The sequence below is a fragment of the Ziziphus jujuba genome, chromosome 9 (genome assembly GCF_031755915.1).
Source record: "Ziziphus jujuba cultivar Dongzao chromosome 9, ASM3175591v1".
NCBI lineage: Eukaryota > Viridiplantae > Streptophyta > Magnoliopsida > Rosales > Rhamnaceae > Ziziphus > Ziziphus jujuba.
Genome location: NC_083387.1, coordinates 24,320,729 through 24,392,817, shown reverse-complemented (window position 1 = coordinate 24,392,817; position 72,089 = coordinate 24,320,729). Strand labels below are relative to the sequence as shown.

Sequence of the window (72,089 nt, the reverse complement as noted above, 5' to 3'; positions counted from 1 at the left end):
TTTCTTCAGTTGAGATCTTTAAAAATTAGTTTTATTTGAATTTGTGCATTGTATATTTAACCTTATAATGGTAGAAAAATTTATCTAGTTTTAAATTTTTGAAGTTAATAAATTTTTTTGGATTTATAATTAAACATTCACATTGAACAAAATTTTCATTGTGTTTTGTCCATATTGAAATAAAAACTAAAACTAGGAATACTAATCCAAAAAATTGAAAATGGAGTCTAAATTGAAACTAAAATGAAAATGTAGGCAATCAATTAAAAAATTTGAAACTTGAGGCACTTAATTCAAACTGGGGGCAAATTAAAGCATCCAAAAATATTCTTAATCCTTAATATCTTTAATCTAGGGACACGTGGCAAAAATAAACAAAGGACAAAAGATTTATTTTTAATGATTTCTATGATTTCTGTAATTTCAAAATATTTTTTGAAATGAATAATTTTATAATTTTTAATACATCCAAATAAACTCATTTAAATTTAAAAATATAATCAAGTGAGGTTAACTTAATTGATAAGTCATAAACACTTGTGATGAAAAAGTAGTAAATTTGAGATTTTTAAAAATAAATTGCTAAAAATAATTTAAAAATTTTGACAAATTTAACAATATAGTTGGAAAAATATTATTAAATTATTAAAAAAATTAAAATTTCTGTACATTTACTAACATAGTTGGAAAAATATTATTTTTATTGGAAATAATAAGAAATATTTAAAAACCTATAATAAGTACTAAATCCTTTTTCTTAAAAACAAAAAAAAGTCCCACTTTTCCCAACTGTGCGTATAAGCATTTTAATTTGTTAACCAAAAAAGTTGTAATTTGTTTCCCACATGATTATGCAAATTATTTGGACAGTAATTAGACAATTAATAAGAGGCTCTGATTCCAAATGGTGAATAAATTAGCCAAAAAAAAAAAAAAAAAAAAAGAACTCTCAGCTTGAATGCTTTCTCTTCATAAAACAAAATAAACCAAGCTATATAATAAAAAAAAAAAAAAATTAAATGGCCACAAATTATAAACCACCCCAACCTGCTTAAGAGAGTTGCGGATATTAGTGCCTTGAACATGGTGGTAGAGACCCAGTCGGGCTGCGACACGAGCCAGTTTATGGTTGCTTACATTAGCAGAACGTAGGGACGTTAGCTGGCCGGGACTGAGATGAGATTTAGCCAAAAAGAAATGTTTGCTAACGGCGAGGCCGATGACGGCATCGCCCAAAAACTCGAGCCGTTGGTAAGAAGGAGAACCAGTAGTACCCATGGAGGGGTGAGTGAGAGCCTCCTCTAAATACTTCGTGTTCTTGAATTCGTAGCCTATAATCTTCTCCACACTCTTGATGTCGATCGCCATGAAAAATTAATTGGTTTGATTTGGTTGAGTTTAGAGTGTGACAGATAATTTTGTTGTGTTGCATATATTTTATCTGTTTATTTTGGAGTAGTTTGATCTATTGTGATGAGCGAATGCTTTTGCTTTTGGCAAGAAGGAATCTTAAAGTTGGCGTCAAAATACTTCCTCCAATCATAGCTCATATTAGTGCTAGATGTACGGTTGCTTTGCATTGCTTTTGGTGCTTTTTTACTACTTTCTTCATGAGTAAAGGAATAAGAAATTTTAGGGTATAATTTTACACTTACTTTAATAATCTACTTTGCTAAACTTTTTTTTTTTTGTCCTTTTTTTATTGGTTGACTAAAAAATATAACAGTAATTCTGTTCAAATTGACATAATATTATAGATATTTTATTATTATTATTATTATTTTTAGGATTCGTATTACATTTTGTACCTCTAAATTATGCATATATGATTTTCATTTAGTATCTGAAAATTTAAAAAATATCATGATATTGCATCTTGAACTATCATTTTTCTCTCTTTCTGGTATAATATATTGTTAATACCATCCAAAATTTGGATTGAAAAAGGTTACATGTGCAAGTTATATGCTTTGTTATTTTTTTAAATTGGAGAAAACTTAGAAACAAAAGAAAACAAAAACAAAAACAGTAAAATTGTCCATTTATTAAACCCTACAGATCGATCTATCATTTGTTTATATATGTTTTTTTATTTATTAAATCTTTCAATTTATTTATTTTCAGTTGTTTTATGTAGGGAATTGCTTTTTATTACAAGGCATGTGAATTTATTATGTGGCTTTTTTCCATACAAAATTCGGATGGTGTTAACAATATCCGTGCCAAAGTGAAAATAATAATAGGTTAAAGAGCCAAGTGAATTAAAAACAATGCACAGTTTGGGAATGCAAATTAAGTGCAATACTTAACCCTAATTACTGTTTTTTTTTTTTTTTTTTTTAATTTTAGAAATGGGCAGGTGATTTTAATTTTCATAAATTATACGCTTGACAAATATAGATTAAATTAATAACAAAATAATGAATATAATCTATTGTCTAATGTCTATATTAATTATTTATGTTACTCGTATATTGAAAGCCTGTATAATTTGAAATTAAGTGGATATTGTTTTTTGAATCATTTACAATAATATTTTTTTTTATTATGATATTTCAAATCTACAATCTCTTTTGAGCTAATCTCATTTGAAAATTGAGTGGATCTTTTAAATAATTTTTTGTTTTTGATAGAAAAATTAGACAGAAAAATAAAAGTTGAAAAAAAAAAAAACTCGTCCTTGGAATAGGTACTTTGGGAGACACTTCAATAAATTATTTACAATTAAAAATCTGGTTTTGAAAATGACTTCACAACAACTTAATAAAATAGTGTATCTGTTATGCTACGTGACAAACGCTTACACATTTAAAATTTTTAAGAATTATTGCATTAATATATGTGTAAAAAAGAATTCATGTAAAAATTGTATGTTTTTTGTTTTTTCATTATTTATTTTTTTTTCAAAAAAATCCAATCACTTAAATTAACATACAGACATATAGATAGAAGGAAAAATTCTTATTATGAAATTGTTTTATTTTATAATGAACACTAGTTAATAATCTCAAATTTATGATTGATTTTAAAGAAAAATTGAGGAGATTCCTCACCTATACATTTGTACATCATGCGTAATATATATTTGAGAATAGTAAATTTTAAAATTTTAACCATTTCTGTATCCTCTCTTATTATTCATAATACTTTACATCAGAAAAAAAATTCTCATATTATTTTTATTTGTTGTGGTGCCCTTTATGTAACACCTCGTCCCAAATCGCACCGGAATCCGTGCATGTTGACCGAGGTTGACCGTTGACCGAGCGGGTCAAAAGTTGACTTTTTGCTCCAGTTGGAATTTCGAGTTGACCAGGGTACTGTGGCTAAGTGCATGATGCCCCGAGTTCGTAGACTAATAGCACGTCAAAAACGGAGCTACGGTTTGAAAGTTATGGGCAAAACAATTTGAAGTGCAAACAGTCCAAAAGGTGCCGGGAGTTGACTTTTTCTTGTGGTGTAATTTTGTGTTGACTCTTGTATGGTTGCAAAGTACTCGTCGATACGAGTTCATAGACTAGCGGCACGCTTAAATCAGACGTTTGGTTAAAAAGTTATGGACGTTTGAAATTCGCCGGATACCATATTATTTTAATATATCTGGCTTAAGTGCACAGTGATGCCACGTGTCAGCTTCTGATTGGTCCACATGGCATAAACAGTATCACACCGGGGTTTTTATTTGATAAAATTCTCAGGGAAGAGAGAGAAAGAGAGAGAGGAGAGAGAAAGAGAGAGAGAGTCCGACCGGACGTTCGAAGATCGGCGGCAAAACCTCAAATTTTCACGGCGATCGGCCGCCGGACGCGCCCGGATCAGACTTTTGAAGATCGGCGGCGAGTTTTTCCCTCCACCGCCGGCCACCGCCGATCGACCCACTTCCGGCCATTTTCCGGCCACACGCGCCTGACACCCATCATCCTCTCCTCAAGTCCGGCCGACCCACCAAATTTCACTGTCATCAGACCACCGACGCGCCGGGATCGGAGCGTTTTTCGGCGAGGGGTCGGAAATATTCAAACCGTGATTTCTCCGCCGTCCAGCCTCCGTTTGCCTCACCGCCGGTCCCGTTGGATTGCTCTCTCCACGATCTTCAATTCTACAAAAAATCACAGCCAACGGCCACCGCACGCGCCGCCGCCGGCGACGGTTGCCGGTGACCGCGGCGACTCGCCGGAAAGTACTGTTCTGGCGAGTACCCAGTTTCCCGGCCGGCTCCAGTCCACTATGTTCGACCTCCTGAACCCGAATCCGGCATCCGTTTCCGCCAATTCGCGACGGTTTGGGAGAATTGCGGAGCCAAAACCCGAAAAGCTTTCCGGCGAAATTCCGACCTCGTCGGGTATGATCATCGGAAATTAAGACCGAATCTGTGATCACCATCACTCGAGCTTCGATTCGGTATATAATTCGTAAATTTTAGATATCGTTTGGTGTTCGCTCCCTGGGTACCCAGTTGGGAATTACCCGAATAAAATATTAATATTTGTGGTTTGGTGTACTGTGGATGTTTAGGTGCACGTGCGAGTAGCGGAGTCGATCCTACGGAGGATCTTGATTGAGATACGTACTTAAGGTGAGTGAGCCACCTTCAAATTAATTTTGGGAATTTAATTGGTGAATATTATGTGTGATTTAAATATTTGGAATTTAATTTCTATGTGCCAAATATTTATTTGATTTATTGTGGATTTATTGGTGAATTTATTGGATTTAAGAAAATGTGCATTTTACAAATTTATGCCATGTGAAATTATTTTATGGGTTTGAGGATTTTGAAATTCTTGTGGTTTTAATATTAAATTGGGCATGATTTGATTTTCAAATATTTCAAAGAAAATATTTGGTTATGTTGGTGATTTCAATTTTTATAAAATATGCCCATGGAATATTATGAGATTTGATTATTATATTTCGAGAATTATTTATGCTATGGGGAAAATGTGGATATTTGAATTGATGGATTTGGGAATTGGTGGATTTGAAAATCATGGAATTTATGGTATTGATTGTAACACCCCGTCCTGAACCATGTCGGAATTTTTACACGTTGATCGAGGTTGACCGTTGACCGTTGACCAAGGGGTCAAAAGTTGACTTTTTGACCCGGTTGGAATTCTAGGTTGACTGAGGTACCGTTACGAAGTACACGTTGGCACGAGTTCGTAGACTGGTAGCACGTTGAAAACGGAGCTATGGTTTGAAAGTTATGAGCAAAACAAGTTGAGGTCCAAACTGTCCAAGGGGTGCCGGAGTTGACTTTTTATTCATGCAAGGTTGAGTGTTGACTCATGCATGGTTGTGAAGTGCTCATCGATACGAGTCCGTAGACTAGCGGCACGTCCGATTTGGACATGTGGTTTGAAAGTTATGGACCTATAGAGTTTTTCAAATACTGTATTATTTTAATATTATTTTTTTAAAACGCGTAACGATGTGCCACGTGTGACTTAATGAAGGTGACCATGTGTCACCATGGTGAAATGCCACATGTCAACCATGTTTAAAATCAAATTATTTTTATTTTCTTTTCTTTTTCTTTTTCTTTTTCTTTTTTCCCCACGTGGGAAAACTCTTTCTTTTTTTCTTTTTTCTTTTTTTTTTTCTTTCCCTTTCCTTTCCTTCTTCCCCGAGCCATCAAAAAACCAGAGGCAAAACACGCACAGCTTTTTTTCTCTCTCTTTCTCTCTCCTTTGACTCTCTTACCCTCTCTGTTTGACCACCGTCTGGCCGGATTGCAGTCGCCGGAACGCCACACACGCCGACCACCGGTGTAGCCCGTCCCGCCGCGACCTCAGCCACCAAATTTCCCGACCAGCCACCGCCGGACGCGCCCAGATCGGGCCGGCGAAGTCGCGGCGGCGAGGTGAAATTTTTCAGGCGATTCTCGCCGTTTCCGACCAATCCAGCCCATCCCATACCCCTATCCCACTATTTTCGACCCCTCTGAGTCCATTTCCGGGGTTAGATTGCCCAAAATCCCCACCGTTTGAAAGATCCCTCAAGTTGAAAACCGGCCGAATCTTCCCGACCAAATTCCGGCCACCTCCGGCGGAACTGAGGTCGATGGAGACCGGATTGGTAATCCTCGTTCCACGAGCTTCGATTCGGTATATCATTCGCCTATTTTGGTTAAAGTTTGTGTTTGACCCCCCGGGTACCGGGTATTATTTATCCCGATTAAAATATTAATTTATTTGACTGTCTGTGAATTTTGTTTTAGGAGCACCGGTGAGTCGTGGAATTGATCCCATGGTGGATCATAGTTTAATTGTGTGCTCCAGGTGAGTGACCCACCTTTAAAAATATTTTTGGGGTAATTAATTGTATTTATGTGGTATTAATTTGATATCTGTAATTGGTGCTCATGTGGCGTGTTTTAAATACAATCGGGAAAAATATTATTTTATATATAATTACCATTGGTGCTAAATGAAATTTTGGGGTTATTAAGAAATTCTCGATTATTATTTTATTGTGATTAAATGGTATTTATTACACATGAGTAAGTATTTTCAGTAATTGATTGTGCCTGGATTTTATATCATTTTTGGGCAATTAATTATGTTTAACTGGTATTTAAATTATGCTCATGTGGTGTGATTTAATTATGGCTTTATTGTGGTTTAATTTATTTATTATGCATGAGCAAAGTATGTTTCGGTATTAATTGTACGTGGTTTTAAGTAATATTTTTCGGGCATAATTGGGTTAAATATTTTATGAAAATATTTGTTTAAATTTTATAAATTATGCCCACGGTATTTTTATGGTTGCATCTCGTACTTCGAGAAAATTGTGGTTTGTTGGTTATCAATGTTTCGTACTGGTTTGGTTAAATAAAAATATGTGGGATGGTAAGTGTGAGAATTTAATCTATTTCCCATGGTAGTTTTTGGAAAAATGGTACGGTTGGTTATTAATGTTTATTTTTAGACGCACTCATACAGTATTGGTGTTCTGGTGTATGGTGTATGGACACGTGGTAGCGCGCGGTTATTATGTGGTTTAGCGCGTGATTATTACTTCACCCGTGAGTTGCCATTGGACCGTGGGCAGACAAGTTTGTTGTTGCGCACAGCCGCCCCCCTCCTTGGCCGGGTTGATGGTTTAGCAGTCGGTACTGTCGGGACGCCGAAGTGCCGTTGCAGGTTTCTCTCTATAACCCCCCCGCCAGTCGGTGCTCGGGACGCTGGGTATCGGAGGGCATCACCGGTATATGGTGTGGTGCGTCGGGTAAATTGCAAATAATGTTTTAAACCCCAAAGGTGTTCTAAAATTGTTTATTATAATTTATTGCAGTTTATTTATATTTGGGGTATTTATTTATTTAATTGTTGTTTATTAAATTATTTGGTCCCTTGGTTTTCGGGAAGTACGAATATCGGGTTTTGTGAAAATGTTTTAAAAAGGGGAACATTTCAAACGGAGTGAATAGTGAGGGTTTTGAGAGAAATTATTACTTCAAATATTTATTTATTTATTTATTTAATTGTTCGGTATTGCTTAATTAAATTTCTTTATTTTTATATTATTATTATTAAAGGTGTTCAGTAGTTAGGGTCACTCACTGAGATGATTAGCATCTCACACTCTTAAATTCCGTTCTCCTAGGTCCAGGTTGGAGACGTTGATTGTCCAGGGCGAGCCCAACGTCTCAGTTCGTTGCCGAAGGTTCAAGAAGTTTTTCTTCCCTTTTTCCTCCCTGTCTTGTATTGCTTCTTTATCTGTCATTTTATAAATTCCACATTTATTTGTATAATGCTCTGTATACTGTATTGGACGTGTAGTTTGTATTTATGCACTGGGTTGCTGCTGTTGTTATTTGAAGTGCTGAAATTTGTGGAATCAATTTGTAGTATTGTGGGAGGAATAAGGGGATGTTTTTAGAAGTGTGTTTTCAGTGCAGGTAATTTTTGGTTAGTCCTACCCTTAGGGGAGGTGCTGCCGGATTTTCCGTTGGAAGGTTCGGTGGTATTTCTCTGGGATCAGGGCTTGTCTAGGGTTCCGGGGAAGGAATTCTGGACGGGTCCTGACAGTTGGTATCAGAGCTCTAGGTTCTAGTATTCCTAAGGGACTGTGCATTGTTGTGCATCCCATCCGTGTCTAATCTCTCGTTTTACCCACGTGAAAGCGTTCTTGAATAACTCTCGTATTCCTAAGGGACTTTCCGTTTGTCTCGATGCAAATTCGTTGCCCGAGTTTGAGTAACTCTAATCTTCGAGGGTGTGTATCGGCTATCAACGGTTTAGCAAGGTCATCACCCATAATCGATACTTGTTGTCGAGTGTGGATGTGTGTCGATCGATTTCAAGGCGTCAAAATATTTTTCCGATCGATTATCAAAATTAAATACTTTTCAAAGTGGTATTTGAAATTAAAGGTGTTTTATTCAAGTATTTTTGGTTTGTGTTCGTACATGTATTTGCATGTTATATCGTTTGATATTATACTACACCATATGGATGCGGCGAACCAATGTGGTCCATGTAGAGCTAGCCCCATGATTATGTTGCCTACGAGTCCAGGGGATTGGACGGCCGATATAGGCAACCATCCTGGTTTGTATTGGTAGCAGAGTGTCGACGACAGTTGGAATCATGGATCACGTAGCATGTAGAAGGTATCGTACGTACCTCCATTACAAGCGTGCATATTTGTTTTATGTTATGGTTTTTCCAAGACCGACTTCAGCGACGTAAGAAATTTCGAGGATGAAACTTTTGTAAAGGGGGAAGGTTGTAACACCCCGTCCCGAACCATGTTGGAATTTTTGCATGTTGACCGAGGTTGATCGTTGACCGTTGACCAAGGGGTTAAAAGTTGACTTTTTGACCCGGTTGGAATTCTAGGTTGACTGAGGTACCGTTAGGAAGTACAAGTTGGCACGAGTTCGTAGACTGGTAGCACGTTGAAAACGGAGCTACGATTTGAAAGTTATGAGCAAAACAAATTGAGGTCCAAACTGTCCAAGGGGTGCTGGAGTTGACTTTTTATTCATGCAAGGTTGAGCGTTGACTCATGCATGGTTGTGAAGTGCTCGTCGATACGAGTCCGTAGACTAGCGGCACGTCCGATTTGGACATGTGGTTTGAAAGTTATGGACCTGTAGAGTTTTTCAAATATCGTATTATTTTAATATTATTTTTTTAAAACGCGTAACGATGTGCCACGTGTGACTTAATGAAGGTGACCATGTGTCACCATGGTGAAATGCCACATGTCAACCATGTTTAAAATCAAATTATTTTTATTATTATTTTAAATAATAATATTATTATTTAATTATTTTTATATATTTTATTTTTAAAGGTGTTCAGTAGTTAGGGTCACTCACTGAGATAATTAGCATCTCACACTCTTAAATTCCGTTCCCCTAGGTTCAGGTTGGAGACGTTGATTGTCCGGGGCGAGCCCAACGTCTCAGTTCATTGCCGAAGGTTCAAGAAGTTTTTCTTCCTTTTTTCCTCCCTGTCTTGTATTGCTTCTTTATCTGTCATTTTATAAATTCCACATTTATTTGTATAATGCTCTGTATACTGTATTGGACGTGTAGTTTGTATTTATGCACTGGGTTGCTGCTGTTGTTATTTGAAGTGCTGAAATTTGTGGAATCAATTTGTAGTATTGTGGGAGGAATAATGGGATGTTTTTAGAAGTGTGTTTTCAGTGCAGGTAATTTTTGGTTAGTCCTACCCTTAGGGGAGGTGCTGCCGGATTTTCCGTTGGAAGGTTCGGTGGTATTTCCCTGGGATCAGGGCTTGTCTAGGGTTCCGGGGAAGGAATTCTGGACGGGTCCTGACATTGATTATAAAGAAATTGTGGAGAATTTCCGGGTTCAAGCGGATGGACTATACCCATGATTATGCAAAATGTGAAATTTGTTATATAATTTAAATTTGTGAATTTTATGATTTTTAGATGCACCGTGCATGTACTGGTGTTCTGATTATATGTGATATGGATATTGTGCACACGGATATGATTAGCGCGTAGGTGGGTGTGAGTAGCGCGCAGGTGATATTATGAGGGTGTCCTGTGGTTGCCATTGGATGAGGGTGGCCACCCCTCCATGGCCGCGACACCATGTTAGCAGCGGCGCAGTGGGACGCCACGCGACCGTATGCCGGTTTCTTTCTATAACCTCCTGTCTGGCGGTACCATGGGACGTTGGGTACTGTTGGCATCACTGGTATATAGTGGGTGCATCAAATGATTTTCAGAACTGTGTTTTAAAAATAAAATGTTTTGAAACTGTATTAGAATTAAAAATATAATTATTACCGTTTCTGGTATTTATTTGATGTCTTGATTTTCGGGGAATACGAACAAAGGGTTTTGTGAAAAGGTTTTAAAAGGGGAACTTTTCCAACTAAGAGAATTGTAAGGGTTTTGAGAGAAATTATTATTTTCCAATTAATTATTATTTATATACTTATTATCGTGGTATTATATTATATAATAGATAGGGTCGCTCACTGAGATGATTAGCATCTCACACTCTTAAATTCCGTTCCTCTAGGTACCAGGTTGTCGGTGTTTATTCGGAGCGGACTTGATCTTCCTCGCTGTTTAGTTCGTGAAGTACCCTGTTCTTCTTTTATTGCAGTTGTAATGTTTCTTTCACTATTGCTGTATTCTATACTTTGTAGTACTTCATAAAGCTCTGTATACTGTATGGGACGCTTATGTATTTAAATTGCACTGGATTACTGTATTTATATTGAAGTGCTGAAATTTGTGGAACCAACTTGTAGTACTGTGGGAGGAATAAGGGGACAAGTATAGAAGTGCGTTTTCAGTGTAGGAAATTTTGTGGTAAGTCCATCCCTTAGGGGAGGTTCTGCCGGATTTTCCACAGGAGGGTTCGGTAGGGTTTCCCTGGGATCAGGGCTTGTCTAGGGTTCCGGTGGGGAACTTTGGACGGGTCCTGACACTTTAAGCTATATCAAAGTTGCATCTTAATCGCTCAGAATAAGTTTAAAAAAAGTAAAATAGCATGCGTGTCCCATTTGCGCTTTCCATTAGAGAACGATCAAAAATTTGAAATAGTCTTTACAGTGCAACAAACAAACATTTGGATCTAAAAGAGTTTCGTGCTCACAGAAAAGTTTAGAAACCAAGATACAAAATACTTTTAAGTGGCAGTTCATATCAATTACCTTTAAATTAATAATTAAATTTGAATTTACACCAATATTGATCTTTGAATCCCATAAAAAAATCAATTTTTTTTTTTTTTCTAGAGACTCTTGTGTTGACAAATTATGGAATATGCTTCTAACTGAAAAAAAAAAAACCAACTATGACCAAAGATTAAATTACATTATATAAAAACTTTGTTATAAAATGGATTAATGGATCGAAGTTAGATTACAAGTATGGTTCAAATATGAATATTTATAATTTTAAAAATATGAAAATCCCCGTTGCCTAGGCATTCGAATCCAGATATACACATCCCATTTACCATTTGGAATAAAAAGTAGTGGAGCTTGCTTTTGTCGTCGGCGATGTCGATTCGGAATTTGCAGGCGTGGCATTCGGAGAGAGTGGGCAAGTCCCTGGTTTTCTCGCGTGGAGGCGAGGAAGAAGAAGAAGATGGTGGTGGGGGTTTGGATTCGTTGGGGATTTTTGGGTTTTGGGTAGGGGTGCACAAAATCCAATCCAATCCGCCCAATCCAATCCATTTTTAACGGTTTGGATTGGATTTTTATATCAATTAGATTGGATGGGGTTCAAAATATTATAAATTGTATGGATTGGATTGGTTATGGATTGGAAATATAAATCCAATCCAATTCAATCCAAATAATATATTATATAACTAAAAAATTATATATTTTTTATTTTTTTCATTTTTATATATTAATTTTATAATATTTTTTTCATTTTTATATATTAGTTTTTAAATTTTTTTTTTCCATTTTTATATATTGATTTTTAATATATATATATATATATATATTTTCTTTTACATTCCCATATCTCAAATTCCAAATCAAATTATAAGTTGTAACCCTAAACTAAACATTTACCTTTGTTGCCACCCACCACCAGTCCATCACCATCACGATAATATATATATATTTTTTACATCCCCATCATATATATATAATATATATCTACATATATTGTATCCAATTGTTACTTATATATATATATATAAATGTTTAAATATAATTTATTACTAATTTTATTGTTTTGATCTTTGTAGAGCTTACAAAATCAATTAAAATTAGTGAACTGTCAACGTTGATTGACTTATAATTTACCAAAGTTTTAAAGTTAAAAAAAAAAAGGAATTATGCATTGATTCTTGAGTGAATGAATTTTGACGAATGTATTATTTTACATTATTTGTTCTAACAATTTTAGTTTGATTTTATAGGAGTGAGATGATGACATTAATGTTTGCTATTTAATAAGTGCATGATGTGTGTCATTTGCTACATTTTTTTCTTTATTTTCCATTATAGACTATGTTGTATTATTCTCATTATATTTTATGTTTGGATAATTATAATTTATTATTTATATTTTATATTTGGAAAATTTTTTATTTGTATTATATATTTATAAATTAGTAAGTTTCAAACCGATCAACCAATCCAAACCAAACAGATCATAAATGGTTTGGTTTGGTTTGGATTTAATACTTCAATGATTTGGTTTGGATTGTAAATTAGAAAAACCGATATATATGGATTGAGTTGTATTTCGGTCCAAAACATAACCAACCCAATCCATGTCCATCCCTAGTTTTGGGTTTCGTCGTCGTGTTGTTGATCGGGCTTCATTGAGCTCAGAAAAGGGCTTCCTCGAGAAGATCAAGAGGAATATTGGCCGGGGATGGTTTGTTGTTCACATAAACATGTTTTTGGGATTTGGAATTTTCTCAGAAAAAATTAGTCTTTAAGGTTTTGACTTTTAACGTATGTGTTTTACCCTTTGTTTTATCTGCCTTCCACTTTAATAAAATTTTGTTTTTTGTTTTTTTGTTTTTTGTTTTTTTTGGGGTCAAATGACTAATAAATTCAGTAAGAGGGTTCGTATTGAAAATATATGGATAATTGTATAAGAACTTGTTGATTTTTCGAAAAGAAACGTAAATAAGAAAAAAAAAAAAAAGGGTTTGGTTGGTTCTTGTAATTTGGTTATTTCAAATATTTGTTTGGTTGAAGTTTATAGATTTTGGATAGTTTCTAACCTTTTGCATTTTTATCCTTGTAGTATCCCAATTAACACCGATATGGGTGCAGCACAAATCAAGAATTTTGTTCCCTACAGCCATAAAAGCTATTACTTCCGAGTTCCAAAAACCTTCTAAGAATATATCTATATATGGTTTAAATTTTGATGTTGGTGAAAATTCCAATTAGAAACATAATTTTCATTTCCTATTAAACGCTTTCTCTATTGCTCTTGAAACACTTAAAAAGTCATGTATAAAGATTTTAGACTAATTAAGCAATTTACGACTACTAGTGCTTAGTTTTTTGTGGTTGTTTTAAACATTTTTGAAAGCAAATAAATACTACGGACTTTATACTATATATATATATATGATCCAAAATACTTTGAAGAATGTATAAACAATTTTAGAATATGGTATAAGAAGTGTTATATCTAGATTACATAAATCATATATGGTTAACAAATTTCAAAGATGATGATCATTATAATAATAACAACAACAACAAGCGACTCCAACAATAATTTTTTTAATAAAAAAAAGAGAAAAAAAAGAAAACTCCAAATAATATGCCTATTAAATTAACTATTTGACTATATTGGCCTAGTGGTGAAAATCCCCTTCCCTATTGTATTATATATATATATATATATATTAGATGTGAAGAAATTTTTAAAGAATAAAAGAAAAAATTGCTATTCGATTATTATATTGGAGAATATGTAGCTTAAATTATATCAACTTGATAATAATATGACTCAGTTGTATACATATTCATCTTATAATTATATATCAAAAATTCAATCTGGTCTCTCTAAAGTCTAAACATTTATTTTTGAAGTATCATCAGTATCGCATCACACAAGATGAATAATTGTAAACAACATTTATAATCTTATATATCTAAACCATCTTGAGATTCACATATTAAACCTTGAAAAGTAAATCAATACTAATTAGTACAAAATTAAATGAAGTTAGTACCCCATATTGCACTATAGCATATCTTAATCAAGCTGGAACTCGATTAATATATGGTGTGACCCGAATAAATCACCTTCAACCTCATCGATGACAATTATTGTTGCAATTTCAACAGCTTAATTAAGCTAGTCTAATCCTTCATCACGTTTCCTATAAATGCAACTAATATTGCCAATATAATCAACCTGATGACACCAAAAAAAAAAAAATAATAAATAAATAAATAAATTAGCCCGATGACAATTACAATAATTTAAATATACACAAATTAAACATCTTAAAATAAAAAAAAAAAATCTTACCTGTAAATTGTTTTGGTCCATTTCTTCTTCTGATCATGGAGCTCTTCTTCATCTTCTCCTTCAGTCTCATAATCTCCACCACCATCATTAACAGGCGTCTCCCGCTTCGGACGTAGCACAGACAAAGCTGCGTCAGCTGCATAAATCCTTGCATTCTTTTTTAGCTTAGAAGACTTGGAGGCAATGAACTCTTCATCAATGTAAACACTAGCATTGAAGTGGTTTTGTATCCATCTCTTTCACATTTAATCTCTATTTGCTTGCCTTTTTTCTGGCACAGCTCGTATAGCTCCTTTATTGGTTGTGGATGATTTTCCAAGTATCCAAGTGTAATTATAGGCTTCAAAAGACGTCTTTCCAAGATCTACAAAATATTAACAAAAAAAAAAAAAAAACAAAAAACAAAAAAAGGAATGGAAAACAAACACTTCCAAAATATATATATATACATGAAATACTTAAAAAATAAAATAAAATAAAATTGACATAATTAATTATATTTTTGAGAGAACTCAAAAAAGCAAATCATTACTTTTATATGGTTTTTACTATTAAGTTTCTTGATAAGCTTGTGCCTCGAAGAAAAAGGAAAAAAGAAAAAAAAAAGAAACTATCATCTAAAACGACAAACATATAGAAAGTAGAGGAGAAACCTTAAAAATACATACCGGATATAGCTTTTGCATATCAAAATTGAGGTCAACATAAATAGCAGCTGCAATAGACTCCACAATATCAGCAAGAAATTTAGGACCTTTTTCTCTCCCATATACCAACCATTTTTCTTCACGCATTTCTTTTTCAAACTTCTCAGCCTTATTTAAACAAAAGAAAAATTAAATTCCTTAACCTATAAAATTTTTTAGAAAGATATAAAATAAAATAAAACCCCAGCAAAATTCAAATAAATTAGCAAAGAGGAAAGCAGTACAATATATATAGTACCTATGCGTCATTTTTTTATTGGGTGAAAATGCATCTTTTTTTTTATTTTTTATTTTTTTTTTGAGAATGATATAAAAAAAATACATTTTTTTTTTCCAGCAAATCCAAAACATTAATTAGTTCATGCCATATTAACTTGAGCTAAATTTCTTAGCAAAGCTCGGTTACTAAAAGCAACAAAAAATTTTTTGTTAATAAAATTAAATAAAAACTATCGGCATGTTTGAATAAAGGTAAAGTTAGTGAGAATCTAATTTCTTTAAAAAGTAAGGATTTTTTTTTGTTTGAATGTTTATTGTAATATGTAAAAGTGTGGTACAGGGAATTAGATTCCCATTAATGTAGAAAATATATGAAAAAATTGTTCCCATCTATATAGGTGTCATTTTAAGAATCTTCAAAAAAATAGTTTTGAATTTTTTAAAATACATATTTACCCTTAATTTATTATATAATATTAAATTTAATTAATTGTAGATCCCAACTTTCTTATTACTCATAAAACAGACCAGGATAAAAATTAATTCTCAACAAACTAAATCATGGGAAACGAAATCTCATGAATTAATTTCCCTCTCAATTTTGATACTTCCCAAATGAAACCTATATGTAAATAGAAAAGACCTTGTATACTACCCCATATCTAACATATATTTAATATTTGGGTTAATTATTTTTTTGGACTCCAGTTTGCCTTCACTTTTAATTGAGTGGTTCATTTTTCTTATTAGTTTCAATTTGGTTTCCATTTTCCCTTTTTTTTTTTTTCCAGATGAGATCTTTAATTTTCGTTTTATTTCAATTTGAGCATTGTATATTTAATCTTATTATGGTAGAAAATTTTGTTTAGTTTTTAATATTTTAAGTTAATAAAATTTTTGGATTTATAATAAGACATTTATATTGAACAAAATTTTCATTTGTTTTTGTCCACATTGAAATAAAAACTAAAACTAGGAGTTTTAATCGAAAAAATTTAAAATGGAGCCTAAAATAAAACTAAAACGAAAATGGAGGTAATCAATTAAAAAAATTGAAACTTAATGCATTTAATTGAATTTGGGGACGAATTAAAGTGTCCAAAAGTATTGTTAATCCTTAATATTTTTAATCTAGGACACATGGCAAAAATTAATAACCGCAAAAGATTTATTTTTAATCATTTCTATAATTTTAAAATATATTTTTTGAAACCAATAATTTTATAATTTTTAAAAATAATTTTATATTGTCAAAAGTAATTTAAAAATTTTGACAATTCAATAGTATAGTTGGAAAAATATTATTAAATTATTAAAATAATTTAAAATTTCTATACATTTACTAATATGGTTGGAAAAATAATATATTAGTTTTATTGGAAATTAATAACAAATATTTAAAAAGTACTAAATCCTTTTTCTTAAGGAAAAAAAAAAAAAAGAAAAAAGTCCCACTGTTCCCAACCGTGCATATGAACATTTTAATTTGTTAACCAAAAAATTTGTAATTTGTTTCCCACATGATTATGCAAATTATTAGATAGAAATTAGACAAGGAAAGGCTCTAAGTCCAGATGGTAACAAATTAGCCAAAAAACCAAAGACACTCTCAGCTTGAATACTTTCTGTCCATAAAACAAAATAAACCAAACTATATAAAAATAATAATAATAATGAAAATTAAATGGCCACAAATTATAAACCACCCTAACCTGCTCAAGAGAGTCGCTAATATTAGTGCCTTGAACATGGTGGTAGAGACCGAGATGGGCTGCCACACGAGCCAGTTTATCGTTGTTAACATTAGCAGAACGTAGGCGCGTTAGGTCGTTGGGACTGAGATCATAATGTTCATCCCAAAAGAAATGTTTGCTAATGGCAAGGCCGATGACGGCGTCGCCCAAGAACTCGAGCCGTTCGTAAGAAGGAGAACCAGTATTGCCCGGGGGGTGAGTGAGGGCCTCCTCTAATAACTTCTTGTTCTTGAATTTGTAATCTATAATCTCCTCCACCTTCTTGATGTCGATCGCCATGAGAAATTAATTGGTTGGGTTTGGTTCAGTTTAGTGGAGTATTATTTGTTTATTTTGAAGGAGTTTGAACGTTGGTAATGAACTTTGGTAATGCTTTTTGCTTTTGCCAAGAGGGAATCTAATAAATTTGGCGTCAAAATTACTTCCTCCAATCATGACTCATATTTGTGCTATTGCTTTGTATTGCTTTTTTACCACTTTATTCGTGAGTCCAAGAATTAGAATTTTTAGGACGCATGGAATCATGAACTTACTGTGATAATCTACTTTATTAAACTTTTTTTTTTTGGTCCTTTCTTTTTTTGATTTAGAAAAAAAATTAGTTCTGCTCAAACTGACATAATATTTTATATATATATATATATATATATTTTTTTTTTGGGATTCATATTACATTTTGTACCTCTAAATTATACATACATACATATATATATATATATATATATATATATTTTTTTTTTTTCATTTAAGCAAATATATATAATTTTTCTCTCCTTTTTGGTATAATATATTGTTAATACGATCCAAAATTTGGATTGAAAAAAGTCACATGTACAAGTTATATGCTTTGTTATGAAAGATATTTTGGAAAAATAACATTTTTTTTAATAGAAAAAAAAAACTTAGAAACAAAAGAAGACAAAAACAAAAACAGTAAAATTGTCCATTTATTAAAACCCTCCAGATCGATCTATCATTTGTTTATATATGTTTTTTTTTTTAATTAAATCTTTCAATTTCTGCATTTTTAGTTGTTTTATGTACGGAAACGCTTTTTATCAAAAGGCATGTAAATTTTATCATATGGCTTTTTTCCATACGAAATTTGGATCGTGCCAACAATATCTGTGCCAAAGTGAAAATAATAATACGTTAAAGAGCCAAGTGAATTAAAAGCAATGCATAGTTTAGGAATGCAAATTATGTGTAATACTTAACCCTAGTTATTGTTTTTCTTTTTATTTATTTATTTTTCTTTTTGTTTGTATTTTAGAAATGGCTAGGTGATTTTAATGTATGTAAATTATATGCTTGACAAATATAAATTAAATTCATAACAGAATAATGAATATAATCTATTGTTTAATATTTATATTAATTACTTATGTTACTCGTTTATTGAAAGCGTGTACAACCTAAAATTAAATGGATTTTTTTTTTTGAATCGTTTACAGTATTTTTCTTTTAATCCAATATTTTAAATCCACGATCTTTTAACTGGTGTGGATATAAGTGACACATTAACTGAGCTAATCTCATTTTAGAATTGAATGGATCTTTTAAGCAATTTTTTTTTAATGGAAAAAATAAAAATTAAAAAGAAAACTCATCCTTGGAATAGGTACTTTGGGAGATACTTCAATGATTTTTTATAATTAAAAATCTAGTTCTGAAAATGACTTCACAACAACTTAATAAAATAGTATATCTGTTATGCTACGTGACAAATGCTCACACATTTAAAAATTTTAAGAGTTATTGCATTAATATATGTGTAAAAAACAATTCATGTATATCTTTCTTTCATTAAAAAGGAAAAAAATTACATGTTTTTTGTTCTTTCATTATTTAATGTTTTTTTTTCTCCAAAAAATCCAATCACTTAAATTAACATATAGACATATAAATATTAATAGAAGGAAAAATTCTTATTATGAAATTGTTTTATTTTATTATGTTTGAATTTTAAGAAAAATTGAGGAGATTCCTCACCTATACATATGTACATCATGTGTAATATATATTTGACAATAGTGAAAATTAAATTTTAAGCATTTATATATTCTCTTTATTATTCATAATATTTTACATCCAAAAATAATTCTATTATTATTATTCTTATTATTTATATATATATATATATTTTTTTTTTGGTTGTTGTGACCCTTTAAGCTATATCAAAGTTGCATCTTAATCGCTCAGGATAAGATCAAATAAAGTAAAATAATCACCAACATATACCTTTGCATGCGTGTCCCGTATGCTCTTTCCGTTAGAGAACAATCAAAAATTTGACGTAGTCTTTACAGTGCAACAAACAAACATTTGGATCTAAAAGGGTTTCGTGCTAACAGAAAAGTTTAGAAACCAGAATATAAAATACTTTTAAGTGGCAGTTCATATCAATGACCTTTAAATTAATAACTAAATTGGAATTTACACCAAAGTTGATCTTTGAATCCCATAAAAAAAAATCATTTTTTTCTCTTGTAGATACTCGTTTGTTGACAAATTAAGGAATATGCTTCATTCAAAAAAAAAAAAAAAAAAAAAAAAAAAAAGAGGCTACGACCAAAGACTAAATTACATTATATAAAAACTTAATTGTAAAATGGATTAATGGGTCAAAAATGGATTATCGATATGGTTCAAATATAAATATTTATAATTTTAAAATTGAATATGGAAATCACCAGTTGCCTAGGCATTCCCATTTACCATTAGGAATAAAAAGTAGTTAGCTCAAGTTTTTTATTTTTTTATTTTTTGGGCTTAAAAAAAAAAAAGAAAAAGAAAAAAAAGGAAAGAAAACCAAGAGATCCTTAATCCTTACACATTAAGCATGCATTTTCCAAGCCGCCAACTAAGAATACAGCAAAAATTTCAGAGCCATGGGAGGCAATCAAAGATGGGCCCAAAATGGGCCAGGACCCAGTCACTAGCCCAACATAAGCCGCCCTGGCTGACGTGTAAATCCGGAGATTCCACCTACAAATAATCATAATACACCAAAAACTCAAAGCTTGGACGGCTCCGAAAGGTCTCTTTGACTGTTTGGATTTCAATATTCCATTCAGTTTCCAGATCATCACACAAAAAACTGCTTTATACACTCGCTTCTACGTTACAACTCACGTAACTATTTTGAATTTGCATCGAATTTCATTTGCATTTCACTCTCATTTACCGCTTTCTCTTTCTTTTATAAGGCTTCTCTTCATTCTCAGCCAACCTACTCCTCTCTCATTATTTTTTTAGTTTTCCAGCTTCCCTAGCCGGCTCCATCTTCCAAATTCTCTTTAAATCAGGCCAAAAAGCTTCGAACCCATATATCTTTTTTCTTTGTAGGGTAAGCTTTCCTTTTTATCTTTTATTTGGCAAAATTGAAATATGTGGAAATTGAATTTTGTTGGTTTTCTTTTCGATTTATTTTTTTTTCTGGGTGATCTTTATATTCATCTGTTTCAAGATTCTTTTTTTTTTTTTTTTTTTTTTTCCCCATCTGGAATTGAAAGAATAACTTTTGTTTTTGTTTTTTAAATTTTTGTGCTGTGTAACTAATGGATGGTTTTCTAAGGTTTTTCTATAACATTGCATATCTGAATATAAAATCTGAAAACTGGGTTTGTTGTATTCTGTTTTCAAATGGTTGTGTTAGAAAGGAGCGTTATTTACTTGATCATGTTTCCGTATGATTGTTTAAATCTGAATTGATTAACACCAAAATAACAAAAGTGTTAAAAAAAAAAATGTATAAATTTTGTGCTTGGTTTATCATTGTTGATATAGCTGGTAATGTTTAAATTTAGATTTCAGTCATGATATTCAACTTTTTTCCTTCCCGCAATTGGCATATTCATTTTCATGTGATGCTTGAGAATTAGTGATTTGGAAATTATTAAATATATATATATATATATATATAAATATAAATATATATTTTAGTGAAAGCAGTGCTTTTTTTGCATAGTGAGTTATCATCTTTGCCATTACGGAACGATCTTTCATAAGCAATTCTGCATGAGACAGCTGTTTTTACTGTTAAGCATTTCATTATTTTGTGCCAATTTAGAAAAAAAAACTTGCGTATAGATTTTTGAATTGGTTATTGTCACTGCTGTCTTATAAAGAGGCTTGGGGTAGTGCACAGAATACTGCCTGAAGCAAAAGGAGTTAAAAAGTTGAATAAGACCAATATTCTTATATCTTCTTTACTTCTATTAGTCGGATTTTCATCACTGGTTCCTTACATTTGACAGAACTTTTGTTATGCAGGATTTTAGAAGATGGCCGAGGAGGATATTCAGCCTCTCGTTTGTGACAATGGGACTGGAATGGTCAAGGTCAGTAAATCATTATGATGTGGTTTGATGAGCTTCTGGTTACATTAAGCATGTAAACAGGAGTGGATTTTCTTAGTTCCTTATATTAGCAGCTGAATTTGAATTGTCTTCTTTCAACTGAATGGATGCTCTGTTTATTTTCTCCTGAAATCTGCAGGCTGGATTTGCCGGTGATGATGCCCCAAGGGCAGTGTTCCCCAGTATTGTTGGCAGACCTCGTCATACTGGTGTTATGGTTGGGATGGGTCAGAAGGATGCTTATGTAGGTGATGAAGCCCAATCTAAAAGAGGTATCCTCACTTTGAAGTACCCAATAGAACATGGTATTGTTAGCAACTGGGATGATATGGAGAAAATTTGGCACCATACCTTCTACAATGAGCTCCGTGTTGCCCCTGACGAACACCCAGTACTTCTTACTGAGGCACCACTCAACCCAAAGGCCAATAGGGAGAAGATGACCCAAATCATGTTTGAGACCTTCAATGTGCCAGCTATGTATGTTGCTATCCAGGCCGTTCTATCTCTTTATGCTAGTGGACGTACAACAGGTTTGTATGAATAACAAATCTCTGGTCTTGTAATGTGTTGAAATCATGACCACTGAGTTTGATGAATTTGATATAGGCCGCCTTATTTCATGTGCCTGTGGTTGCGTATTGGGCTTTTTTGTTTTCTTTTTTTGAGTTAATTGCTTAGAAAATAAACCTGGTAATTGCTTCTGAGTTGGAAGCTAAATCTAAAACTGACTTGAGTAAAAAGAATTAGGAGCTGAGGAATGTTGTGGACCATGTATAATAGAAGAAGGCATTTGTTGTTATTGATTTAGATATTGTGTGGTTCTGAATGTTGTAAGTTACATTCTATATATATGACTAATTGGTTAGTTTTTGAACCCTATGCTGTATTGGGTGCTCTTTTTGGTTACTTTATCATTAAGCATGTTTTACAGAAATTAGGATATGTATACAATATTGTACTTATAACTTACTGATTTGTACGATTTATCTTTCATCCACATGAATTTTTGCAATTGGAAAGGTATTGTCTTGGATTCTGGTGATGGTGTGAGCCATACAGTGCCGATTTATGAAGGTTATTCGCTCCCCCATGCTATTCTTCGGTTGGACCTTGCTGGCCGTGATCTAACAGATGCTTTGATGAAAATCCTTACTGAGAGAGGGTACTCTTTCACCACCACTGCTGAACGGGAAATTGTTCGTGATGTGAAAGAGAAACTGGCTTATGTTGCCCTTGATTATGAGCAAGAGTTGGAGACTGCAAAGAGCAGCTCTGCTGTTGAGAAAAGCTATGAATTGCCTGATGGTCAGGTGATTACAATAGGAGCAGAGAGGTTCCGTTGCCCAGAAGTACTCTTCCAGCCATCTCTGATTGGTATGGAAGTTCCTGGAATCCATGAAACTACTTACAACTCCATTATGAAGTGTGATGTAGATATCAGGAAGGACCTGTACGGAAACATTGTGCTTAGTGGTGGTTCAACCATGTTCCCTGGGATTGCTGATAGGATGAGCAAGGAAATTACTGCTCTTGCTCCCAGCAGCGTGAAGATCAAGGTGGTTGCTCCTCCTGAAAGAAAGTACAGTGTCTGGATTGGAGGATCAATCTTAGCATCGCTCAGCACTTTCCAACAGGTAACTTCATCTATTTTCTTATATTTAGATGGATAAATATATGTGCGTTAACTCTTCTCTATCTGCGGAATTTTATTGACCATATATGTTTGTATATATAGATTCCAATGTGTTTGCTGTTTGTTTGAATACAGGTAGTCAACTTATAATGCTATAGGTTCATTTCTGATCTCTTTTTATTTTATTTTGCAGATGTGGATATCCAAGGGTGAGTATGATGAATCAGGTCCAGCAATTGTTCACCGAAAATGTTTCTAAGGTTGGTACGGAAGATATTTGCGAGGTTAAAAAAGAGTCTCATCACCTGTGTTGTGCCATATGTGAGCCAAAGTTTGTGAACGTTTGAATCTTCTGGTTTTATTTATACAGAAAAGATATTATGTATGTTGGATGCTTGAGTTGTACGAACAAAAGGTTTTGTATAGTTATTACTCTTTAGGTCTTAGATGCCAAATTATCGTTGGCAATGCTGACTGGTTTTGGCACTTAGAATGCTAGTTCTATCTTGTTTGCTTTAAAGTCTTAAATCTTTCAGGTTTTGGTCATGGATTTAGTTCGTTTGAAGTCAGTAAGTGGTAATTTTCATAATCACTTATTTGATCACCATAGTGGGTTTTCTTTTCTCAGTCGATTTTGTTTCTGTTTATATTGTTTTATTGAAATTTAATTTTTGTCCGATTGCAACGAACTTGAGATAACAATTATTAGTCATTCCCTCTCCTTGTCAATCGTGGCTAGCCATTATTTTGGTTGATTTTTCTCCTTGTTGAAGTTGCATCATTTGCAATTTTTTGGGCTTATATATATACATATATATAGGAGAACGGTCTGCATGTAGACAGTGAGTATTGTTGACGGTTTTGTTGACGGTTTCAGAAATCATCTTGCGGACCGACTGCATCGTAGATGGAGTGTATATATATATATATATATGTGTGTGTGCGCGCGCGTGTAGATATAAATAATATATATATATATGTGTGTGTGTGCGCGCGCGCGCGTGTAGATATAAATAATTCTGGAAATTTGACTATGTACCACAGTTATCTTTTTTGACAAATCACATCTAACAGTATACACAAGAATTGGAAGTTTAAAACGGTGATAGATACAATATTTTTAACTTTTGGTCTTTTATCTTTTATACACTATCCCTGTTGATGGAACCATAAATTTGATAATTTATCAAAAACTTTAGTCCATAAATATAAATATAAATGTAGTCTTACGTTGCTCAGACTTAGAAGCAGCAATTTGACTGGTAATTTTGTGTTAGAGGTCGGTAATTACTTGGTTACGATAAATCAACCACTCAAAATTTATATGGATGGTTACGGTTCCCGGTTCAACCCCTATATAACACACACAGATATATATCTAATTTTCTGATCTGGAAAGTCGATGACAAATTTTGTTTGGGAGACGTTGGCTTTATACATAATCAATAAGATTCAGCCTCCCAGATAAAATTTATTTGGGAATTTCTCGTATGAGAGAAAATTTTGATATATATATATATATATACATACTAATAAATATATATACTTAAGAGTAACAAAATGTGAATGTTGGGCATTGGAGTGCTTACCCAGATCATAGTTTGAGACCATCCATTAGGCAGGCCTTACACATTCTGAAATTTGAGGCACATTTGCCTATTCTTTTCAAAACTTTGCCTGCTCCAAACTACAATATAGGCAGCTTGGATGAGCAAATTCAGACTTCGACTTCTATTTATGTTGTTCACTTGTTTTTCAGATGCATGTGTTAATTCCTAATTCCAAACTAATTTCAAAGGTTGTCAATTTCCATTCTCTACAAAAAATTCTCTTACTTTTCTTAGTTTTCATATTTCTTAAACATCCAAAAGGATGTAGACCATATTAATTTATGGGCATTTAGTGTTGGATTTCTAGCTTTTGCTATACCATATATTTTTGTTTTTCGAGGGAGAAGTTTAGGGAGCAGGGTAAAAAAACAGAGTAAATGCAGGGGCTTGAATGGATGATTATGTAGTACAGCATCTTGGATCAAAATATCAATAAATTGCTCATATATATTAAAATGGATACAGGTAGCATGCAAACTAGTAAATTTCAAGAATAGAGAGAGGGGTGTTCCATGGGATTATTCCTTTTGACAAATCATTCCCTAACAATTAAAATTTGCTCATCCAGCATTGTATTACAAGAATTGGAAGTTTAAAACACCCATAGATATGAGATTTCTAACTTCTAATATTTATATACTGTTAGTTGATGGAAGCATCAATTTTAATAGTCCAATAATCAAAAACCATAGTCCATTAATGTAGAGTCTTACATTGCTCAATGACTAAAAACCTTAGTTCATAAATGTAGAGACAAGTTGCATTGTTAAAGTAAATCAAGCCCATTTAGAAACTAATATAAATTATTATATGATAGTATGCAGTTTTAAAGGCATACTATCTAGAGAGGAGAATTGTTCATCCACCTTTGAATCATCCCAAAACATTCTTTCCTTTTGTACTCAGTAGGAGAGTGACCAGCTCCCTATTAAAGAAACAAATACCAAATACCAAACATATTGAGTTTCACATTTGTATTGTATACGATTGAAAAACTAATTTGAGATTTTATGAATTTCTTACCTTCACAGTTGCATAAGTCAACCTATAGTTAAAATTTTTGTATGTCATTGTGTACCTGTAAAAAAAATAAAATAAATAAAATAAAAAAAAAACATAAATTACTAGTTAAAAATGAATTTTAGGATGACAAAATAAAATTATTTTTTGTTTATAAATTTTGGAAATCTATGAAATGTGATTGCTTAGAGGGTTGGAATGCAATTCAATGGTAAAATAATGCTACATTAAGTTGGAATCTAAAATTTGACAAACTAGGCATAGATTAGCTAGTATAACAACAATACAAACCAAAAATATAATACCATATTATAAACTAAGCGTTAATGTGTTTGGTTTTTGTTTTTGTTGTTTTCTATTAAATTGTGTACAGTTTGCTTATTCAATTATTTGTGAATATTAAATAAAGGAAGTTCGATATCTCAATTAACTATTAACTTTATTAAAAGAAAAAACATAAACACTAAATCAAATACAATTTAAAATTGTGATCATACGTGTATGTATATATATATATATATATATATAGGAAAATTTTACGGAATAGATCACACCTAAACCGATATTTTTTGGAAAAAAAAAAAATAGTTTTTGCTGTGTATGTGTATTAGCATACATAATAAAACCAATGTTTTTTTTTTCCAAAAACATCGGCTTAGATATGATCCACATGCAGACCGGTCCACACAGCAGAACTACTATGTATATATATATATATTTCTAATTTACAGTTAATTAAAATATCTAATAAATTTTAAACACCACTAAGCAAACTACACACAATTTAGTTAGGAAAAAAAAAAACATAGACACGGCCAACCTTAGTATCTACTATAATTTATAGAAAATAAAACACAAATAAATTAGGGACCTACCCCGCAACTTGGTCAGCCGTGTACCATGGTCGCCAATCATTGTGAACCGTCAGATTAAGGGACTTTATCCATTGTTCGGCTGATATATGTGGAATTACTAGCTCATGGTCACCACTGCTCAAAATATAAACATAGTTGATCTCAACTATCTTTCAAATTATAATTATAATGAGAACATAATGATATGACAAATGCTTAGGTCAAGGTTTTTATATCCCAAGTAGGTTTGCAATTTTAAATTCATTAATTTTTATATTATTTGCCACATCTTCATGGCGGACAATTAATTTTTAGAAGAACATTAATTCATTTATATATATATATATTATAGTATTATTCATTTATATGTAAGTTGTTGCGAAAAAAAACTGGAAATCAACAGTATTAGCCTTACAGGTAAACTAGTACTTCTATGCTTGAGTTGGTAAGATTCTTGTTATAGCCAATGCCACTCTTAACGTCGTATATGTAAGTTCCTTCACTTACATCCTCGATATTGCATCTATGCCATTTTTTAGATGTTCCCTGCCCATTATATAAAAAAAGGTCAATGACAAATTATTATATATATATATATATATATATATATAAAAGGCAATTTCGATGTCTACATCAGGTAATAAGTTGTTTGAAGAAAAAATCAAATAACATGTTATCTATCCGTACTGTTGAAAGATTATATATAGTTAGTTTTTTACTAAGATATTTTGATGGATTTTTCATCAATATTTTAACTTATCAGTCCTTACCTTAGATATTTTTAGTGATTGAAATTTAAATATGTATTTAAGATTTTATATAAGTTTAGTGAAATATTAAAATTCTATAAAAATAAAAATAAAGTTAATTTTGTCAAGACTCATTAACTTCAAATAATCTCGACCTTTAAAATCATTCAAAGGTTGATAATTGAAATTTCGATGGAAAATCTATTAGAATATCCTAATAAGAGATCGATTAAGACTATATATATACGTGAGAACTGTTCACAATTTTCTAAGTTGCGGACCAATTATTTTTAGTCCAATAAATAATCATTAGAGGCAATGATTGGGATTTAAAGCTAATTTTATATCTACAAGCAAAAAAAAAAAAAAAAAAAAAAAACAGCTTTTGGTATAAATTTAAACGTTTAGAGACAATTTTTTAAATTGCTTTTGTTGAAAATCATTGCTAAATATGGATATGTTTGACAAGTATGTGGAAAAACTTCTAGTGCGATTAAACTTCCTTAAAATGTCCATTAGCAATGTAATAAAGTGAATTAAAAAAAGTAATCAACTTTCTTTTTAAGCAAAATTTTCGTTTTTAAGGCTAAAGACACTTGGTCCACAACTCTAAGTCCATCATATATAGGATTTTTGACATGTAGGGAATATCTATTGGGAACATAGTAACATTTTATATTCAGAACTTATTAATGTGAAAAATGCTAATAGTTGTCAATTACACGAAAATTTGACATAGTACTTTTTTTTTTTTTTAAATACATTTACAACCATTTCCTTATTAAGTCTATCTTGTAATATTAAATTGAAGTCTCCTATCCATTAATTGGATTTTCTTGAATTTGTTTAATTGGATTGAATGACCTATATTTTAAAGTTAACTTTAAAAAGGTTGGTTTGATAACTTTTTAGTATAATATTATTGGAAAGAGATATATCCTTGTTTCGATTTGTATACCTTTCGAACTTGAAGTGCATCTTGAACTCTCTTGTTATTTGCCCAATTTTCAAAGGCTAAACCCCGGATATTCTGCAAAGGAACCATATATTAAAAATTTTATTATCTTGTTACATCTATCAAAGATGCATACATATGTTCAGAGAGAGAAATTAAGGACAGATACCTCCTCGCACCAAATCATCTCTTCAGTGGATCTTCGAGCTTGAATTTGATTATCTTTCTTTGATTGGACCGCAAATTGTTCGCAGTAGGTTCGCAGTATATGATGTTCATTAATGTGTTTTGTACACTGAAATTTCAAATGTAGAATTTAGACCCTGATATGATAAAAGAAATAATCAAATCGGAATGGAAACTCAAAAGTTTTAAACAATCAAATTAATTATTACCTGGTCAATTTTAGCAAGGTCATTGAGACAATTTGTATTTGTGGCATCGACATTGACATAATTTCCACCACAACTTTCTTTCGCTCTCTGTTTAAAGAAAGCATAAATAAGCCCTTATAAATATTTATAATGACAAACGGCTTTAGTTATACATTAGGTTAATTACGTACCCTTTGATATTTTTTGATTTAGAGAAATTACACTTTTCGGTTGTAAAATTTTAAAGGTTCAATTTAGACTTTTAGTTTTAATCTCTTATATTTTATTTATTCTAATTGGATTTTTAGCAAATCGCAGTTAACTGTTTGAGGATATTAAAATGCAATTCCCTTTTTTTTTTGCGAAAATAAAAGTTTAAATTGAAATAAATTAAAATAAATTAAAAGTAGATGGTCTAAATTGAAACAAATTATATTTTAATATTTGCTAAATATGACGGAATCATTTATTATTTTTAAGCTTCAAATAATATATATAATATTATTTTACATTGGTATGGTTGAGGTAAGAATAAAAAATAAATGTATATATTAATTTTAACTATATTAATTATATTATTAAAGATAGAAATATATTAAAAATATTATTACTATATTATTATTAATATTGTTATATATGAGAAAAATAATAATTCATGTGTGTTAACACACTCTCATTTCATATTTTGTAACTTTAAAAGTTTTGAAATAACAGTTTGAAAAACATTTATCATGTTGACCAAAAGAATTGAAAAAATTTATCAAAAAGTAATTTGTCATTCCTAGTGTTGCATTTACCAATAAAAAACGAGGATCTCCTACATGTTGTATCCACCAATAATGGTTTCGACAAGGTGATTGTTTTATTTATTTTTTTATCAGAAATCATTATTTTATTAATTTATATATAATTTATCCATATCTAAATTATATTAATTTTAACGAATAAAATAATAAAATATTATTTTATGCTACGTCAAACAATTTAGTGACAATAACCTTGTTGTTTGTCCGTGGGAATAAGGTCACTACAAAAAGGCTGAAATCAAAAACTTTAATCATCTTAGAAGCTTTTATAAAGGAAAGTCATTTTAAAAGGTTAAGATTAAGTCAAAGAAATTCAATTACCTCGTATAAATCATCTGATATAAGTCCCATACGATAAACATAAGGAATTTTTGAATTTTCTTCAATGTCCGTGTCTGTATGTGCCGATCCCACATAATATCCCTGCATACGTTTCATGTTTTTGACCATTATATATAAATTTTTATACATGTATATATATATATATATATATATATGCATACATATATATATATATATTACAAACAATTATTCTAAATTTATGATGCATAAGTAATTTGGGAAGCTTAAAAAGGTTGAAACTATTACTTTCAAATTGATAAAAGGCTCTTGTCCCATTTTATTACCTGCAAGACTGTAAAGAGTCAATGCCCAAACTTCGGAAACTCAAAGGGTCAATCATATATCGGATGAATTTGTTAAGATTAACTATACACATTTTATATATCTAATTTGTTTACAAACAATTGACAAATATATATATATATATATATTGTGCAATTCATCGGAGCAACTTACTTAATTGAACTAAAATGATACAAAAACAAAAATAAGGGCAATGTGAGAAAATTTATAATTTGGAGGATAAAATGAAAAAACGTTTCATAAATAACCCTTTACATAAATAAGCTTTTACAAACAAGACTTTTACCTCATGCATATGCTATATATACATATATGTATATATATTTTGATAAACTTAGAGACGGTTTTAGTTCCAGATTTAATTGTATCGAGAATTAGAGATTATTATAATTATTGTCAATTGCACTGTCCGAAGGGACAAAATTTAATTTCATCAAATATGACGTTTATACATCTGCAGCAAGTTTTATTCTTACAGTATTTTTCATATCACTAGTTTTTCTTTTTTCACTTTTTGCTTCAAATTAAACCAACGTTGGAATTCAAATATCTGGTTTTATATCTAAAATATTTTTTTTAGCAGGATTGATGTAATTTTCTTAAAATATTCTTTCGATTCAAGTCTAAAATAAAATTGTAGAATATTACCCTCCAAAATTTCTCGTACATAAATAGGAGCTAATAGTCCACCATATGAATCACCACCAACGAAAAAGGGATTCTCCTTGAATTCTAAGTGATCTTCTAACCACTGCAGTAGAATTAAAATTGTGAGATTCCCATACACATCTTATGGACCAAAACATATACATGCATCCAGGATAGGATAAAATTTCTAATTTTATATATGTATATTTGTATATATATATACACACACAAAACTAGACTTCTATTAGGTCGATCTGATGATTACATCATGAAATTTTCTCTTTCAGCTTTTGAATTATTTTAAAAAATTAATATTTAAAAATTATTTATGGTTATTTGTATTCCTATGGAATTTATTTTGCACGTTTTAGTATATAACTAAACTTATATTTGAACAATAATAGAATTTTAAATTCTATCGAAATGCTAATTATAGAAGATCGAATACTAAAATTGGTCCACCAAATGTGAGCCTAGGTCTCTCTATATATTGTTATATAAGAGTTATGATATGCATCAATCTATCAAGTTCTAAAGATATCAATTCAATTAATGATTTAAAATCAAATTTAGTTAGACAAGTAACAATTTTTAACATTTATCATAAAATAGATTACCAGTATAATGTGAGAAATATGTTTCCGATATATCAAAATGTTGTACACACACACACATATGTACAAAATTCATCTCCCAACTTAGATTCATCAATTAAAGTGCTACCCACGTGAGCAACGTGTTTATTAGTATGTTGTGTATTATAATGCGGAAGATAGTTCCAAGAAAACAAATAAATAACTTATAGATTTCTCAAACCTTTCTCATAAACTTGTTAACTATCCACCCTGTATTTGTATCTGATGACAAAAAATAATCTTCTGGATTGGTTGAGTAGGAGAAACCCGTGCCAATAGGTGCATCTATAAATATTACACTTGATATCTATAAAATGTATAACATTACAACAAGTTAGCAAGTAAAACCCATATTTTAGTATTAGTAGTACTATTGAGAAGGCATAGAGCTTTCATGTCTCCAAAAAAATAAAAATAAAAAATTCACATTTTTAGTCATTTAACACGTGAGGTATCTACCCGTTTTTCTTACATATATATATATAATTAATTATGCGATTAGTGATATGTATGTATGCATTTATTATTGAGTGATTCAAACTTTCAGAATTATTATTTAAAAAAAAAAAGCCAATAGTTTAGGTACCTCAGTCCAAGAATATGAGGCCAGCTGCAGTGACGGTAAAGTTGCTTCATAAGTAGATGAATTGAAAACCAGTGGACCTTGAAAAAGAAATGTAACACTATTATTAATGTACATGATTTTGCGAAAGATTAATGATTGGTTTTTTTCCATAACCATGACTATGGAATCTTATTAGCATGCAAAATTTAAATCAATTTAGACATGCTCTTAGTTTTGAAAAATTTAAAATTATGCGAGATCTAAATATGGACGAGAATGTTTGAATATATATACATATATATATATATATATATATATATAGAGGAAACAAGAGAACAAATGCCATTTGTTAATGTATTTGATTTTTATTTCTGTTTTGCTAAATAAAGTATAATTTGTGTACTTTTATAGTAGTTTTTAGTTTATTTCTTGACATTTATAGTTAATCAATATATTAACAAATTTTAATATCATTAACAAACATTTAAAGGAAATAAATTATAAATAATTAAAAATAAAACAAAAATAAAACACGTTATCAAACAACATATAAAAATAGTTATGTTTAGAAAATATTTCCCTTCCACTAGTGGATAATGTTATCTAATATACATATGATTTTAAGTTAGAACCACTCAAAAAGCAATTGTAAATAAGTTGCCTTTTGTATCTTCCCGCTTTTCAATATTGCAAGCTTACAGATAAAGGTAAGCGATATTAGCCCATTAAACAAAACACAAGTAATAGAAGTACTAAATTATTCCTTAACAATATTTACTAAATGATGGTAAAATAATCATAATATAAAAATAAAAAAAACAAATTTTTAAATAGATAAATAAAATGTAATAATAAAGTAATTAAAAATTATCATATTAATTTTTATATTATTTCATTAGTAAATTTAATAAACAATTTGAAATATTATTGAATGGATATATATATATATATATATATATAGAGATGTATAAAGCACAAAAAATCTACAGTGGGAGAGGTTGCAAAATACTTGATGGTGACAACTAAGTATGACCGTCCAAACTCATGATTACATGTAATTGACCAAACCGATGCCAACCCAATAGTTTGTTTGTTTTCCATTAAAAAATGGGCTACGTGTGTGTATTACAATTAGAGAAATTTTTAGGTACATGAACTGTAACCGGTTGGAGATTGATTTGGGACACATTATCTAATGATATGAGACAATGTATGCACACCAATGCAAATCATTTTGAAAATCCAGATAAGCCTCAGTTTCCACGATCTTCAATTATTTTTGTTTCTATATATATATATATATATTTTCTTACATAATATCCTTCATCATGTCTGCCAGAAAAGAAAGATGGTTGTAATAAAAATCATCCTTATTCCTCCTCCATTGCTAGAAAAAATTTCTAGATTGTAACATAAATAAGATTACGCTTGGAAAACCAAAATGGAAATACAAATCCTTGATGCAGATCTCGTTTCAGATCATGGCCAATATAACAAATGAAATATTGGCTCCTCTTTATCTCTCTTCCTCCAGTTTTTTTTTTTTTTTTTTGGTAATATTTTTAAAAAATTTTCACTTTTGTTCTCCCTTCCAAATATGGAATTTTGTTTGGCTGCTAGGTAATAGCATAAAAAATGAAAAAGAAATATATATATATATATATATATATATATATTTAAATCTAATTTGATTCCATCTATAGAGGAGAAGAGCAGGGAATAATTGGAGGTTTAGGTAAAAAAATAAAATAAAATTAAAAAAAAAAGACTATTAAAGGCGTTAAAGAAGTGGGTTACTTTACTTTTTTTTTTTCTTGGGTAATAAAAGGATTACTTTACTTGTACTATTGCTTAAAATTGTACACATGGCCTCGTATCATTGGAAAGTATAAACCAAATCAATCCAAAGAATTTATCCATTGGAGCAGATAGAATTTGAATGGATGAGATTTACCCCAAAAAAAAAAAAAAATTAAAAAAAATGAATGGATGAGAAGCTACCTATTTGGCTGAAAAACCCATTTAAACCCGAACAGCCAGGCCCTCCCAATTGATGAAGTATAAGAGGATCCTTGGATGGATTTCGTTGAGATTCCACAAAATAGTAAAAGAACTCAGAGCTCTCCACCTTGATGTATCTGAAACACAAAACCACAAACTGTACCTATAAGATAAGGTGGACTACATTTCCAACATACCAAAAAAAGAAGAAGAAAAAAAAAAAAATCTATTATACACACCCTGTTTCAAGTTTGAAAGGTAGAATCCCAGGGAAGCCTGGCAAAGTCTTTATGATTGAGCCACATAAAGCAGTTGATCCGAAGAGAAGCAAAACAAGTAGACTTCGCATGAATATATAGCTTTTCCAGTCATAGATGGAAGAACACAACGGCATTGTTGCCCAAATGGTTTGCTTGCTTGCTGCTGATCTTGTAATTAATGGCTCTTTTTTTTTTTTTTTTTTTTAATAGGGCTACTGAAATAGATTTATATAATATAATTTTTTTTATTTTATTGTTTTACTAAAACTTGAAACCAAACAAGATAAAACAACAACGTCAGCTAAAATATTGTCAAACTTAAATACAGGCCACCTTCATCCCGTGGCTTAATTCATACCACGTGACCTTTATATATATATATATATATATATGTGTGTGTGTGTATTTTGATATTGAAAGTCGGAAATAATAGCTTTTACAATTTTGGATGGGTAATAAATTACTTTTGTTTACATGACCTGGATATAGCTATAGATATAGATCTATAAATGTGGTATGTTTATATAGATGGCTCTAAATAGGCAACTTTCATATTGTGTAGAAAATAAGGGAGCTTACCATTGGATGTCTCCTGAATGATTAAAAATCCAAGCATAAAGGGAGCCCAACTACTAAACACCTTTGGAAATCTATAAAGGCCATTTTTTTTTCAAAAAATATTTTTACATATTATTTTTGCATTCCCCACTGCATTTCATATAAAATTCCTCAAATACATTTTTTATTTAATATTTTGTAAATTTCAGCTAAACAATATTAAATTTTTTAGTACACATTAATCAAATAATATTAAATTGTTATTACATATCAACCCAATTATATAGATATATTCAGATAACAAAAAGTAAACATACTTTTCACCTTTAATAAATAATTTTTCTTTTTTAAAACAAAAATATGTAACTGTAATTTATTCATTCATATACAATATAATTTATACATATAAATTATTTAATTATTTTAAATATATTTTTATTTTTTGTAATTTATTAATAAATGTTTTTAAGTTTTGAATTTTTTTATTAAATATTCTTCATCAAATATAATTATATTTAAAACAATTTAATGGAATTTATAAATAAATTATACTTTATTTAAATAGATTATATATATTTATTTTTACTAAAAAAATTCAGTTTTTGATATAAAAAATATGTTTGGTTATAGTTAATTGAACAACTTAATATTATTATGTTAATATGTACCAAATAATATTAATATTATTTGATTGCTATGTATTGAGCAATTTAATATTACCCAATAAAAACCAAGTGTCCTGGCCTGGTGGTCCAGACTCATACTTGCGCCAGAGATGCGCCAGTTCGAGTCGCTGGGGTGGGGAGGGCATGGGGTCAGCCAAAAATAAAAATTAAAAATTAAAATCTACTAGACATTTAATGATGAAAAATATCTTAAAAAAATATTATATAAAATGCAGTGAAAGAAGCAAAAACAATCGCTTTTATTATATTGTTATTTTTTGAAATATGTAAGGCTCTTTATATCGGTGGACCTCTATTGCATTTAATTGGAATTGTCCTCTAAAATCATTAACTTTTTTTCATCATTTCGTACGAATGGACGAAAATCCTTACTTGAAAAGCAGAGTAATGGTGGCCTTTTCTCATCTTCAATAATAGTAATAATAATAATAATAATAATAATAATAATAATAATAATAATAATAATGGTACTGCCTTCAGAAATTTTTCTTTTTTCGTTTGATATGTTCTTATATTTTGAGAGAGTAGTGATTTTTGAGTTATTTGATGGTTGAGTTTGTCTTTGTGATAATTTTTTTCCAACTCTTTTTTATTTTTTATTCGTTTTTACATATATTAGATTAAGGGACGGAGAATTTTATATTTCATGCCTCATCCAATTCAAGATTTGGGAATCAATATCGATTGTTATTATTATTAAGTGAAATTTGTGTAATTAACATATTCCTCACTTCAATATATATAAAATTGAGAGTTTGATGCATCACACTTCTTTCCATGCTTTAATTATTATTCCGAATTAGAATTACATTAATAATAAATAATAATATGCTTTTAATTTGGCAGATTTACTATTTTACCCCTACATATTTATTTTAATATGAATGAGCATGCTATTTGTATCAGTTGGGTCCTACAGAGCTGATATACTAATTATTAAATTGCGTCTTTTATCTCTTTTTATCTTTTAAAACTAACAAAAAATCCATGCATGGACAATTTAATAATAAAAACCAATATTTTCCTAAGCAATGATTAGAATTCAAATCCCTCAACTCTAATAAAAGAATAAAAAAATCTATACGAAAATAAGTTTTTCTATACAGTTTTCAAGTGTTGATTAATATTGCAAGTGATAATTCAATAATACAGTTGAGTAAGTAGCTATGTACTATTTTGTCAATTATTCATATTATCTTTATATACCTTTCTTTTTTTGAAGATATCTTGATATATATACCTTTCAAACAATTGTATATTATACATGTACATTTATTTATTGATAGGAACGTGTATATTAATTTGAATAGGTACAGTAACGCCGCAAGAAGAAACATACGCAAATCACGTCATATTAGTAGAGATATTTGAACTTTGAAGTGTCAGATTATAAAAGAAAATGCTAGTGTGAGCTTTTGTGACAGGTTAGCATGATTGCTAGCTATGGGTTTTGCTTGTTGTAGGAAAACCAGCAGCAAAAAAGAAATTCTTTTTGCATTAAACTCGGCATATATATATATATATATATTCTACCAGAAGAATGCAAATATTTTGTATCCTTTATGCTCCACAATATATGCCTGATAAACACTTAGATGTATTAAATTGAAGATTGTGTGTATAATAGGGTCTGAGATAATTATAATATTATTGACATCCAAGTACTTTCACTGGTGAATAATTGAACTTGATTGCAGAGTTTGTGATATGGAACTTATAAATCAAGAACAGCTGTTGGAAGTCTGTTAATTTTTTTAAAAAAAGTGCTTAAATGGAAGCTCCCATCAGTAATTAATTAAGTGACATATATATGGGCTTGAGCTAATAAACTAATCTAACTTCAACAATATGTATATGTCTATGTTTTCTTTCTGCAATAATTCTGCATTGATTTGGAAAAAGGAATAAAGGTTCTAAATTCACCTCCCTAACCTGTTTGTAAACATTTTTAATTTCTGTCCGGTACTCCTCTGTGCCATTCAATTATGAAAGATAACAAATGTGGTAAAAGCTTATGATTTGTTCTTCAAAGGGGAAATCCAAGTAAATCGTGTGAAATCGTCAACGAAATGAATAAATATAATAAGGAGAAATGTTTCCATGCGCCGTTTTCCAAGTTTGTGTGCCGTCACAAGAAACAAAATAGTAGGCTCCCTTTATTGATATTCGAAAACTGGTTGCATAATTTTTTGTTTTTACAGAAAAACAAGTAAAATAAGTATGACCTAATCTTTGATGCAAAGTATTGAACTCTATTTGGTCCATTTTCATATTTGCCATCTGAATTAATTAGCATTAATTAGAAAAATTGAAATCACCATCATTCTATATATGTAAAATTTTGACTTATTTAGAGGATAGTATTCCAGTATGAACATTAATTAGACAGCTTGCTAGTAGTTGGTATAGAAAGTGGATTCATGACTTACAGACTTAACTAATTCCATAATAATTATGAGCTGAAGGTATTAAATGTGATGGTAGTTGTGGAACATTAATGCATCGAGATGGATTGGTATATGAACAGATTTTCTAGAAACAAAGATGCGTTGAGGTATTATGCAAGTCAAAGGTAATTGAGGCATTATAATGTTATCTAACTTTGATTCACAAACTAGAAGATAATGATTCTGTACCTCTTCCATGGTATATCGCTCTGGTGTGATTCCAAGAATTGTAGATACGGGCTCAAATTCTGAATCTAGCTAGACCACCAAGAAATTTTCTCAGATGATCAGGAAGAAATAGGATGTAGAAAATTGGAAAGAACCGTTGCTGAAGGGAGAATTATACAGTGAATAGCAAATTAAGGAATGGGAAAATTTGACATTTTTTTAATGATGTTATTTTGTTCAATTGGACAATATGAAGACACATATCTTTTTGAAATTAATATGGCTGCCTCTACATGGATGCGTGTACCATATTAGTACCCCACACATGGTCATGGACGAATAATTTCTCGGTGGATGATAAGTTTTGATGCTCTCTCTTTTGCCAATTATCCATATAAACTTACTACTTTTTTTTTTTTTTTTTTTTTTTTTTTTTTTTCAATCATATAAACTTACTTAAAGGAGCATATATCTTTCGGCTCAATTAGTGGATTATTTTATTAGGGATAAAACTATATGGTTTAAAGAAGACTACCTCCATGGATGCGAGACTGCTGTTAGAACAGAATCGTCAGCCCGGGCCAATATGCTGATTGCTGGGATTATAATGTGTAATCGTTTGCTAAGGAATTTGGTTGTGGAGCGCCAGTTCGTTACATTAATCCTGTCGCGGCGTCAGCAATCACAGGTGACTTTGTGAAAGAAGCCGCCCTTCTTCCTTTCACATTTGTGTTTGGTCATATACAAATATACCATGATGGGAATAACTATTAGTTTAGAGCATTTTTAATGGGAATATAAATTGTAAAAATAAATATGCTAAATAAGTAATATAAATATGAATTTTGCTATTTATTATTATTGATAATAATTATAAATTTAAATGGTAAATTTTAATTGAAATATTTAATTATATTATTTTTTGCAATAAAATTTTTAAAATAAATATTTTAATAATAACTATTTAAATTGTATATGTAAATCTAACTGATGATTGTTCATCAATCATTTTTCTATAAATAATGTTTTAAAGACGTTACTCTCCAAAGGTAATATTTATAATGAATATCAACTTTGATGTGGCTTGAACATTATTAAATGATTGTTTACTTTTAGGCATTGTAAAGATTTCTAAATTCAAATTATTTTTATAAAAATTAATTTTTTAAAAAGGAAAAAATATTTATAAAATATATAATTAAATAACAATAATAAATAATTTTCATAAATATTATCATTGGGGAAGAATTTTAAAAATGATTATATATTTATACCGTTTAAATTTAGATAATATAAATTTATATACCATATTAAAAACAATTCACATTAATCATTAGAGATGTTCTTAGATAACTTAAGTATAACATAAATAAGAAGAAGATCCAAATCCTTTCATAATTTCCTAAATAGTTAAATAAATAAAATAGATACAAATCCTATTTTTTTTAATCAGGTCCTATTTGAAAAAAAAAAAAAAACAAATTTAAAAGGAAACTCAATAATTAAACAATCAAAGTGTCATTAATTAGTACTACAAGGGCGTCTTAAAGTCTCTTTTAGCAACCCAAAAAAAAAAAAAAAAGGGGGCGTCTTAAAGTCTCTTATTATTTGTATATATTCGAGTAAGTCTAAATCTTTCATGTATTGTCATGGACCTTGGGTGCGTTTGAAGTCGATGGTATTTTTTTCATCGTCCTTTATTAGATAGGGTTTTCTCGAAAAATAGCCACCTTACAACTCCATTTTAGAAAAATAGCAAATTTTTTTTTTTTTTAAAACTAACCACCTTGGGACAAAAATACCCTTGATAAAATTGAAAATTACGCAAAAGGTTTTTTTTTTTTACCCTTTCCTTTCTTCCTCTACACAGCTGTTCGTGGGGTTTCTCTAAGGTCACTCTTTGCATCTCATCGCCTCTCACTCTTATTTTTTTGTATTTTTTCATATCTCAAACTAAAATCAGGTAAAAATTTTATCTTTTTTCTTATTAGATGAAAGTAAGTAAATATGTCTCTTTCTCTTTTTTCTTGTAAGTTTTATTAGTTTAGGATTTTTTAAACTTTTTATTTGATATGGGTATGCAAGAAATTAATTTATGAGATGTTATATGTGATTTTAAAGATACTTAGGTGGCATATGGTTTGAAAATGGGAGAAATTTTGTGTAAAACTGAAAAATCGCGAAAAACAGTAAAAACGGAGGAAATTTGGCGAAAAAGATGAACTTCCGCCAATTTCCTCCAGTTTGTCAGTTTTCGCAAAATTTCCGCCAATTTTCCGCCAGTTTTTCGCCAATTTTCTGCCATTTTTCTGCCAGTTTTCCGCCAATTTTCCGCCAGTAGGAAAAAGCTATATTTGGCCCAAAAAAAAAAAACAGAATCAACTTTTTTAATATAGTTAATATGTTTGTTCAGTATTATTCAAAATTTTATATACTTATTGATTTAGTTTAACATTATTTATTTAATTTTGTAGTAAAATGGAGGATGATGACATTGTAATTGCGGTTTTATACAATGGAACATTGGTACAAAATGATAGTGGTGATTGGGAATATCGAAATGGTAAAAATGTAATGGTTTCCGTCGGCAAGAGATGCACAAAATCAGAGTTAGAGGATGAGATTTTCAATTCTATTAAGATAGATCGAAATGAATATTTGCTAAAGCTAAAATGGATATATGGACGATGTGCAGAAAAGTTGGATCCTACAGAAATACGATGTGATAGGGATGTGAAATACTTTCTTCAAGAAGTGAGGAATGGAGGGATGACAATGATGCGGCCTCCATTGTATGTTGAGGTGATTTCGAAAGTTGAACATGTATGTAGAAATGTTCATCAAACAGCATTTGCTTTGGATAGTGGGAGTAATCTTCATTCTTTTTCTTGTCCTCCAATTGGCGCTCGTCTACCACAAGCTTCCGGTACTGAACCTATTCAGGCTACATCTCAGGAAATTATGGTTCAAGAAACTCAGTTTAGAGATCAAGTTGATGTTCGTGGGGCCTGGACATCATTTAACATCCACGAAGGAGTTGATGTTGGAGGTGACTATGCTGAACGGTTTCCTAACGACGAGGAGTATGAGCAGTTGCATCATATTGATCATGATGAGAATTACAATGCAGCAGGGGATGATGTTGATCATAATGATGTAGATTTTGATCATGAGTTGCCGGACAATGATAATAATATGCATCCTGAAATGAACAATGAAGGAGTTGATGATGTTAGGGTTCATCGTGCTACAAGTGACCACGTATCATCGAGCAACAGAAGTGGTTCTATGGCCATATTTTCGTCAAAGTTCACTGGCTATGAGAGCATAGTAGTTGGACAATTATTTCACAACAAACGTGACCTACAGAATAAACTGAGTATCTATTGCATGCGAGAAAATAAGGAGTTCAAGGTGACACGGTCAACTACACAACGGTATGAGGTTATATGCTTGGAAAATACTTGTAAATGGCGACTACGTGCAACCACATTTAAAAATGGAGAAATATTTATTGTGAGAATTTTTGATAATGTACATAGTTGCTCGTTAGATATCGTGCATCGAGAACACAAGCAAGCCAGTAGCCGGGTTATCGGGCAATGTAATCAAATCTAAATATGAAGGTATTGCACGTGTTTACAAACCCAAAGAAATTCAACATGATTTTTTGCAGAAATATGGGGTGAATATAAGCTACAACAAAGCATGGAGAGGTAAAGAGTATGCATTTAACAGTGTTAGGGGATCTCCAGAGGAGAATTTTGCTAAGTTACCTGCCTATTGTTATGAGTTAGTGTCGAAGAACCCTGGGACTGTTACACATATCAAAACAGACGATAATAACAATTTTGTATATTTCTTTATGGCGATTGGAGCATGCATTAGGGGATTTAAATCCCACATAAGACCCGTGTTGGCTGTTGATGCAACTACATTGAAAGGGAAATACAAAGGGTACATGTATATTGCATCGGGCATGGATGGCAATAAGCAAATATATCCTTTGGCTTTCGGCATTGGAGATGGAGAGAACGAGCAAGCATATACATGGTTTTTCCAAAACCTGAAGGATGCCATCGGAGATTTTCCAGATTTGATGTTTGTGAGTGATAGACACCCCGCTATTGAAAGGGCATTACGCAAAGTTTTTCCCAATGCATACCATGCGTTGTGCATGTACCATATAAGCAGAAATATTAAAGTAAATGGACATGCGAAAGATGAATCAATAATACAATGTTTCATGCTCGCAGCTAGTGCATATTTGGTTGAAGATTTTGAGTTTTATATGGGACAAATTGAGGCAAAAAACAGTAGGGCTGCCCAGTACATTCGATCATGTGACCCTACAAGGTGGGCACGTTCTCTTTGTCCGTGTAGAAGGTACACTATCATGACCACCAATATTGCAGAAAGCTTGAATGGCATTCTGCTAGATGCTAGAGAGATGCCAATAGTAGCATTAATAGAGCACATACGGGATTTATTGCAAAGGTGGTTTTATGAGCGACGTACTGCAAGTGCAAAATTGACAAAGCCTGTGACTGACCATATGGAAGAGCAACTCAAACTACGAAATTTGGAGTCCATCGGACTACGTGTGAAAGCCATTAATATGCATGAATTTCTTGTGGAAGGTGGGAGTTTGAGGGGTACAGTTAATCTCCAATCAAAAACATGCTCATGCAAAGTCTTCGATCTTGATCAATATCCTTGTGATCATTGTATTGCCGCTTGCAGAGATCGAAAAATTGCTCCTTATGGCATGTGTTCTCATTACTACACCGCGGATGCATATCGTGCAGCTTATGCTGAGTCCATTTATCCTTTGTTAGATGAAAAACAGTGGCATGTCCTGGATGACGTGGCAAGTCGCATTGTTCTTCCACCAAGATGGACACGTAGGCGAGCCGGTAGACCGAGGATGCAACGCATACCATCTGAAGGTGAAGATGTTATTGGACGTAGATGTAGCCGATGCGGTGGTGTTGGACATTATAGGCAGAGATGTACGAATCCATTGTCTTATGCTTTGAATTAGAAAGTTTTAATTTAGTGTTATGGTTTAATATGTTTTGATAATTATTTCATATATTGGATATAATATTTTCTACTCCACGGTGGATATAAAATGGTTATTGATTTTAAATGTCACTACATTTTTTGTTAACTCCATCTTCATCTTATATAATATTTGTCTCCACTCCCAATTTTTTTTACCCTACTATTAACTTATATAATCTATTAGAAATTGATTTTCCAAGTGGAGGAAATTAGTTTCTAATAGGAGTAAAAATTATTCAACGATTTCCGCTTGGAGGAAATGTTTTCCAACAGGAGGAAAACTGTCAGGACCCGTCCAGAATTCCTCCTCCGGAACCCTAGACAGCCCTGATCCCAGGGAAATACCACCGAACCTTCCAACGGAAAATCTGGCAGCACCTCCCCTAAGGGATTTACTTACCACAAATTTACCTGCACTGAAAACACACTTCAAAAATATCCCCTTATTCCTCCCACAAACTACAAATTGGTTCCACAAATTGCAGTACTTAAAAAAAATAAATACAGTAATCCAGTGCAAAATAAATACAACAAGAGTGAAAGAAATATTACAACTGCAATAAAAGAATAACAGGGTACTGCCGAACTAAAACAGCGAGGAAGATCAAGTCCGCTCCGAGTGAACACCGACAACCTGGTACCTAGAGGAACGGAATTTAAGAGTGTGAGATGCTAATCATCTCAGTGAGCGACCCTACTACTATACCATATATTATCACAGTAATAAGTATAAATAATAATTATTTGGAAATAATATTTTCTCTCAAAACCCTTACAATTCTCTCAGTTGGAAAGGTTCCCCTTTTAAAACAATTTCACAAAACCCTTTATCCATATTCCCCGAAACCAAGACATCAATTAAATACCAGAAGCGGTAACAATTATATCTTTAATTCCAATTCAGTTTCCAAACATTTTATTTTTAAAACACAGTTCTGAAAATCATTTGATGCACCCACTATATACCAGTGGCGCCAACAGTACCCAGCGTCCCAAGGTACCGCCAGACAGGAGGTTATAGAAAGAAACCGGCATACTGTCGCGTGGCGTCCCACTGCGCCGCTGCTAACCTGGTGTCCCGGCCATGGGGGGTGGCCGCCCTCTCCGATGGCATGCACAGGACACCCTCATAATATCAACCGCGCGCTACTCACACCCACCTGCGCGCTAATCACAACCGTGTGCACACTAACCATATCACATATACCATATCACATAATCAGAACACCAGTACGTGCACGGTGCATCTAAAAATTATAAAATCCATAAATTTAAATCATAAAACAAATTTCACATTTTTCATAAGCATAGCGGGCATAATCCATCCGCTTGAACCGGGAATTTTCCCACAATTTCTTTGTAATCAATGCCATAAATTCCATCATTTTCAAATCCACCAACTCCCAAATCCATCAATTCAAATATCCACATTTTTTCCAAGCATAAATAATTTTTCGAAATATCATAATCAAATCCCATAATATTTTATGGGCATATTTCATAAAAATTGAAATCACCAACATAACCAAATATTTTCCTTGAAATATTTGAAAATCGAATCGTGCCCAATTTACCATTAAAACCACACCAATTTCAAAATCCTCAAAACCATAAAATAATTCCACATGGCATAAATTGGTGAAATACACATTTTCTTAAATCCGATAAATTCACAAATAATTCCACAATAATTCAAATAAATATTTGGCACATAGAAATTAAATTCCAAATATTTAAATCACACATTATATATTCACCAATTAAATTCCCAAAATTAATTTGAAGGTGGGTCACTCACCTGGAGCACGCAATTAACCCATGATCCACTACGGGATCAATTCTACGACTCACCGGTGCTCCTAGAACAAAATTCACAGACAGCCAAATAAATTAATATTTTATTCGGGTAAATAATACCCGGTACCCGGGGGGTCAAAACACAAACGATAACTAAAATTTACGAATCATATACCGAATCGAAGCTCGAGTGATGCTAATCACAGATCCGGTCTTAATTTTCGATGATCGTACCCGACGGGGTTTGAATTTTATCGGGAAGCTTTTCGGGTTTCGGCTCCGCAATTCTCCCAAACCGTCGCGAATTGGTGGAAACGGAAGTCGGATTTGGGTTCAGGAGGTCGAACACTGCGGACTGGAGCTGGCCGGAATTTTCGGGTACTCGCCGGAACAGTAATTTCCGGCAGGCCGCCACGTCACCGGCAACCGTCGCCGAAACAGTATTTTCCGGCGGTGGCCGTTTGCTGTGAAATTTTGCAGATTTGTAGATCGTGAGGAGAGCAATCCAACGGGACCGACGGTGAGCAAAACGGAGGTCGGACGGCGGAGAAATCACCGTTTGAAGATTTTCGACCCCTCGCCGGAAAACGCTCCGATCCCGGCGCGTCGGTGGTCCGATGGCCGTGATTTTTGGTGGGTAGGCCGGACTTGAGGAGAGGATCAAGGCTGTCAGGCGCGTGTGGCCGGAAAATGGCCGGAACAGTGCCGATTCGCGGTGGCCGGCGGTGGAGGGGAAAAATCGCCGCCAAACTTCGGACGTCCGATCCGGGCGCGTCCGGCGGCCGTTCGCCGTGAAATTTGGAGGTTTTGCCGGAAATGAGGTGGGCAATCTGGCTGGCCGGCGCGTGTACAGTAACTAGGCCGGAAAAACATGAAAATGACCGGCGACCGGCGGGTCCTCTCTCTCTCTTTCTCTCTCCTCTCTCTCTTTCTCTCTCTTCCCCGAGAGTTTTTTCAAAATTAAAACCCTGCATGACACTGTTCATGCCACGTGGACCACTCAAAAGCTGACACGTGGCATTTCACTGTTCACCGACCCAAAAACATTAAAATAATACGGTATCTGGTAAACTTCAAACGTCCATAACTTTTTAACCGGATGTCCGTTTTGAGCGTGCCGCTAGTCTGTGAACTCGTATCGACGAGCACTTCACAACCATGCATGAGTCAAAGCTCAATTCCCCATAAACAAAAAGTCAACTCCGGCACCCCTTGGACAGTTTGGACCGCAACTTGTTTCGTCCATAACTTTCAAACCGTAGCTCCATTTTCGACGTGCTACCAGTCTACGAACTCGTGGCATCGTGCACTTCGCCACGGTACCCTAGTCAACTCAAAATTCTCACCGAGTCAAAAAGTCAACTTTTGACCCCCTTCGGTCAACGGTCAACGGTCAACCTCGGTCAACATGCACGGATTCCGGTGCGATTTGGGACGGGGTGTTACAAAAACTATTTCTGCTTGGAGGAAAATTTTTCCACCTGGCGGAAATTTATCCAGAGGTTTCAATTTTTCTTCATATGGGATTTCCGACTGGAGGAAAATTTTTCCTCCAGTAGGAAAATTCTTCCGCCTATAGGAAATATTTTGCGACAAGCGGAAATTTTTTTAAAATTTGTAATTGAGCTCTTAAGGCTTTTGTGCATAACGGAATTCTAATAAATAAATATGGCACATTTCCTATAAGGTCAATTACTTATCCTGACATCAATACCACATTGTTATCTTTGTTAAATGAACATTATAAGCCACCATTATATTCACAATTAAAAGTGAAATATAATAAATAATATGCATCTATAAACATAACAAAAGGAAAGAAAAATGCATCACCACGCAGCTCATATGCTTAGTTCTTTGTTGTAAGCCTCATATGCATACTTCTTCCTAAAGAACTCCATGTCATCTTGTGTGAATGTCAATGGTAATCTAGCATGTAAAAATTCGATGGTCTTGAGTGTAAATATGCCACAGTCACCACTACAAAAACAAACAATTATTATAACATATATTAGTATTATTAGAACCATATTCAATAGTTAATATTTATTCAACAAACATGTAAGTATTAAGGGGTTTTACCCGTTACTTTGCTGAGGGGTATTTTGTGCCAATTCACATGTAAACTCGTCAACGGAGTCTACAAGATCCGGCCGCTGCTCATAAAAGGATGCAGACCGCAGTAAATATAGTAACATTATGCATAATTTCTGGAAATAAATTTGTCCCTTGTATCGGTTACCAGCCTTATCTGAATCATATACAGTCATGCGACGCTCTTTCAAGTCCACGTGCCCTACCACCCAATGTATGTTGCGCTTGTTTAGTGGAATCAACAACTGTCAATACATTACAGAATTTCAGTTAGCACAATAAATAAAGGAAGGCACATGAATAAATAAATAGTTAACATTACACAATTTGGACATGTATAATTTTAAAAAAAAAAAAACTAAAAACTCTAAAAAAAACCATTAATTACATCAGAATATAATAAAAACAAAGAAAAGTAAACTGCACAATATATATATATATATATTACCTAAAATTTGCGGAGTTGACAATGGTAGTGCTGGTTACTCTTGGATCTAAAATGGATTAGGTATTAGATTATTTGTTCACTGGATATATTCAGACCATATCTGGAAATCTATAGAAGAGTCATAGAAGACCTATTATCAATTGACAGAAAATCCAATCCATGGAAATTGACAACCATTTATCAGTTCCTCAATAACAAACCATGTACAGAGCATGCGCTCCAAGAATTTCTGGACTTGTACTTGCTGAAAGAATGAGATATATGGTACAATTCTTGAACAATCAAAACAGATATAAATTTACAATTTAAATAAACATTGAGCTCTAATCTAAGAAGGAAAATATGCTTTTTCATTGTTTTTCCAATCAAGATTCACAATTGAAAGAGAAATCATCACTTACCTGAAGAAATCTGATGAAAGCTCATCAACCACTATAGATATATTTTTCAGGAGTTAGAAAATAAATAAACCAATTTTTCACATTCCCTTCCAAGTACTCTGACAGAAAAACAACTACAAAAAGTGTAATAGTGCAACAATATCAAGTAAGAAATAGCCATTACCTGAAGAAATCTGTTGAAAGCTCATCAGCCTTGATTTTTTAGGTGTAAGATTAGAAATGCACCAATTGACATTCCCTTCCATGTACTTTGACATAAAAACAACTGAAAATGGTGTAACAGGATCATTATTCTGTGAATATATCAAGTAAGAAGTCAACATTACCTGAAGAAATCTATAACAAGATCAGTTGTTGCCTGAATATACCAGCTTGCAGGATTCTAAATGGTCCTGAAAGAAATTAGGAAAAGTAACATCAAAAAATCACTAAAAAGCATATTGAGAAAACAAAAATACCCTAACGAGGGAATTTTAACAACTACCGCACCACATTTCATTCAATTTCTCCGATCAAATCGGAGACCTATTCAGCAACAAGAAGTAGACAATTAAGAGGAGTAACCAAAATAGATAATTAAAATAACAGGGAATGTAATACATCTGTATATATTTGTGTCTTAGGATATTACCATAGACATACAGGTAAGGGAAATATTCGCATAAAAAGTTGTTTATTTGGAATTAGGTTGGAACTTCTTCACCATTACCCACCCACACTGTATCCCAATCTAGATAAATACCTCTGCTAAACCAACTAAAAGAATCATGTAAAATTGATAAACATTTTATGCCAGAGGAATTAAAACTGACCAAAATGCTAAAGGTCATAAAGTCCATGGGACATTAGGTATTTAGCATTACATGAAACAAAATGGTAGAGGGGAAAACAAGAAAAGTGAAAAAGTAAGTCGGATTGTCAAACTCAGATCATATATGGAAATCTACGAAAGAGTTATATAGGACCTAACAAAACTCAAACAATCAAAAGGCATCCAAAAAGAACGATGAATGGAAAAATACACAGAAAACAAGGGCCATAGGAAGCAATAACTAGAAAACAATAAAAGAAAAAAAAATGTGCCATAAGGAGTGGCAATGAGCATACAAAGAATGAGGAAAAAGAAGAAAACCTATACTGCAACAATGAACACAAAGAAAGGACAAAAGAAATCAAAAGCCATTCGTGAAAGAAAGAATGATTACAAACAATAGAAGAAACCAAGAGTTTCCAGGAAGCAATAACAAATGCAAAACAAACAGAAAATTATAAATAAGTAAAACAACAACCATAACAATCATCTAAAGCAAAAGTACAAACAAAAACCATAGACAAAGCACAATGAATCAAGGCATCCACAAACAATAACAAACACAAACTACCCCTAGACATTGGCCACAAGAGCAGTAACAAACACAAAACATGACAACAAAAAAAGTAAAACCAAAAAAGTCCATGAAAATAATAAACACAGACAACACAAGAAGGCAAGAATTTCCAGGCACACAAAACAGAAAACTAAAAATTTGTAAAGCAGGGGCCATAACAATCATATGAAGCAAAGGTACATAGAGAGACAAAAACAAACCACAACGAATCAAGGCATCCACAAGCAATAACAAACGCAAACTACACATAGAATATAGCCACTAGAAGCAGTAATGAAAACGAAAAATGAGAACAACCAAAAAGTAATACAAAAAGAAATCCCTAAAAACCAATAAATACCAACAACACTAGAAGGCAAGAGTCTCCAAGAAACAATATTAAATACAATAAATGCACACCAAAAGGAAAAGTAAAAAGTAGTTAAAGCAAGGCCACAACATCTAAAGCCATAAAGGACAGAGATTCAACGCATCCACGAAGAATAACTAACAACAACATATAGAAAGCATCAGAGCAGCCACAAGAAGCATTAATGAACAGGAAAAAAAATGACTTAAAAATAAATAAATAAATAAAAAGCAAGTAAAAAGCAGCCACAAGTAGAAAGTAATGACATAAAAACAAACAGAGATTTAAAAAAGATAACATCAAAATTCCACCCCAAAAAATAACAACACGAGAAAGCAAGAGTTTCCAGAAGACTAAAAATATGTTAAGCAAGGGCTATAACATTCATATAAAGCGAAGGTACACATAAAGAAACCATAAACAAAGTACAACAAATCATGGCGTATATACGCAAGGAATAACAAACGCAAACTACACAGACAGAGTAGCCACAAGAAGCAGTAATGAAAACAGAAAATGACAACAACAAAATGGTAACACAAAAAGAAGTCCATAAAAAACAATAAACAAGAAGACAAGAGTTTCCAGGAAGCACTATTAAATGCAAAAAATGCATACAAAAAAGAAAACTAAAAATTAGTAAAGCAAGGGCCACAACAACCATCTAAAGGGTACATACAGAAACCATAAACAAAGAACAAGAATCAAGCATCCGCATGGAATCACTAACAACAACATATAGAAAGCATCAGAGAAGCTACAAGAAGCATTAATGAACAGAAAAAATGGCAAAAAAGAAAGAGCAAGTTAAAAAGCAGCCAAGTTAAAAAGCAGCCACAAATAAAAAGTAATGACATAAAACAAACAGAGATTTAAAAAGTAAGCATTTGCAATAGCTGACTTTTTGTTATTGGCTGAGGATGCTTCCAAGGTTTTGGCTTCGGATTCTTTTCATAGCCCCTGTTTTATTAGAAGTTCAGGTTATTTTAGCAATTGTTTAAGCAAATAAATATTGAAACTAGATGTATAAACTTTCTAAATTAACTCTTTTATCTGACAAAATTAGAAATATCAATATACTATTGCAGATGTCAATCTCAAGTACACAAAGCAAAGATACTGCTTTTTCATTATATTATTCTTCTTTCTATGTTTCTTCGTCGGTTTGCCAAACTATATATAACTACCAATTATCAACTACCACGATCTTCATTCAGTAATAACCCAGGATTATTCAAACAAGACCAAACAGGCAAAAAATGAAAGATAGCTCTTTTAACTTTCTGCTTTTGTTTGCAAAACAAATGTGCATCTCAAGAATGATTGCATGTATTCCACTGCACACAAATAAAAGAGAGATTGATTTGAATATGGAATCTAAAAGTTCAACCTACCTAACGCTTTTTGCAATGTATGTCGTTCGAAACCAAGCCGGATGGGAATTGGTATTAAGATTAACATAAATCAGACATCCGAGAATATATCACCACCAGCACTTATACAGAGACTGGCTTCTTAATTTGTAGATTGAAAAGTTGAAAAACATTTCTAAAAAGCCCAAATCCAGCCAATAACCAAAATTTCATAATATCTCAGGTTAAGGTTATCCACAACAGTGTCACTGACTCACTGTCACATTCATCTGGAGCATTGATTTTTGAAGAAATTTCCAAAAAAAAATAATAAATAAGTTTTTTTCTCGTAATATATGAATAAAAAATCTAACGAATCACCTTTCAAATTTTAAGCAAGCTAGTCACCAAATTTGAAAGCTAAAAATTAAAACAAAATTGAACAAAGACAAACTTAATACTCTGTTTGGATGATGAGAAAAACATCCCGAAGATGCAAAGAATTCACTAATTTGGCTTTGGTAGAACTGAGCCACCAAACAGAAGAAGAACCGTCGGAACAAATTAAAAAAAAAAAAATTAAAAAAATCAAAGAGTGAGCTCACCGTCTCAACAAACTGGTTCTTTTATGACACCGGCGAATGGGTAGAATGGCGCTGCTGGTGTGTTTTTTGCTTGAAGTGAAAATGGCGCTGCTGGTGTGCTTCTAAAGGGAAAGGAAAAATGGCGCTGCTGGTGTGTTTTTTGCTTGAAGTGAAAATGGCGCTGCTGGTGTGTTTCTAAAGGGAAAGGGAAAGCTTTATTTTTATGCCCTAGTTCTGTTTCGAAAGGAAAAGGGAATGGAGGAAAAAAAAAAAAAAACCAAAAACAACAAACTAAAACAAAGTTGTATTTCGGTAGAGAAAATAGACCCAAAAAAAAGTACAAAAGGGTATTTTGGTCTTGATGTACTAAAAGGTGGTTATTTTTAAAAAAAAAATTTTTTTTTGCTATTTTTCTAAAATGAAGTTGTAAAGTGGCTATTTTTCAAAAAAACCCTATTAGATAACCATCTACAGCAGGTTCTATGAGTCATTTCTGTTTTGTTTCTTGTGAAATTCAGTTTCTAATAGTTCGCAGTGGACTTTAAAGAACAATTATTAGAGTTGTTCCCTCTCATTTGCAAATGGGGCCCATGATTTTGGTTGGTTTCTCATTTTATGGGCTTGCACTATTATCAATAGGGAAATTTAGTTCAATACCCATATTGGAAAGCCCTTAAGGAAATTTACCCATTTAGAATCTAAATCTTTTTGTTTTACCTTTTCATTTTTCAATATTTCTAAAATATCCTTTTCAAATATCAAAAGAAAAATTGAAAAGAAAATAGTTCATTTTTCCCTTGAACCAGAATGAACTATGAAGAAAAGAGGAAGACAAAACAGCTCTAAGATCTCTTCTCTCTCTCTCTCTCTCTCTCTCTCTCTCTCTCTCTCTCTCTCACAATCATTAGTAAGTTTATCTTGTTGAAATTTTTGGGTTTTAATCGAGTTTATTTGTTGGGTTTGTTCGTGTTCTTCGTTTTTCATTTATCACAAACTTTGATCCTTCTCTATTTGTAATTCTTCTTTTGGTAATCATTTCTTTATTTCTCTTTTCAAACCCACCTATTGTTTATTTGTATGCACCTATCAAAATCAGATTTAAAGTTCTTACTAGGTTTCTCTTTTTTTTTTAAGTGAAATCCTTTGGTGAGTACATGGAAAGAGGAATTAAGACAAATAACCTTGAAGAACTGCATAAGATAATTCATGCTGTCATCTGTGCTGATCTCACAGTGAAGAATCTGATAAGGAAGCACCCAAGGACACTATAAACGTTTATGGTACACTTCCCTGTCACTTTTTGATCAAAAATTCAAAACCCACCACTGATTGGTGGAACATTTTCTCAAGGCTTTACAATTTTGTTTCAATCTTTTATTGGTATTTCATTTTTTGGTTGTAAACCCCAATTTAGGTCATTCCCCCCCCCTTTTTTTTTTTTTTTTTTTTTAAGCAAAGACTAAAAGAACCATAATAGTGGTAGTGAACAGAGAAATGCTAAAAATAAACAATAAGCATCCCACTTGCTATTTCATTCTTACTAAAACATATATGTTTTCTTAAAGTTTAAATTTTTGTGAGGTTGATAATTATTGAATGTTAAGTGATCTTGTGTTTGAATGTCTTAACATTATATAATGTTGTCTAGCAGAGAAGATATTTAGTTTAAATCCTAAGCCAATACTTGCATATGTAATTTTACCTAACATATATGTTGTACTTAGGAAGTGGAGTGAGAAGATGGAAGTGAGTAAGAGACCGAGAGACTTAGGAGTGGAAAAGGATCCCGGGAACAGTTGGATTGAGCTTAACAATAGAGTTCATGGATTTTCTGTTAGAGATAAAACTCATCCTCATTGTACCATGATAGATGCAATTTTGGAGTTCCATGGAGATTCCCCTTGGTCTAATTCCATGCCTTATGATGAAAGGGGAGTCGGCATGGCGTAAAGTGAAGATTAAGGGAAGTAGAGTAAAATCCCTTTTGGGGTATTCTGTAGCTACTGTTTCACTGGCTTTAGTATTCACTGGCTTTCAAGGAATGGAATATTATCAAGCACCATTCACTATTTCAAATAGTATTTATGGTTCTACCTTTTTCTTAGCAACTGACTTTCATGTTTTTCATGTGATTACTCTTTTCTTGATCGTATGTGGTATTCGCCAATATCTTGGTCAACTGTGAACTAGTGAGTCAAAATTACTTGTGTCTGTTATGTTACCATGTAGCTGCATTGTCAAAGTTGTCTAGATTGATCTTTGTTCTCTTTTTGCGGAAAGCATAATATATAGATATGTGTAGGATGTAAACCTCACCAGATGCAGACGTGACATAAGAGACTCTTGTATGGTCAAACTTTCTCACTCCACATCCATACATATCTTTTAAATATTAATATATAGATATATGTAGGAATAAATGTGTTTACATTACAATTGTTGCTTAGTCAATGCATCTTGCTTTCCGTAAAGAGCTTCATCTCTCAACTAAAATCTACTGTTATGTCTGGCTAGGAAAAGCTATGATTTTTTTTCCCTTTCAAATCTTGGCAAAACAAAACATGCACATATTACCTTGTTTTTATTCTATACGTGTGAGTTGGTTCAACGTTACATTTTCTTACATTAGATTACCATATCATATGCATATATATCTATACACACACTTGAAGTAGCTAGGCATATATGTATATATTAACTTTATTGTCCAATCTGATTATGTTTCTATGCTAATAATGGATACTCATTCTAATATTATCTTATCATAATCTCATTGACCATGTTTCAATCATAATCTCATTGACCACGTTTTATTAGTTGTGTATCTATCTCTGATGTGCTTGGAAATTTACTGTTATTTAGATGCTAGCAGAATATATACGACAAGTAGAGAACTTTTTTCAAAAATTACTACTTAAAAGGCTTACCTTCAAATGCCTTACACACGAATCCTAGATATTCTTATTTTTCTCTATCATGTATATTTATATATATATATATATATATATGTATGTATGTATGTATAGATAGGAGACAGTATGTTTTTCTTGATCAAAGAGTTGACGTATTTTATATGCCTCAAGTACATATGAGCGTCTTATTCCCTTATATATATATATATATATATATATATATGTGACAAAAAAAAAAAAAAGCCTTTCATTGGTGGGTTGATTCGTATGATGGTGCCTTTCAAATTATTCAAGCAGATTAACAAAGAAACCCAAGCCAAAAAACAATTCGACCATGAGCATCAAATGGATGAAAGTGCTGATGACGATGTAGATGAAATTGTAGGAATGTAATTAGTAGCCCAATTGTTGGATATGTGATTTGGTAAAAAAGTCAATGGTATTGTGGTATTCCATGTAATGTAATCCTTTTGTTTGACCATATTAAGATAGCTCGGATGTTCATCTCAGCTCTTTTTGCTAATGTTTTGACTTTGAAATGTTCAAATTGTTTGTTTTTATAATCTATTTGTGCATTAAGTGGAAATTATAATGCCATTTTAATATTGTGAGAATACGAGTTAATGTTGGGCATCCGGTAAACCCTTGAATTTTTGAGTTAGGTAGCCTCTGGTAAATCATGAATTTCACATTAAGCAGCTAAATTCTAAAAAAAATGAAACTGCCGGTGTGGAATGCTTCTCTTGGTGCTTCTGTTACTTTAGGTGTTGTGGTTTTTATTTATGTTAGCTTATGCATGTGTATGTTAAGAAGATATTGTCACACTATCCATCCAACTACAAGCAATCTGCTGTTATTCCTCTTCTAGATCTTGCACAGCAGCAACATGGGGGATTGCTTCCTGTCTCAGCAATGAATGCAGTATGTTGACATGATGAAAGGCTTGAAAATGTTTTAGCTTGTATTCAATTTTGTAGGTTTGTATGTGTTTGCAAGTCATGGCATGTTTTCTGGAAGTTTAGATTTATGCTTTGTTTTATTAATATTGAATATAATGCATTCTCAACTGCATATCCAATATTAATTTGACCACAATAATCAATATGATAAAGGATTGGCTTTACAAACATTTGAAATAATTTATGCTGTAAGACTTCTAGCACTTTTAAAATACAATCATAAATCAACATGCAGTGTGTTTAGAAAGGCTTTGTCAATATGACATTCCAATAAAAGAATAGATCTTGTTCTCATATGTAAGCTTTGCACATTAAGCCTTTGGATATTGTTTGGACAATTAGACAAGGCATAGGTAAATACAGCTTAAAATGGTTGCAAAGCACGGAAATGAGAAGTCATGTTTTGATATGACAGATCACATCCTGTTATAAAACTGATTCCTTAATAATTATAAAGTTTTATTGCATCCTAATTGAAGTTCCACATCATGCTTCATGTGGTTGAAGAGAATGTTGAAATCTTTCCTATGTAAAAGCCTAGTTATAACATTGTTGGTGCAAGGTGTATTTTAGTTGTTTTATACTTATTGTTTTAGTCTTATAGCAGAAGTAAGAAAAAAAATCATTATTAATTATATATTACTAAATTAGATTCTTGGGTTTTATTAATTCGATAATTCATAAATAATTAAGACACATGGGATATGATACTTTTGGACTATATAATCATCTTTTTCAAACCACTCTTTTAGTTTTTACTTGTGGATATCCGTCAATTAAGAAAGTGGATTAATGGAATTAGCAGTCTCGTTCCATGAACATTTTCATTTATAAAACCCAAAAAAGACAGTAAATCGGTGAGCATTCCTTGTGCCATCTCACTCTGTCAATTCGTAATAGAAGTTATTAACAATTTCAATAAAAGTTCCATCTCACTTTTGTCATGCTTTCTCTTAATTTGGAATCAATAAGAGTATGTCATCATTATATATTTTTTTGATAAATGTGTTGTCAATATATTTATATATGCAATAATTTTTATTATGTGCATTTCCACCCTATAACATGCCTTATTTAATGATAAGTAACATGGCAAAGAGAAGACAACACAAAAAAAAAGGTGAAAAAAGTGCACAAATTTTATTTAATTTTGATTATCGACGAACCTTCGATATTACCGATGAATTTGTTTCAATTCAAATTATAATGATTGCACACAACAACTTCTATAATTTGCATTTCCACCATATGACATGCTAATTGAAGCCTTATTTAATAATAAATAAAATGCTGAAGAGAAGAAAACACAAAAAGAAGAGAAAAAGGGGCAAAATTTGATTTACGGTTGATTACTAATGGACCATTGGTAATCCTTCCAAAAATTGACAAGATTGCTAGGAAAATTACAGATAGCTCCCATCGATAATACTGATGATCTGTCGGTAATTATCGATGAAAATTGTCAGTAATCCAATATAGGTCTCCATGTACTTGCTGAAAAAATTATCGATGGTTTTACCGATGGGCCATCGGTAATTTATATTTGTCCAATTTTTTCAAAACAAATCCTTATAATTCAATTCAACAACTTTGATAATGTGTGTTTCCACCAAGAACATGCTAAATATAACTTTATTAATGATCATAAACAAAAGAATCCACAAAAGGTTTTGGAAAAAATGAGAAAATTATAAACAAAGTTGATTACCGACGGCCCATCGGTAATTACTGATGAAAATCGTTGATAATCTAATATAGTTCTCCATGTATTTGCTGGAAAAATTACCGATGGGCCATCAGTAATTTACATTCGTCCAATTTTTTTTAAAACAAATCATCACAATTCAATCCGATAACTTCGATAATATATGTTTCCACCAATACCATACTAAATATAATTATATTATTGATCCTGAATAGAATAATCCACAGAATGTTTTGAAAAAAAATCTAAAAATTACAAAAAAAAAATTGATTACCAACGACCCAGCGATAATCAACTTTATTTGAAATTTTCCCATTTTTTCCAATTTTTGTGTGGATTCTTTTGTTGAGGATCATTAATAAAGTTAGATTTAGCATATTCTTGGTGAAAACATATATTATTGAAGTTGTTGGATTGAATTATGATGATTTGCTTTGAAAAAAAGTCAAATTGAAATTACCGATGGGGTATCGGTAATTACCGATGATCCATTGGTAATCAACTTTGGATGAAATTTTCTCACTTTTTCCGAACTTTTTATGGATTCTTTTGCTAAGGATCATTACTAAAGTTAGATTTAGCATGCTTTTGGTGGAAACACACATTATTAAAGTTGTTGGATGGAATTTTCATGACATGCTTTGAAAAAATGGATAAATTTAAATTACCAATGGGGTATCGATAACTACTGATGAAACCGTTGGTAATTTTTCCAGCAAGCACATGGACTCCTAATATGGATTACTGTCAGTTTCATCGGTACTAATCTTCTCAAAGCATTGCCTCCTCCAAACTACAGTTTAGGCAGCTTGGAAGAGGAACCTCCTTTGTCCTCCTCTGCAGCAGATAATTCAGTCTTTTACTTCTATTGATGTTGTTTGTTAAATGATGAACTTGTTTTTCAGATGCATATGTTAATTCCAAACCAATTTCAAGGGTTGTCAATTTCCGTTCTCTGAAAAAAAAAAAAAAAAAGTATCTTACTTTTCTTAGTTTTCATATTTCTTAAACATCCAAAAGGATTTAGACCATATTAATTTATGAGCATTCAGTGTTGGGTCTTTTGGCTTTGCCGTACCATATATTTATGTTTTTGAGGAAGAATATTCGGGAGCAGGGTAAGAAAACAGAGTAACTGCAGGGGCTTGAGAAGATGATTATATAGTACAGTTATCTACGAACAAAATATTAGCAAATTGCTCATATATACTAAAATGAGTACAGGTAGCATGCAAACTAGTAAATTTCAAGAATAGAGAGAGGAGTGCTCCATGGGATTATTGTTTTTGAAAAATCATTCCTTAACAATTAAAATTTGCTCATCCAACATTGTATTACAAAATTGGACGCTTAAAACGCTCATAGATATGAGATTTTTAACTTCTAATCTTTTATACACTGTTAGTTGATGCAACCATCAATTTTAATAGTCCAATAATCATAAACGTTAGTCCATAAATGTAGAGTCTTACATTGCTCAATGCTAAAAACCTTAGTTCATAAATGTAAAGGCAAGTTACATTGTTACAGTAAATCAAGCCCATTTAGAAATTAATATAAATTATCATATGATAGTATGCAGTTTTAAAGGCATACTGTCTAGAGAGGAGAATTGTTCATCCACCTTTGAATCATAGAATAACATTCTTTCCTTTTGTACTCAGTAGGAGAGTGACCAGCTCCCTATTAAAGAAACAAAAAACAAATACCAAATACTTTGAGTTTCACGTTTGTATTGTATTCGATTGAAAAATTAATATGAGACTTTTGTGAATTTCTTACCTTCACAGTTGCATAAGTTAACCTATAGTTAAAATTTTTATATGTCATTGTGTACCTGTAAAAAAATAACATAAATTTTTGGTTAGAAATGATTTTAAGATGACAAAATAAAATTATTTTTTATGAATTTGGGAAATCTATGAAATGTGATTGCTTAGAGGGTTGGATTGCAATTCAATGATAAAATGATGCTACATTAAGTTGGAATCTAAAATTTGACAAACTAGGCATAGATTAGTATAACAAAAATACAAACCAAAAACATAATATCTTATTATAAATTAGGTGCCCGTTGTTAACGGGTTTGGTTTTTATTTTGTTGTTTTCTACTAAATTGTATATAGTTTGCTGATTCAAATTGCTTGTTAGTATTAACTACAAGTAGTTAGAAATTAACTATTAAATTTAGAAAAAAGAAAAAGCATAAACATTAAATAAAACACAGTTTAAAATTGTTATCGTATATTTTCTTTCCACATTTATAGTTAATTGACATGTCCAACAAATTTTAAATATCATTAAGCAAACCACATACCATTTAGTTGGGGGGGGGGGGGGGGGGGGGGGGGAGGGGGAAGAAACTAGACACGACAAACCTTTGTGTCTACAACACAAATAAATTAGAGACCTACCCAGCAACTTGGTCAGCAGTGTACCATGGTCGCCAATCACTGTGAACCGTCAGATTAAGGGACTTTATCCATTGTTCGGCTGATATATGTGGAATTTCGAGCTCATGGTCACCACTGCTCAAAATGTATACATAGGTGATCTTAACTATCTTTCAAATTATAATTATAATGAGAACATAATAATATGACAAATGTTTAGGGTTTTTATATCCCATGTAGGCTTTCAATTTTAAATTCATTAATTTTTTATATTATTTGCCATATCTTCACCTCGTCTATTATAAACAAGAGGACAATATTAATTAATTAAGTTTTGGAGGAACATTAATCGTTTTTATATAAATATAAAAATATATATATTATAATATTATTCATTTATATGTAAGTTGTTGCCAAAAAAAAAAAAAAAAAAAAAAAGGGAAATCAATAGTAGTAGCCTTACATGTAAACTAGCACTTCTATGCTTGAGTTGATAAGATTCTTGTAATGGCCAATAACACTCTTAACGTTGTTTATGTAAGTTCCATCCCTTACCTCCTCAAAATTGCATCTATGCCAATTTTTATATGTTCCCTGCCCATTAGTATAAAAAAGGGTGAATGACAAATTATATATATATATATATATATCACACAATTTTGATTTCTACATCAAGCAATAAATTGTTCTATAAAAAAAAATAAAAAAATCAAGCAATAAATTGTCTAATAAGAGCATCAAGCAACATATTGCCTATCCGCACTATCTAAACACTATCTAAATACTATATACAGTTAATCTTTTATCATGATGTTTTAATGAATTTTCTATCAATTTTCTTATTTATTAATTTTTAGACCATTTCAACGGTAGAAATTTAAATATATATTTAGGGTTTTATATAAGTTTTAGTAAAATATTAAAAACTTATAAAGGCAAATAAACCTTATCAGAACTCACATTAGCTTCAAATGTACTTTTAAATTTTAACCTTCAAAAATATTTAAAGATTAATAAAAAATTATGATGAGAAATCTATTAGAATATTATGATAAAAGACTTACTAAAACTATATATACTCCTTTCCAATGAGAACTGTCCACAACTTGTCATGGACCAAGTATTTTAACCCTGAAATAACCATTAGAGGCAATGATTGGGACTTAAAGCTACTTTAATATCTAAAAATTAAACTGCATAAATATGTTCGAGACAATTTTTTTTAATTGTTATTGTTGAAAACCATTGCTAAGTATTGATATGTTTGACAAGTATGTGAAAAAGCTTCTAGAGCAATCGCACTTCCTTAACATGTCCATTTGCAATGCAATAAAGTGAATTAAAATGGTAATCAACTTGCATGTTAGGCAAAATTGTTGTTTTTAAGGCTAAAGACCGTTGGTCTGCAACTTAATCAAGTTGTGGACGTCAAAATTATTCTATATGTATAATTTTGATCACATCAAAACGTTGTAGATCAGCCATTTGCATCGCATCTAGACTAATTTAAAATACATTCTAAAAGAGATTGATTATCTCTACATATCTTGATGTAGCGTAGTTGACATATGTATACAATCAACTTCAAATACTAAAGTGATTAAGGTCCATTCTTTAGGGCTTTTGAATTTTTACAAGATGAAAGCTAATCTATAGAATTTAAAAACGATAAAGGTTGAACCTTACTTTAAATAATTAACTTTAAATAAATATATAATGCATCTTAATTGAACATGTCTAATATAGTTATGCCATAAGGGATGATGTCATCCAAGTTATGATTAGCATCTAGTTACAATTTTGTAATTCATTGTTGGATTATCCGCAACTCATTAGTGATGTCTATCATATGTATATAGGGTTTTTTGCCTGTGGGGAATATCAATTGGCAACATAGTAACATTTTATATTCGGAACCTATTAATGTGAAAAATGCTAATAATTGTCAATTATACAATTAGACTTTAGTTTTAAATCATTTAACATATCATTTCTATCTCTCTCTTTTTTTATCATATATTTACAACCATTCCTTTATTAAATTCATCTTCTAAAATTAAACTGAAGTCTCTTATCCGTTAATTTGTTTTTCTTGAATTTGTTTAATTGGATTGAATAACTTATGCTTTAGAGTCAAATTTAAAAGATTCGTTTGATAACTTTTTAGTATAATATTATTGGAAAGAGATATATCCTTGTTTCGATTTGCATACCTTTGGAATTTGGAGGGCATCTTGAACTCTCTTGTTACTTGCCCAATTTTGAATGGCTAAATCCGGAATATACTGCAAAGGAACCATATATTAAAAATTATATAATCTAGTTACATCTATCAAAAGTGCATACATATGTTAAGAGAGAAAGAAATTAAGAAATACAGATACCTCTTCGCACCAACTCATCTCTTCAGTCGATCTTCGAGCTTGAATTTGATTATCTTTCTTTGTATTGACCCGATCTCGTTCGCAGTTGGTTCTCAATATATGATATTTATTAATATGTTTTGTACACTAAAAAATTTCAAATGTAGAATTTGGAAGAATTAGTCAAATTGGAATGGAAACTCAAAGTATTAAACTATCAAATTAATTATTACCTGGGCAATTTTAGCAAGATCATTGAGACAATCTGTATCTGTGGCATTGACATTGACATAATTTCCACCACAACTTTCTTTTGCTCTCTGTTTAAAGAAAGCATAAAGAAGCCCTTATAAATATTTATAGTGACAAACAGTTTTAGTTACACATTAGGTTAATTGCACTTTAATATTTTTTGATTTGGAAAAATTATACTTTCAGTTGTCAAATTTCAAAGGTTCAATTTAGACTTTAAAGTTTTAATTTCTTGCATTTTAATCTAATTGGATTTTTAGCAAATAGCATTTAACGGGTTGAGGGTATTAAAATGCAATTTTTTTTTAAAATAAAAAATTTATATTGCAATAAATTAAAGAGGGTCTAAATTGAAATAAATTGTATTTTAATATTTTCTAAATATGAAGGAATCGTTAATTATTTTTAAGCTTTAAATAATATATATAAAATATTATTTTACGTTGATATAGTTGAGGTGAGAATAAAAAATAAATGTATATATTAATTTTAACTATATTAATTATATTATTAAAAATAGAAATATATTCTTAATAATATTATTACTATTATATTATTAATATTGTTATATAAAAGACAAATAATAATTCATGTATTCTTTTGGTCCTTGTATACAATTATAATAAGCAAGTAGGTTATTTAACAAACACTCATTTTTAATTCTGTAACTTTAAATAATTTTGAAATAATAGTTTGAAAAACATTTATCATGTTGACAAAAAAATTAAAAAGATTGATTTTTATTTCAAAAGAACTTTTGCCAGTCTTTCATAATCTATAAGAATCCCAAATCAAGCCTTAACCCCGTTTGATTACAACAATGGATTTGTTTCAACGATTAGCCTTTGTATTTCTATTTACTTTTAATAATAATTGATATAAATTTATTAAAAATATGATAAACATATACTTAAAATGGAGGAACAATTATCATGAGATTATGAAAAAATATAGCTATTCCTTAAAATTTATCTAAAAGTAATTTGTCATTCTGAGTGTTGCATTTGTTTGTCCGTAGGAAGAAGGTCACTACAAAAAGGTCAAAATCAAAAACTTTAACCATCAAAATTCAGATTTAAAAACTTTTATATAGTCATTTTAAATTGTTAAGTCAAAGAAATTCAATTACCTCGTATAGATCATCTGATATAAGTCCCATATGATAAACATAAGGAATTTTTGAATTTTCTTCATTGTCTGTGTCTGTATGTCCGGATCCCACATAAAATCTCTGCATACATTTCATGTTTTTGACCATTATATATATATATATATATATGTATTACATATAATTATTCTAAATTTATGATGCATAAGTAATTTGGGAAGCTTAGAAAAGTTGAGACTGTTACTTTCAAATTGATAAAAGGCTCTTGTCCCATTTTATTACCTGCAAGACTGTAAAGAGTCAATGCCTAAGCTTCGGGAACTCAAAAGGTGAAGCATATATCGGATGAATTTGTTAAAATTAACTATACACATTTTTTATATGTAACTCTGTTTACAGACAATTTACATATTTATATATATTTTTTGTGTAATTCATTGAAGCAAATTATAAAATGATACAAAAACAAAAATTTGAAGGGCAATGTGAAAAAATTTATAGTTTGGAGGATAAAAGGAAAAAACGTTTCATAAATAACCCTTATATTAATAAGCTTTTTGAAACAAGTTTTTACCTCATATGTGTACTGTAAATACATATATGTATATATATTTTGATAAATTTAGAGATGGGTTTAGTTCCAAACTTAATTGAACCGAGAATTTGAGATTACTATCAGTGATTATTGTCAATCGAACTATCCAAAGACACAAAAATAATTTTACCAAATATCACGTTTATACATATGCAGCAATTTCTATTGTTATAATATTGTTCACATCAATAGTTTTTTGTTTTTCACTTTTTGCGTTGAATTAAAGTAATGATGGAATTCAAATATCTTGTTTTATATCTAAAATATCTTTTTAGCAGAATTAATGTAATATTCTTAAAATATTTTTTCAATTCATATATAAAATAAAATTATAGAATATTACCCTCTAAAATTTCTTGTACATAAAGTGGAGCTAATAGTCCACCATATGAGTCACCGCCAACGATAAAGGGATTCTCCTTGAATTCTGAGTGATCTTCTAACCACTGCATTACAATTAAAACTGTGAGACAGTTTATTCCTATGCACACCTTATACAACAAAACATATATATGCATCCAAAAATTTTATGGATAAGATAAAATTGCTAATAGACTTCTATTAGGTTTACCTTATACTTATGTTATAATTTTATTTTTCAGCTTTTGAATTGCTTTAATTTTCAGCTTTTGAATTGCTTTAAAATTCATTATTCAAAGGTTATTTGGATTCCAACAGAATTCATTTTACGAGTTTTAATATTAATATGTAACTAAACTTATATTTGATTAATAACTGAATTTTAAATTCTATCGAAAGACTAATTATATAAAATTGAATATTAAAATTGATCGACCTAGTGCAAACCTAACTTTCTTTATATATATTTATATAGAGAATTATAGTATCCATTATCCTATCAAGTTTTAAAGATATCAATTCAATTAATAATTTAAAACCAAATTTAGTTGGATAAATAACAATATTTAAAACTTAATATATTTCAGGTTTGCCAATATAAGGTGAAAATTATGTTTTTAACAAATCAAAATCTTATATATATATATGAATTCATATAAAAAATTTCTATCTCCCAACTAAGATTCATCAAGTAAAGTGCTACCCACATAAACGATGTGTTTATTAGTATGTTGTGTATTATAATACGGAAGATAGTTCCACGATAACAAATAAATAACTTTTAGATTTCTCAAACCTTTCTCATAAACTTGTTAACCATCCACGCTGTATTTGTATCTGATGACAAAAAATAATCTTCGAAATTGGTTGAGTAGGAGAATCCCGTGCCAATAGGTGCATCTATAAATATTACACTTGAAATCTATAAAATGTTAACATTAGAACAAGTTAGCAAGTAAAACCCACATTTTAGTATTAGTAGTACCATTGGAGAAGGCTTAGAGCTTTCATATCTGAGAGGGAAAATAAATAAATAAATAATTAAATAAAAAATAAAACCATAATTTGTTTCTTTTAGTCATTTAACATGTGAGGTATTTACCCTTTTTTTCTTTTATATATATATATATATATATAAAACTAATTATGGGATTAGTGATCTGTACATATGTACTCGAACTTTCGGAATTATTATTTGAAAAAAAATAAAATAAAAACAATAGTTTTGTCACTTAATTAGCTATTTTTTGTGGTAAGCAATGATGTAAGCAATGATGTACGATAAAATTAATTTGGTACCTCAGTCCAAGAATATGGGGCCAGCTGCAGTGATGGCAAAATTGCTCCATGAGTAGATAAATTGAAAGCCAGCGGTCCTTAAGAAAGAAATGGTAACACTATTAATGTACATGATCTCGAGAAAGATTAATGATTAGTTTTTTCCCATAACCATGGCTATGGAATCTTAGTACCGTACAAAATTTAAACAATTTACATATGCTCTGATTTTCGAAAAATTTAAAATAATGCGAGATCTAAATATGGACAAGAGAATGTATCTATATATATATATATATATATATATATGGATAAGAGAAGAGATACAATATTAAGGTGCCATTTGTTAGCATATTTGATTTATATATTTTTTTAACTAAATAACGTGTAATTCGTTTATTTTTATGGTTTGGTAATATTAAGTTTGTAACGGCTCAGTCCACCCGCATCAAGATATCGTCCTCTTTGGCCCAGGGTTCACTCCCTCTCTCCCCCCTGGCCTCAAGGTTTTATCAAAACGCATCCCCTGGCCTCAAGGTTTTATCAAAACGCATCTTGAAGGGAGAGGTATCCACAGCCTTATAAAGACCGCTTTGTGCCCCTCTCCAACCGATGTGGGATGTTATAATCCTTCCCCCCCTTGGAGGGGTCCAGGGTCCTCGCTGGCACACCGAAGCCCCTCTCCAACCGATGTGGGATGTTATAATCCTCCCCCTCTTGGGGGGGTCTAGGGTCCTCGCTGGCACACCGATCCACCGATCCGGGTACTGACTATGATACCACTGTAACGGCCCAGTCCACCCGCATCAAGATATTGTCCTCTTTGGACCAGGGTTCACTCCCTCTCTCCCCCTGGCCTCAAGGTTTTGTCAAAACGCATCTTGAAGGGAGAGGTATCCACAGCCTTATAAAGACCGCTTCGTGCCCCTCTCCAACCGATGTGGGATGTTACAAAGTTTGTGGTAATTAGACATCTCAATTAATTATAAATCTAAAAAGAAAGAAAAAAAAAACATAAATACCAAATGAAACACAATTTAAAATTGTATTGATTTTTATTGTTTATTTTTATACTTGTAGTTCATTAATATGTTTAACAAATTCTAATACCATTAACAAACAATTCAAAGGAAACAAATTACATACAATTTAAAAGAAAAAAAAAAAACAAAAACAAAATATGTTAACAAACGACATATGAAAATTGTTACGTTTAGAAAATATTTCCCTTTCACTAGTGGATAATATTATCTAGTATACATATGATTTAGGTTAGAACCATTTATAAAGTAATTGTAAATATAATATTACCTTTTGTATCTTATCGCTTTTTAATATTGCAAGCTTACAGATAAAGGTAAGCAATATTAGCCCATTAAACAAAACACTAGTGACAGAAATATTAAATTATTCATTAAATATATATACCAAATGTTGTGTAACTATATATATGGATAAAATATTCATAACATAAAAAATAAAAAATAAATTTTTAAATAAATAAATGAAATACAATAATAAACTAATAAAAAATTACCATATCAACTCTTATATTATTTAATAAATAAATTTAACGAGCAGATTTCAAATATTATTGTACTCTATGTATATATGAAGCACCAAAAATCTAGAGTGGGCAAGGTTGCCAATACTTGATGGTGATAGCTAATTATGACCGTCCAGTCTCATGATTACATATAATTGACCAAACTCTTGGTGCCAATAGTTTGTTTGTCTTAAATTAAAAAATGGTCTACGAGTCTATATATATATATATATATTATAAAATATACTATATATAGAAATTATTATGTACATAACCTGTAACAAGTTGGAAATTGATTTGGTACACATTATCTAAAATGATATGAGACAACGTATGCTCACTAATACAAATCATTTTGAAGTCCAAATAAGCCTCAGAGTTTCAACGCTCTTCAATTATTTTTGTTTTTACTTTTTGTTCCTGACGTAACACCCTTCATCATGTTTACCAGAAAAGAAAGATAGTTGTAACAAAAATCATCCTTATTCCTCCTCCATTGCCAGAAAAAATTCTAGATTGTAACATAAATAAGATTGCTCTTGGAAAACAAAAAGGGAAATACAAATCATTGATGCAGATCTAGTTTCAGATCATGGCCAATATAACAAATGAAATATTGGCCTTTAGAGGAGCTCAATTTATTCTTGCATTGCATTTCATTTATCTCTCTTCCTCCAGATTTTTCTTTCTTAATATCTTTTTGAATTTTTCACTTTTGTTCTTCCTTCCGAATATTGGGTTATGTTTGGTTGCTCGGTAACAGCATAAAAACGAAAACGAAAGTTTAAAAAAAAAAAAAAATCTAGTTTGATTCCATCTATAGAGGATAAAAGCATGCAATAATTGGAGGTTTAGGTGTTAAAAAAGAAAAAAAATATTAAATTCGTTAAAAAAGTAGGGTTAATTTACTTTTTTTTTTTTTTGGTGGGTAATAAATGGGTTACTTGAACTTTTACTCATAATTGTACACATGGCCTCGTATCATTGGAAAGTATGTACCAAATCAATCTAAGAATTTATCCGTTGGAGCAGATAGAATTTGAATGGAAGGGGTTTACCAAAAAAAAGAAAAAATAAAAAAAATAATGGATGAGAAGCTACCTATTTGCCTGAAAAACCCATTTAAGCCCGAGCAGCCGGGCCCTCCCAATTGATGAAGTATAAGAGGATCCTTGGATGGATTTCCTTGTGATTCTACAAAATAATAAAAGAACTCAGAGCTCTCCACCTTGATATATCTGAAACACAAAACCACAAACTGTACCTATAAGATAAGGTGGACTACATTTCCAGCATATCAAAAAAAGAAAAAAAAAAAAAAACCATAAATAATCAAGTTAACATATCCTAACTTTAATAACGTGCAGAAGAAGTAGGTCTATTATACACTCACCCTGTTTCAAGTTTGAAAGGTAGAATCCCAGGGAAGCCTGGCAAAGTCTTTATGATTGAGCCACATAAAGCAGTTGATCCGAAGAGAAGCAAAACAAGTAGAGTTCGCATGAAGATATAGCTTTTGCAGTCATGGATGGAAGAACACAACGACATTGTTGCCCAAATGGTTTGCTTGCTTGCTTGCTGCTGATCTTTCGGGGTTTAGAATTTGGATGTGTAGTAGATGACTGTTGTTTATATGACTTATATAGATCTATATAATTTTGTAATTATGAATGTGGTAAGGTTTATATGTGGTAGGTCCGTTTATTGATGGCTTTATGCAGGTCACTTTCATCCCGTGCTTAATTCATTTCCCGTTATCTTTATATATATATATATATACAAAAATTTCATGGTGAGGACGGTCCGCATGAGAACCGCAGTATTAGTGATGGTTTTTCATAATATTAACGACGGTTTTTTAGAAAATCGTTACCAATACTATGAAAAACCGTCACCAATATTGTGATCCGCATGAGGACCGTTCGCACCATAGACGGACTATATATATATATATATATATATTTATATATGAATGTTGAAGGTTAGAAATTCCAATTATTATATGAGTAAATAATAATTTTTATAATTTAGATGAGTAATGAATTATTGATGTCTATATGACCTGGATAGAGTTATAGTTATATAGTTTTGTAATTATGATAGTAGATTTATAGACTGTTCTAAATAGAGTATTTTTATTGTGTGGTTTGATTCATATCACGTGACTTATATGTAAATATATATATAATTTGAAGAATAAATCAGAATAAATCTAGAATAATCAAATTTTTTATCAAAATTTTGATATCCATATTTTGGTAATTTTTAAATGGTTCATCTACCAATGTATTTAAGGCAGTATTAATTTAACAACATTAAAAACTGTCACATAATTGGTTACTAAAATTTTAGTAAAAAAATTTGATACGCTTATATTTAAATTCGAATTATTACATGATTAAATAATAACTTTTATAATTAAATTTTCAAAAAGGCACATAACCTATATTTAAATATAAAAAGATTTTACCTTACCTTCAAAATATATATCTTTTCACACAACCTTTTTTTTTTTTTTTTCCCTTTTTTGTTTGGATTTGGCAGATATGTCCAATTAATCAGCTAGTACCAAATCTGATATGTTTGGTATATTCTACGGAAGAAATCCTTAAGTTAATACTAAGAACAATTTAAAATGTTCCTCACACCAAGGAAAACCAGAAGAAAGCTTTGATTGTGTGATGAGACAATTTCAAAAGCCTTAAGTTTTCTAGTATTAGGATGATAGGATTAAATCTCTCATATTTTCTATGTAGAAAACAATGGAAAAAGTCCAAGTTTAAAGAGAGCCCAACTACTTCACACCTTTGGCTATCCATAATTTTTTTTTTATTTTTTATAAAAAAAATATGTATGGCTCTTTATGGTGGATTTATTTATTATGTGCAATATTTAATTGGAATTGTCGTCTATATCATAAATTTTCAGCAAATGGGACGTAACCAGGTGTCATAATTGGTTGAAAAATTATTTGAAAGTCGTTTTCAAGTACTATAATAATATGTATGTGTAGAAAATAATGGACCGTACCATTGGATTCTTCTGAATGATTAAAAATCCAAGTATAAAGTGAGCCCAACTAGTAGACCTTTGGAAATGTACAAAGGCTCTTTTTTTTTTTTTTTTTTTTTGCTAATTCTTTTCACATATTATTTTTGCTTTTCCTCAATACATTTCATATAAAATTCCTCAAATACATTTTTTATTTAATATTTTGTAGATTTTAGCTAAACAATATTAAATTGTTTAATACACATTAATCAAATAATATTAAAATTGTTAGTATATAGATATGTTTAGATAACGAAAAGTAAACATACTTTTCACCTTTAATAAATAAATTTTCATTTTTACAACAAAAATATGTAACTGTAATTTACAAAAATATGTTACCGTAATTTATTCATTCATATATAATATAATTTATAAACATGAATTATTTAATTATTTTAAATATAGTTTTATTTTTTTGTAATTTTTTAATAAATGTTTTTAAGGTTTGAATATTTTGTTGATTAAAAATTCTTCATCAAATACAAATATATATAAAACATTTTAATGGAATTTATGAATACATTATACTTTATTTAGATAGATTAAATATTTTTTTTTTACTATAAAAAATTCAGTTTTTGATATAAGAAAAATGTTTGGTTATACTTGGTTGAACAACTTAATATTGTTATGTTAATATGTATCAAATAATATTAATATTATTCGATTGATGCGTGTTGAACAATTTAATTTTGCCCAATTAAAGTCTACTAGACATCCAATGAAGAAAAATAATTGAAAAATATTATATAAAATGCAGTGAAAGAAGCTAAAACAACCGCCTTTTTTTTTTTTTTTTTTTAACATGTAAGGCTTTTTATTAGTGGACCCCTATTTGTAATTGTCCTCTTAAGTCATAATTGTTTTTTCGTCATTGGGACGAATGGGCGAAAATACTTTGTTGGAAAGCAGAGTAGTGATTTTCGAGCTATTTGATAGTTGAGTTTGTCTTTGTGATTTTTTTTTTCCCAACTCTTTTTACTTATTATTCTTTTTTACATATATTAAATTGAGGGAAGGAGGATTTTATAATTCCATAACTCATCCGTTAAATTGGAAATCAATATCCGTTGTTATTATTAAACGAAGTTTATTCAATATATCATATCTCTTGCCCTGCTTTAATTAGAATTACATTAATAATAAATAATAATATGCCTTTAATTAGGCAGATTTACTATTTTGCCCCTGGGTCCTACAGAGCTGATATACTAATTAATAAATTGCATCTTTTATCTCCTCTTAACTTTTTACTACTAACAAAAAGTCAATGTAGGGACAATTTAATAATAAAAACCAACTCTAATAAAAAAATTAAAAATCTATATAAAAATAAGTTTTCTACACAGTTTTCGAGTGTTAATTATTATTGTAAGTGATAATTCAAACTTGAGTAGGTAGCTATGTACTATTTTGTCAATTATTCATATTATCTTTATATACCTTTCTTTTTAAAAAATATCTTTATATACCTTTCAAACAAATGTATATTATACATCTACATTTATTTACTTATTTATTATTATTATTATTATCAGTATTATATTTTTTTTTTTAGAGGAACATGTATATTGATTTGAATAGCTATAGTAATGCCACAAAGAAGAAGCATACGCATATCACGTCACATTGGTAGAGATATTTGAACTTGAAGTGTCAGATTACAAAGAAAGTGTTAGTGTGAGCTTTATGACAGGTCACAAAGAAGAAACATACGCATATCACGTCACATCAGTTTTGTTTGAAGTAGGAAAACCAGCAGCAAAAAAGAAACTCTTTTTGCGTTAAACTCGGCACACACACACACACACACACACACACACACACACACATATATATATATATATATATATATTCTACCAGAAAAATGCAAACATTTTGTATCCTTTATGCTGCAGAATATATGCCGGATAAATTTTACCACACAAAAAAATATAAAATAAAA

At 31.1% G+C, this 72,089-nt stretch overlaps 5 protein-coding genes and 2 long non-coding RNA genes across 13 annotated transcripts in view; 2 read left to right on the top strand and 5 right to left on the bottom strand.

Annotated features, from left to right (window-relative positions):
* Positions 1-1,488, bottom strand: part of LOC107421545 (ribonuclease 3-like protein 2) — a 3,353-nt gene extending 1,865 nt beyond the window's left edge. Inside the window, exon 1 of one of the 2 annotated variants that reach the window (XM_048480181.2) lies at positions 1,048-1,488. In XM_048480181.2, coding sequence (XP_048336138.2) covers positions 1,048-1,368 — 321 coding nt within the window. In that variant the 5' untranslated portion in view covers positions 1,369-1,488. The remainder of the gene's footprint in view (positions 1-1,047) is intronic. The other variant, XM_048480180.2, reaches the window with a different exon arrangement.
* A 12,578-nt stretch (positions 1,489-14,066) lies between these two features.
* LOC107421555 (ribonuclease 3-like protein 2) lies at positions 14,067-17,557 on the bottom strand. Of its 3 annotated transcripts, none has more exons than XM_060820206.1 (4): positions 17,120-17,557; positions 15,150-15,196; positions 14,482-14,834; positions 14,067-14,364 (listed from the first exon to the last, which is right to left on the bottom strand). In XM_060820206.1, exons 1-3 carry the CDS (start codon positions 17,438-17,440, stop codon positions 14,642-14,644), a joined length of 561 nt encoding a protein of 186 aa, XP_060676189.1. In that variant the 5' UTR covers positions 17,441-17,557; the 3' UTR covers positions 14,067-14,364; positions 14,482-14,641. The 3 variants fall into 3 exon arrangements, with proteins under 3 accessions (XP_060676189.1, XP_060676188.1, XP_048337269.1); XM_060820205.1 differs by having other exon boundaries at positions 15,150-15,296; positions 17,120-17,554; XM_048481312.2 differs by having other exon boundaries at positions 14,482-14,845; positions 15,150-15,296; positions 17,120-17,553.
* Positions 17,558-20,354: 2,797 nt separating this feature from the next.
* LOC107421506 (actin-7) lies at positions 20,355-23,785 on the top strand. Its single transcript, XM_048480785.2, has 5 exons — positions 20,355-20,510; positions 21,437-21,504; positions 21,662-22,055; positions 22,546-23,159; positions 23,352-23,785. The coding sequence occupies exons 2-5, from the start codon at positions 21,448-21,450 to the stop codon at positions 23,415-23,417; spliced, it is 1,131 nt and encodes a 376-aa protein (XP_048336742.1). The 5' UTR covers positions 20,355-20,510; positions 21,437-21,447; the 3' UTR covers positions 23,418-23,785.
* Positions 23,786-25,274: 1,489 nt separating this feature from the next.
* On the bottom strand, positions 25,275-34,732 carry LOC107421503 (serine carboxypeptidase-like 13). Its single transcript, XM_048480322.2, has 14 exons — positions 34,260-34,732; positions 34,021-34,157; positions 32,041-32,117; positions 31,636-31,761; positions 30,820-30,922; positions 30,115-30,152; positions 29,848-29,949; positions 28,742-28,828; positions 28,516-28,641; positions 28,350-28,421; positions 27,058-27,188; positions 26,664-26,777; positions 25,792-25,846; positions 25,275-25,693 (listed from the first exon to the last, which is right to left on the bottom strand). The coding sequence occupies exons 1-14, from the start codon at positions 34,412-34,414 to the stop codon at positions 25,610-25,612; spliced, it is 1,407 nt and encodes a 468-aa protein (XP_048336279.2). The 5' UTR covers positions 34,415-34,732; the 3' UTR covers positions 25,275-25,609.
* An 11,947-nt stretch (positions 34,733-46,679) lies between these two features.
* On the bottom strand, positions 46,680-52,079 carry LOC125424058 (uncharacterized). Of its 3 annotated transcripts, XR_007242837.2 has the most exons (5): positions 51,641-52,079; positions 50,585-50,643; positions 47,546-48,338; positions 47,086-47,342; positions 46,680-46,983 (listed from the first exon to the last, which is right to left on the bottom strand). It is a non-coding gene; the product is annotated as an uncharacterized LOC125424058 (long non-coding RNA). The 3 variants fall into 3 exon arrangements; XR_007242835.2 differs by lacking the exon at positions 50,585-50,643; XR_007242836.2 differs by lacking the exons at positions 50,585-50,643; positions 51,641-52,079 and adding an exon at positions 51,078-51,607.
* A 285-nt stretch (positions 52,080-52,364) lies between these two features.
* On the top strand, positions 52,365-53,723 carry LOC112491935 (uncharacterized). The gene is made up of 3 exons (XR_003056248.3): positions 52,365-52,526; positions 52,754-52,899; positions 53,344-53,723. It is a non-coding gene; the product is annotated as an uncharacterized LOC112491935 (long non-coding RNA).
* A 4,834-nt stretch (positions 53,724-58,557) lies between these two features.
* LOC107421505 (serine carboxypeptidase-like 13) lies at positions 58,558-68,735 on the bottom strand. 2 transcript variants are annotated; one of them, XM_060820244.1, is made up of 14 exons: positions 68,484-68,734; positions 68,192-68,328; positions 65,566-65,642; positions 65,063-65,188; positions 64,250-64,352; positions 63,556-63,593; positions 63,333-63,434; positions 62,185-62,271; positions 61,973-62,098; positions 61,802-61,873; positions 60,052-60,182; positions 59,610-59,723; positions 58,978-59,032; positions 58,559-58,878 (listed from the first exon to the last, which is right to left on the bottom strand). In XM_060820244.1, exons 1-14 carry the CDS (start codon positions 68,636-68,638, stop codon positions 58,795-58,797), a joined length of 1,407 nt encoding a protein of 468 aa, XP_060676227.1. In that variant the 5' UTR covers positions 68,639-68,734; the 3' UTR covers positions 58,559-58,794. The 2 variants fall into 2 exon arrangements, with proteins under 2 accessions (XP_060676228.1, XP_060676227.1); XM_060820245.1 differs by lacking the exon at positions 59,610-59,723 and having other exon boundaries at positions 58,558-58,878; positions 68,484-68,735.
* Positions 68,736-72,089: the final 3,354 nt, after the last annotated feature.

Bases quoted from the DNA above. Each gene is read 5' to 3' on its own strand.
- LOC107421506 (XM_048480785.2), top strand. From the start codon at position 21,448: ATGGCCGAGGAGGATATTCAGCCTCTCGTTTGTGACAATGGGACTGGA. The intron at 21,505-21,661 runs GTCAGTAAATCA...TGAAATCTGCAG, and splicing joins ATGGGACTGGAATGGTCAAG to GCTGGATTTGCCGGTGATGA. The intron at 23,160-23,351 runs GTAACTTCATCT...TTTATTTTGCAG, and splicing joins CGCTCAGCACTTTCCAACAG to ATGTGGATATCCAAGGGTGA.
- LOC107421555 (XM_048481312.2), bottom strand. From the start codon at position 17,440: ATGGCGATCGACATCAAGAAGGTGGAGGAGATTATAGATTACAAATTC. The intron at 15,297-17,119 runs GTTAGGGTGGTT...TGTTTAAATAAG, and splicing joins TTAGCGACTCTCTTGAGCAG to GCTGAGAAGTTTGAAAAAGA. The intron at 14,846-15,149 runs GTATGTATTTTT...AATATTTTGTAG, and splicing joins ATATGCAAAAGCTATATCCG to ATCTTGGAAAGACGTCTTTT.
- LOC107421505 (XM_060820244.1), bottom strand. From the start codon at position 68,638: ATGTCGTTGTGTTCTTCCATCCATGACTGCAAAAGCTATATCTTCATG. The intron at 60,183-61,801 runs GTATGCAAATCG...ACTAATGGGCAG, and splicing joins ATGCCCTCCAAATTCCAAAG to GGAACATATAAAAATTGGCA. The intron at 59,033-59,609 runs GTAGGTCTCTAA...ATTTTTTTACAG, and splicing joins ACTGCTGACCAAGTTGCTGG to GTACACAATGACATATAAAA.
- LOC107421503 (XM_048480322.2), bottom strand. From the start codon at position 34,414: ATGCCGTTGTGTTCTTCCATCTATGACTGGAAAAGCTATATATTCATG. The intron at 34,158-34,259 runs GTGTGTATAATA...TTTGTGTTTCAG, and splicing joins CCTTTCAAACTTGAAACAGG to ATACATCAAGGTGGAGAGCT. The intron at 25,694-25,791 runs GTAAGAAATTCA...TTTCTTTAATAG, and splicing joins TGACTTATGCAACTGTGAAG to GGAGCTGGTCACTCTCCTAC.